General features: G+C 37.2%; 1 long non-coding RNA gene across 1 annotated transcript; it reads left to right on the top strand.

Annotated features, from left to right (window-relative positions):
- The first annotated feature begins 21,922 nt into the window (after nt 1-21,922).
- Nucleotides 21,923-42,416, top strand: LOC113598235 (uncharacterized). Its single transcript, XR_003418887.2, has 3 exons — nt 21,923-27,355; nt 28,664-32,509; nt 38,543-42,416. It is a non-coding gene; the product is annotated as an uncharacterized LOC113598235 (long non-coding RNA).
- Nucleotides 42,417-72,089: the final 29,673 nt, after the last annotated feature.

Here is a 72,089-nt window from a genome sequence, read left to right on the forward strand (position 1 = left end):
GACAACAGATATAAATTTTTATTCTCCCATAGCCAAGCCGGAATTACAACAATTATTGATTTCTTTTTACAGCCGTTCTTTTGCTGTTGTAAAGGGCCTCATAAATATGTTATTATTTAAAATTCCTTTTTTCATCTTGACATAGTCATATGTTTCTCTGCTGCTTACCACCCGTTTGAGTGACATCAAGCAATGCAGCGTTTGCTCTAGAGGGGCTGTCCCAAATCAGAGCCTTCAGAAGGAATGGTGTTCATGGCACAAAAGTGACACTTCCCCCACCCCCAGCAGCACATGAAATATTTCAGAGAGGACATCTGCCACCACCACTGAGATTTTATGGAGTACCCACACATGTAGACTCACTAAAGTGGGCATGACAGCTGAAAAATATTAAAAGTGTGTGTTTTTTTAAAAACAACTTATGGTTAGGAATTAAGAAATGACTTTTAAATAAGAACAGAATTTTTTTTGCAAGTGTGTACTTTTTTTTCTTTTTCCTTGTTTTGTTTTGTTTTTTTTTTTTTTTTTTGAAGACCCCACACTTGCAAAATCTTTTAGGTCATGTGTTTGCTTTATGAAACATTTGGCAAGTAATAGGTGCCATGGGGATATATCCACTCCATCTGGAATCAGCAGATCCTCCTGGTTTCCCCGTACCTGTGTTACCACCAGTCCCTGTGGCTCACAAATGTTTTTGTTTTCTTTCTTTAATAAATTTTGGATGCAATAATTAAATGAGGAGCCCTAGTGAAGGGAGTTCCTCCTTAAATTTTGTAAAGCAAATCTTGGGGAAGAAAGAAAGGGTATTTTTGCCAGCTTGATGTTTATGAAAATGACACCTGTGTAGAATGTGATTACTTCTTTCTTTGGTAGAGCATTTTCCTTTCATAAAAGAAGGCCCAGTGAACACATTATTTCTGACCTAGCTTGTTTTCTGCCCCCCTCACCCCTCCAATGGAAAACTTTTTAAAGGCATTTAATTTTATTTAGGTAATAACAAGTTATGGGTCATGTTGTCCTAACTTTTGTGTTCCTTTTAAAAATTGAACAAATATTGAAACTGATTTGGTTATCTGATCCACTCACTGTCAGGGTAAGATTGTTTCTTGCTATATCCTTTTTTATTTTCAACTTCTGTCATCAACTGAGGATGGTTATATCATTTCACAAAAAGCTTTCTGGATTTCCACTCCTCTGATTATTTTATTTTGTTTTATTTTATTTTAAAGAGGAGGTCATGTAGAAAATCAGCCTCATAATCTCACAAATACGGCATCCCTTGTTTGATATTTGGATCTTTCTTCTTTCATTTTGGCAAGAAATACTGTGGGAATAAGTGTTTCTGCCAAGTATCAGTTATTTAAATATTTCATTACCTCACAAAATAAAAAGAAGACGGGAAAAAACATAGCTTCTCTAAGACAATTGGACAAAGACAAATTCCTGATTTATCTGAAGATTGAGGTTCTGTCCTTTCTATAGAACAACACACTATTTTCTAAATCTCTTTAAAATTTTCTGGAGGTATTCATACTATTAAATTAATTCAAAGGTTGACAATCAAAGACATAGCTTTCTAGTAGGAAAGATTTTGTGTCAAAAAGAAAAGAAATTTTTCTCACAAAAGCAAAAACAAAACAAAACAGAATGACAATCAAAAATATAATAATAAAGTATCACTCTAAATACACTATTAGGAGAAAGAAAATTCATACACACATACACCCACACACGCAACCTTTCATTGATCTCAATGCCTCCAGCCATTTTCTTGTTACACATATACTTCTAATTAAAACGATTTGAGGGGATAATAGTCATAAGAAGAGATTGGTGTGGTGTGTGTGTGTGTGTGTGTGTGTGTGTGTGTGTGTGTGTATTTGTCTATGAAAGCAAAGACTGAGCAAAACTAGAGATACTATATAGAAATGAATTATTTTGCATGCGCTAAAATATTTTATTTGCTTCATTGCTACAAAATATAACTTTGTTTTTGGTGGAGAGCCATAAATCTGAAGATTTGAGTGTTTAAATTTAGTAGAAATCCAAGTAGACCTAAGTAGGTGCAATCTTGCTATCGAAAATATATTGCTTGATTTATATGGCAAGAATAAGTCAAACCAATTTTAGTAAAACACATTTCTAGTTTCATGTTTATTTCATCCATCACTATATAAATGTGCCCTCAATGTTGTTATTGACTAATTTGCCAAAACATGAATGTACAAGAAACAGAAAAAGAAAAGAAGAGAACAGTGAAGGGCTAATATATATTTTTTCAAAAGGAATCTTATTAGGACATTGCCGATAATGGTGAAGCGTTTGATTCAAGACTGTTTCTTTTGGACCTAGTTCAAGGGTCTTTATACTCTAGTTTCAGAATGTCCCTTCTTTTCATCCATGTTAGCTATCTGACAAACCTATAGCATGGATGTAAGGGAAGCATATTGTCAAGTTTCAGTGGATTATTATTTAATTATATTCGATTTCCTAATGAGAGATGGAATCCCCTTTATACCAACCTGTTGCTCCATGACTGGTTTGAAATTTCCATGTCAAAATAAAGCCAACTTCTCCATTTTAATCTAGAAAAATTGATTTTGGAATGAAAAGTACCAAACGTCTGAGAAGCTAGAGATAGTCAAAACTCTAGGACCCACTTCTTTGTGTGCAATTAGATATAATTTGAATACCAGTAGCTTACAGATTCATTATATGTCAGATATAAGACTCTGATCTTAATGAGTGGAAAGATAATATTTTCCGACATTGTTTTCTAAAAGTAAAACTTTACAATATTTTATCACCTACATTTTTGTATAAGATGATACTATAAAGATGAAAAGAATAAGTGATTATATTACAGATTCTAGAACAGATCCAATACTTATTAGACCTGTGACTTTAGCTGATACCTCTAGGATTTCTTTCTTAATAATTATTTTTGTGGACAATCCTCTAAAACCTAGTTATAGTAAATCTCTAAACATTTCCATATACTAGGGATCAGGGAAACAAGTCAGATTATGCCTCTCGAGTCTTAAATGATATAGAATATTAAACTACAGAGAGAATATATATATCAGTGCTTCTGATTTTATCCATAAAAAGCATGTTTTAATGGAATTTTAATTTATTTTTAAATCTTTGAAAATAGCTTATCTTATGGAATAATGACTCAGAAGGTGTTGCATGAAATAAGCAATTTCTGAGACTCCCCCATTCTATGAAATATGGTTTTAGTAACCACTGGGTCATCTCCCTTTCTTGAATGGCTTGGCCAGTCTCTCTCTCTCTCTCTCTCTCTCTCTCTCTCTCTCTCTCTCCCCCTCTCTCTCTCCCTCTCTCTCTCTCTCTCTCACACACACACACACACACACACACACACGCACACATACTTGGCACCTAATGCATTTTTCATTTGGTTCCCTTGACTGATAAATTTGGCCAAGACATTTATATATGGGGATATGGGCGGAGGTGGATTTTGGTTTTTGAGGCCTGAAATATATAAAATTTGGGAGACCATCCTTGAGAAAAAGAATTCAAAATTACAAATATAAAAAGATCTTGGAAAGAACCCTTCCTAATGAGTTACCAGAATTTTATGCTTCATTAGCATCTGAGAAATATTCTAGTGAATATAGGATTATAGATTATGGCCTCTGTGTGAAGCTTCAGACCCCTCTCTAATCTCTGTCCTTTTCTGCATGTGATTCCCAAGGAGAAGTATTAATGTTGACAAAGACATTTTTGACACCTGCTAATGTGCTAGTCTCTCTGTCTCTGTCTCTCTCATTCTCTCACTCTGTGGTTGGTCCTTTTGGACACTTTTATCATCACTTCTCCTTCCCAGCTTTTAGATTGGGACATGTCTTAAGAAACCCTGGGTGGAAAGATGACATTGTTCTTATTGAGTAAGAAACTCTTACTTTTCCGTCTCCCTCTTGAAGTGTTTTTCTCTGAACTCATTATTCCTTGCCATTGATGTCTTCAGATATAGAGGGCTAAGATCCAGCTGGAGAATTTAGAACAAGTGTCTCAGATTCAAAGCCAGGCAGGTAATGAAAATGAACAAAGCATATCTGGTGTAAGAGCCACCACAGTGAGTGGCAGAGACTGGAAGTTTTGTTTCATGGACAGAAGAGCCAAGCTCTAGCTCTGGAAAAAATGGTCTCAGAGAGGCATATATTTCCAGTGGTGCAGATCTTTTTTGTTTTCCCCAGAAAAATACCAATCTTTCTTTTTAAAATATGACATTTTCTGATTTTTTTATAGTGTAATTTTTTTTAAGTTTATGTATTTATTTTGAGGGGAGGGGCAGAGAGAGAGAAGGAGACAGAGAATCCCAAGCAGGCTCCGTGCTGCCAGCACAGAGCCCGACGTGGGGCTTGAACCCTGAAACCATGAGATCATGACCTGGGCTGAAACCAAGATTCGGACACTTAACCAACTGAGCCACCCAGGTGTCCCGACATTTTCTGATTTCTGAATGTTTGTAAATAATTCCATGTTTTCAAGAATCAAAACATGGCAAGACATGCCTCACTAGTGGCAGGACAAACCAGCAGCTCATGATCGTGGATCTCTAATAAAATACATTCAGTTCCACCTTAAGGGCTATTAACGTGGCATGCACTTTCCTTTCAAAGAGTTTCTGAAACTTTTTCTCAGGCTTTCGTCTACAGAAGTTGTTCCTTAACTCTGTAGTTGTGGCATTTTGTGGTTTCAGAGCCATCCAGGAATGCTGTGCTGTTGAGGATATTCCTATTCCCACATTAAACATGAGAGCAGCATGATTCTACCAAATGCATTTCCTGTCACTTGGCCTCTTGACATTTCCAGTATGCTCTATAGCTTGTGCCTGGAAGGAGTTTTGTATGTAGTTTAAATCACTTGCAAAAAAAAAAAAAATGTAGGTTGGAATCTCATTTCTTTTTTCTCTAGGGAACATCCATGCGCTAAATTGACATCAACACATGATAGAAATTGGTCACTCCCTGATACAGTCATTCAGGAATTTTTGCTATTTTAAGGCCTATTATTATTTCCAGCAGTTGCTACTTCATCATTCAGCAAAATACAGTCATCCAGAACTTCCTGACATATCAGGAGTCCCGTTCCAGGCCTTAACTCCCCAGTAGCTGGCCCTGCCATTTACAGACATGGCAGGGTGTGAGCTCGTGGGCGTGGTTCTAAGACATGGAATACACTGTGCCTCCTCCCTCATCACTTTCCTGGGCGGTCTTATCTGAATGAAATCAAGCTGATTTGGAGACTGCACCCTGCTTCTGCTCGTCCAGTCACATCTGCAACTTTTTTTTTTTTTTGCAAAACAAGGGATGTGAACAAGGAAGGAAATGAAAAGAGAACAGGAAAATAAAACACGTAGAGTTTGTGGCATAAACACAGGTGCAAAGAACAGAAAAGATGAGGTCGAAAAAAATGTGAGACCGTAGGAATGAATAAAGACGATGGAATTAGGGGAAAATGTATGCTCAATTACAAGCTGCTCTCGTCCTCTGTATTTCAGCGTTTTACGGAATTTCTTCGATTTTACATGAGGAAACTCAATAGGATACTTGTTTTCTTTTTTCTCTTCCTCTCCTTTCCTCTCTTCCCTCCCCTTCCCTCCTCTTCCTTTCTGTCCACTATGCTGTTCACTATAGATTTTCTTTTATGTCCATTATGCCATTCACGGTGGATTTTACATCCATCTAGTTGCTAAATTAATGCCTCGTAGGAATAATGCACAGCCATAGCCTGATCTTACATTCTTTCTACAAATGCCTTTGTTTTATTTTTGAGGTTTTGAATCTTTAAGCTTTCGAAGCATGGATAACTGAAGATAGACTGACTTAAGCACAAATGAGTTTCTAAAAGAAGTTATATATGGCTGTAGCCTTCCATACATAAGAATTTAACCAACTTCAGAGAATAAATCAACAGAGCAGGGCAGGAAAAATGATGTGAGGCCTCTGCAGCTGTGAGAACTTTAAAAAACTACATTGGAAAGAAGTCATTTTATTTTTTTATTACTTTTGAGAGAGAGCGAGAGAGAGAGCGCGTGCATGTGGGGGAAAGGGGCAGAGGGAGAGAGAAAGAGAATCTCAAGCAGGCTCCACACTCAGCATGGAGCCTGACACAGGGTTTGATCTCATGACCCTGGGATCATGAGAGCCAAAATCAAGAGTTGGACTCTCAACCGACTGAGCCACTCAGGGGCCCCCAAAACAAGTCATTTTAAGCTATAGTTTGCTGCTTTTTGGTTTATAGTAGGTAGTATAGACTGATTCTGAGCTGTTGTTTGCCTAGATGACTAGATTGTCACTTTTAATTAGCTTTTGTTTTTCTTAAAGGCTAATTGCTTTTTTAAAAAAATCAAATATTCTTGATTGCCAGTGTCAGGAGTAGTAAGTAATATGGTTACATATTTTTAAGAGAAAATTCACAAACCTACCTAACTCCAGAACTCTATTTCCTTTGAATTTTTTATATTAAAGGACTTATTTTTAAAACCAGAGAAACACATATTTACTAATAATATTAGTAAAATAAAATGTCTTGTTTTTGGCAAGTGGATAGCTGCTAACATATTTCATAAAACATAAACAAACATTTCTAGTTCTATTTGGCTTTAAAATATACTTTATGTCTTCATTTCCTTATAACTATCATATCTTTCTGGACTAAGGAACTATACTATCTAAATAAATATACTCTATATTGGGGCGCCCGGGTGGCTCAGTTTGTTAAGCGACGAACTTCAGCTCAGGTCATGATCTCACGGTTTGTGGGTTCGGGCCCCACATCGGGCTCTGTGCTGACAGCTCGGAACCTGGAGTGTGCTTCGGATTCTGTGTCTCCCTCTCTCTCTGCCCCTCCCCAACTTGTGCTCTGTCTCTCTCTCTTGCTCAAAAATAAACATTAAAAAAATAAATAAATATGCTATATATAAAGGTGTTTTTACTGATACACCCTATTGGTAGATATATGCTCTGGGATTTTTTCTTGTTTAGCTCATCTTGAATTGCATGGTGTCATCAATATTTTCTTATTGTGATTTACTTACAATGTTTAGGTGGAGGGATAACACTAGGGTGACGTCTTTGCTGTAGAATGAAGATTTTCTTTCTGTAGGGCTAATTGGTCCACAGATAGAACAGATGATTAGCCTCATTCATATTCTAAGAAGCAGTTGGCTAAATTAAACCCCTTGGATCCCCCATCAAACTTCATGGACTAGTGACCGGCCGGATGCTAATGTTTTGAGCACCTATTCCATTCCAGGCACTGTTCATAACAGTGAACGAGATAGACAAAAAGCCCTGTCCATTGGACTTCCATTCTCATGGGAGAAGACAGATCATAAATAAGATGAATAAATTAGGTAGAATATTAAAAGACAGTAAGGACTACGGGGAGAAAGTGAAACAGAGAGGGCAGATGCAGGCTAGTATAGGAGAGTTGTAATTTTAAATAGGGAGGCCAGAGGTGACCTTCCTAAGAAGATGGGATTTGAACACAGATTTGAAGGAAGCGAGGAAGTGAGCCCTGGGGTACGTGGGGAAAACCAGTGCAGGTAAAGACAAGGACCAGTGGAAAGGCCTGGGAGTGGGACCATGCCTGGCATCTTCCTGGAAGAGCAGGGCCGACAAGAAGGGTGAGCCAAGGAAAGAACACAAGAAACGAAGTTAGAGGGATAAGGTTAGAATGGATCTCAGAGGGCCTCCTAGACCCTCAGAAAGATTTTGCATTTTACTTGCAGGACATGGGTAGGAGGGGATGTGAGCAGGGAAGATCAGGATCTCACTTAGGGTCTAATGAGAGCATCTGAAGGGGAACTGATGGAGGAGGGCAAAGCTGGAGGCCAAGGGATCATTTACAAGGCGAATGTAACTGTCTGCATGAAAAGAATGTTCAACTATCTTTAATGTTTCTCTAGTTACCACAGTTAAGAGCTTTAGTTCACCTCCCTCATGGAGAAAGCTGCGGTCAAGCATTGAGAAGTCATACAAAGCTCTCCCTGTGACTCCCTTCTTTCCACTTGCCCCTGTCACAGCAATGGCCACAGGGACAGCTTCGATCAAACGCTGTGACATTTTGGTAAATATGTAATTATACATGCCGCATCTTCATATGTTCTTTTCAGTGACCAATTAATATCAACCAGATGTGTGGCGAGCCAGAGTACGCTCTGGAGGTTGTCCTGAGAAAGTAAAGACATAGTGATTTAGCGAGTGCACCTGCAGCTCTTGCTGCCGTATGCTGCTTTTGCTGCAGCTTTGACGTCAGCTGCTTAAAGGGAAGCCTCTGCTTCCAAAATCCTCTCTTGTTGATTAAGTAGAGGAACTCTGGGTCAACAAGATCATCTAATCACCTCATTGCAAAGCACAGAGCATCAGGAAATGGCATCTTCCTATAAGAGGTCACTAAACCCCACCTGGTGTTTAACATGATCTGCTTGCTTTCTCGAGAGCTTGAGGCAATCACGTCTGGTTATTTGTGACAGTAAAGACTCAGAAAATGTAAGAACAGGTAAGAGTATTTGGAAGGTTGTGAGTAAAAATGTAACCTTGCTCTAGTCTCTCAATAAGCCAAGAAACAGGAGTTTTCACTTTAAGCAAGATCATGTGCATGAGACATTTAAAACAAAGATGAACACACATGGCATTATTAAGTCAACAAATAGTTAAAAAAAAAGGAATGGAAATCTTGGGATTTAAATTATTTATGAAAATAATCCAAAACCATAGCCAAACAAAGCACTACACGTGGCTGAGATCAAAAGTGTGTTGTTTTCTTTTTAATTTCCTTGTTTTGTTGCTTAAGTGCTGAGTGGAAATTTACTTGATAATTGGTAGAATATGCATAGTTAGAACATTCTTCTTAAAGATGAAAAGTTCAACTACTCTTGAGGATACTGGCAATAATTCCATCCCACCTTGAGGCTTGATATTTTTCAGATTTTAGTTATGTCCACCCAAATTATTGCAACCAGATTATACTATGAAATGTTTACTTTTTATTATTGTTATTATCATTATTATTATTATTTTATTCACAAATATTTTGTTAACCCATCAGTCATATTTCATATCACTGGTTGTTCTCTTGAATAAAGGCATCCAATCCCAATTTTGTCGAATCATACAATATGTATGGTGGAATAATTTATGCACCTAGCAAGGCAGATAATTCAGGTTGTTCTTCTCTTGGTCAGAGAAACCTGGGCTTCCTCCTTTAATTAATAGGCCAAGAATATTTTGACAGTGGAATTTTGATAGGTCCAAAAGAGACCTTGGTAGTTTAAGCCACAGGAGAAAACATACCCACATATAGAAAAATTGTAAGTGGAGATTATAGAATATGCATTCTCTTAGGGTAGGAAAGTTAGAGTTCTCTTCAGTGCTGGTTATTCCTCTTCTTGACGTAATCATGGATCCTGAGACTACTTGCCTCTGCTGAATTTCTGTACTTCCCTCAGCAGAAATCACTTAGATCCTGTGTTCTTCCATTTCCTCTTCGAATAAAACAAAATGATAGAATTTTCTTCCACAAATATGAAGGGTGATATAAATGATAATGTCTTATTTTTTAATCTTTAGACAAGATAAATGCCTTGAAGGTAAGAAAACACCTATTTCTTTCTTTCTTTCATTTTTAAGAAAAAAAGGATAAGTTGATTTCATTTGAAGAAAGCCAGATGTCCTCAAGATAGGTCCTGTCTGCCAACAGAGTTCTTAAAAATCCTCTGATGAGTCAAAATTCCAAGGTTCTTTCCCATGCTGGCTGTCAGAGTGATAAGGCCTCTCCCGCTAAAATGTTTCTATAATACTCTCAGTGGTCAGTTGATTCCCTGTATCCAAATCTTATCCCAATAAGTCACTTTAGTTCCCCCTGATTCCTGAGCAAAGCCATTAACTAAACAACGAAGAAAACAGAATTTGTATGAATGCCAATTGATTCAAATACTAATTGGTAATATCTGTGTGCAGTAGTTTCCTTCAATATATGTTATATTATACTTAACTGCTCTCCTGTCCAGGATATCAGTATTATGCATTTGTACAACATTTGTTACACTTTGTTTAATTATCTTTTATAGATTACCGATAGAGCATTTAAAAGAAATGAATGAAAAGTGTGTGCAGAGTGCTGCTCTATAACTGAATGGGTATGTATTATATTCTCCTTGGTCAAATTTCCCAGAGACCCTTCTCTGAAGTAGTCATATAAATGATAGTGATCTCTGGATGATGCTGTTGGGATTAGATAATAAGAGTATGACTCATAAACATGTCATTTAAACATGGGAACAAGTAACTAGAACCACTCTTTTTAGCCAAAAGCCTCTCATTTTTATGGGTTTTCCACCCCCACATGAATGGCATACACCTCCAGTCTTTAAACTGGCAGGTTTTCTTAGTAAAATGACCCATTCTAGGATGAAGAATACCTAAATCCCACAAGTAAAAGAAGCAGTCTGTTATTACTCTTCCTGTTCAGCACATGAAAAGCAGAAGTATGTGAGAACCAGACCCAACCTGTAATTTGGTAGCCAAACAACAGATCTGTGCTGTAACAGGAAAAATAAAAATACAGCTCTACTTTGGTATTCTTGGCTGGTCTGCCCCGGAGGAGTGAAACTTTGCTTGATTTTCTTTCTTCTACAACAATGTTCTTGTCTGCCACTAGATTCCCACCAAAGGAGCTTGTGCACATGGGGGTTTTGATGTTTGCTTCCATTCCAAGGGCTGAGATTGAGGAGTATATGGTCTGTGTTTTCTCTGATATAATTTTCCCCTATGTACATTTTAGAGTTGAACTGTTTTAGGCTATATATTTTTTTCTCTTTATGCAAGTGATAAAAGGTAAGCTGAGGCACATTAAAATTTTCAAAAATTTATTTGAGCATACATCAATTCAAATTTGATGGCACCCAGTCAAAGGTGGTTAGGAGTGCCCCACTGACAGGAGCTGGGAGAGAGATTTTTATAGACAAGGTGGAAAGCAAGGTAAGGAAATCATTTGACTGGTTATAGCTTAAACAGTCACCTGATTTGGTAAAATCTATTTGGCTGTTTGTGATTGGTTGTTCTTAACTGTCATCTTTTGGATTCAAGTGTGTGGCTCTGGCTTGGATTTTGGTTTGCTCACAGAGGCTACCCGGGCAATAGAGCCACCTCAGTCTAGTGGCCTCCTTGTTTAATTACTTTAATACAAGAAACATAGTTATCTCACTACTGAAGTGGTCAGAGTTCCTCACATCCATGATTGACTATAACTTGCTTAGTGACAAAAAGGTCAGCTCTTCCTACTGCGGTCTATTAGTCCTTGTTTTATCAATGCCACAGACACATGTTGATCGTTTTGAGTAAGACAGTATCATATTTAGATCTATAATTTTCACAATGGGAAACTGTGTATGAGTGTGTGTGTGTCTGTGTGTGTATGTATGTATACCCTCACACATATACATACATACCTATATGTACATATACACACACAGAAATAAACACATATGTATATAATTTAATGGAAAATATTCATATTTGTCTTGGTCCTTATAACAACAGGAACAAAAATAATGAGGACAGTGTTATTATTCTGTAACTGTCACTGAAGATAAGATTTTTGTCATAGATAAGTGAGGAAAGAGGAATTTGATGCAGTTATAAGAGAAATAGCTTTTAATCCACACAGATTCCCCAAATCATTCTACCAAAATGCTGGGAATCTGAAGCCCAAAGAGAGGCTTGGTACCTTGACAAAAGGCATCTTGCCTTCTTTATCTAGTAAGTGATCTGGGGACTAATCAGTGATTTGATTTTTAGGCCAGTGAGTTTCTCTTATTTCAGGTTGTCTTGTAACCTGAAGTGTTTAGATCCCAGTAATACTAGTTTCCAATTCCTTAGTGTTCAATTCCACTGCCTTTTTATTGAGTAATGTGTATACAGTAATAGAGCTTGACACTGTAAAAAAATGCACAAAATTTCTTCCATCATTGAACAGAATCCTATGAACATCATGATAAAATTTTGTATGCAGCATGCATTTATAGGACAGTATCACAAGATAGATATTAAGGTATTTTCCTGGGAGATGAAAAATCTAAAGAAATTTGTGGTGGGTCCATTTGTTATGGGAATAAATAAAATGTTACTAGTTGTTGCAGGCATCTTGTATATAGCAAGATGAGCCAAAAGCTAGCTTTTTCTATTTATTCCTGTGGCTTCACCCTAAAATGACGGAGTTAACCTCTGTTTCTGCAGGGCTAAACTGCTATTATTTCCCTGTTTACCTCTGTGACAAGAAAAGGGGAGGATAAGGACAAGTAAAAATACTTTCGTATTTTAGGACCATCGAAAGGGATTATTGAAAGTGCCAGAGCTGACCTAGTGCTTTGAGTTGGGGAAAATGTGTTACAAGGGGCTTTGGAAAAGAGGCATATTTTTAAAGGTATTGAAAGTCTTTGTGAGGCTATGGGGTAGACTTCATATTTCCTTAGCCCCTGCAGTGATATTCTTAACCCTAAGAGATGTCAGTATCACTTTTGGGGGTGGTTTAGGCCTTTTGAAGGTGGGGACAAGACATTAGTAAGCATGGCCATGAAGGTCACAGTGAAAAGTACCTGTGCCCAGCAGAGTAGGCTTCTCATGGTCTCTTCTGGTGAATGTAAGAGCAAAGTTTAGCATACACTGATGGCCAGAGTGCTCCGTTCCAAATGTTCTGGAATGACCCAAGAGGAAATCATGACTAAATCACAACTTCCTTTCTAAAAGACAGGAGGGAATTCTGAGCAGATTGTTTGATGAGTAAGAGAAATAAAAAAAAATGCAATAAATAAGGACCAAATTTCCTTCACATGATAGAAAACCTAGCCCACTCAGAGGGGTTCTTGCCCTTTTTTGTCTATGTGCATATCCTTCGTTCAGGCTTTGAGGTGAGAAAGATGAGTTGGAAAAAAAGAAAAGAAAAATCATGAAAGTTATTTCCTGGCATCTCACCCAGGAATGAGTGATGAATAGAGCTTGGAAACAACTTTAAAAGCCATTTTCTTTGCTCATGTGAGGTCATGAGGTTGCTCTGTGCAACTCTCTGGGCACTAGAATGAATGAAAATGGCACAAAACACACCCAAGGTCTATCATTGATTTAAAGTGATTGATGGCTGGTCTTGTCTGATTGTGCTATATTGTCAAACCATCCATCATTCCAAACAAACCCTACACTCCATAGCCTAGTATACAGTTACATGTGGCCAAAGAGTTGAGGATTTTTTTTTTCCCAGAGAACAGTTGGTGGTGGGGTGGGGGCAGGGGGAGGGAGAGAAAACATGTTGCTTCCTATTACAAAACTATAAAGTTGTTGTCTGTTAAGAAGAAAGTGCTCTGATGACACATGCTAAATTCTTGTTAAGTTTATGTAGGAGTGTGTTCATTTCCATTGAGCAAACCATATTTTCCACATTTCCCACTCTTTCCTCAAGCTGTGTCTTCCCAAGCTTTTTCACAAGACCTAATATTTGTCCTACTTAGGAAATCAGCTGTTCCTAATTCCTAGACCAATCTTGGTTTGAGACAGGAAGTTCGTTTTTTGAGAACACCTAAAAAATGATTATAAAACTATTTCATACTCATTACCCACAACATAGAAGATAAAGAAAAGTATGAAGAAATAAAAGTAATATACAATCCCCTCTCATCCTACATCTTAAAGCATATCTCCACTCTTTCCTTCCATGAGGTTTCCTATGTGTTAATATTTGTATCTAGTTAGCTATGATATATCTTTTACCCTTTTAATATAAAAGATCAGGGGCACCTGGGTGGCTCAGTTTGTTAAGCGTCTGACTTCGGCCCAGGTCATTATCTCACGGTTCATGAGTTCAAGCCCCGCTTGGGGCTCTGTGCTGACTGCTCAGAGCCTGGAACATGCTTCAGATTCCATGTCTCCCTCTCTCTCTGCCCCTCCCTCACTTGTGCTCTGTCTCTCAAAAAGAAAATAGACATTTAAAAAATTGCTTAAAAAATTTAAAAAAGTAAGACCACACTATATATGCAATTTTGTATCCTTTTATTCTCACACAATGTTATATTTTAGGTTATTGCAGGTCATTGCAAAACCTTCCAATACATGATTCTTGGGGCAGACAGGGAGTATTAGCCTCTCCTGACTCACTCTATCGGGTTAATAGGACTGCGTAGGGGTATACTGCTGGAGCACCAGTGGTGATGCTTCTCAGTCTGAATCACCATTGATTCTTATCTCACCCATGACATCATGTCTCCTGCTTACCTTTGGGCTTCATAGTTGAGGCCAGAATCTAACTTGCCCCATAAACCCTGTAGTGCCTTCAGTCATATAAAATCTCAGATCAAATTCTGCTCTAGGTGCCATAGTTCTTAGAACTTGGCTTTTCCTTAGTCATCATTCAGGACCCTATCTTTACACAGTAATGAGGACCAGACTTGCTTTTGTGTGCACATGTACTTCTTGAACCTAGACAGGAATGCCGTCCTGGCTCAAAATCTGAGTACCGCTAGCTCAGATCCCACCCCATCCATCCCTGCTTCCCTGATGCTACATCGTGACTATCGCTTAGCAAGTTCCACTGTGTTTTGAACACTGGAACTAGGCCTGTATCATGAATATGTGTAGCTATATTCTATGGACAAACGTTTTTCCTACTGTTAACCTCTGCCAGGACTTCTATGATCATCAGCTCCTAAGTCTTGCAGAAACAGACTTGTGGCTTCAGTAGCTGTAAGCTAGTTGGGTGAAGAAATTGCTCTAGGCTTCACTTCCTATCTTTCTCTTCAAAACGTTGCCCCTGGTTTGTTGTTGTTGCTGTTGTTTATACCTGGATTTTCTTTCTTTGGAAAGCTCCTTCAAAGTGGCATTTCAGCTGGGTGGTTTCCATGAATTTGAGGGTTCAAATCTCCCAAGATGTTTTGTTTTGGCTCATTGCCAGTGGTTCTCAACTGGGTGTGATTTTTGGCCCATAAGGGATGGGATATATTGGCAAGGTCTGGAGATAATTTGTATTGTCATAACTAGAGGAATGCTACAGGGATCTAGCAGGTGGAGGCCAGGGATGCTGTTAAACATCCTACAAGGCACAGGACTGGTCCACGAGACAAAGAATTAACAGGCCCCAAATGTAAATAATGCCAAGTTTGAGAAATCCTGCCTTAAACTGTCCACATCATGGCCTTTAAGGTTATAAGGTAATACCTGACTCTGGCTCAAGGAAGTCTGTGTCTCCCCTTTCTTACACAGATACTCAATGCCCCTCTTCTACCTGCCTAACTCACCACTAGTAGGTAAAATACTAGGCTCTGAATCCTCTATGTTGAAAATACACTGTCAATGAAATCTGAACCCTGCATCAATATATGAAAGGCACTAAGCTAGGCACATTGAATAAGACATATTCTCCATGATCTATTTTTTTAGGCTAACATGGAATGTAAGATGTGTTCAGAGATGACTACATAAATCTGTATCAGTATATTATGACATGAATCTGTACAAATAATTAATTACATGGAATATGGATACTGCTGGCCACTTCCCTCCCTCTTAATCCCCAGGGATATTTTAAATTCTGGATAGGCACTCTCACAAAAATGATCTGAATGAAACCAAATTAACATCCAGAAATAATGTATAAAACACACCAAGCCAGTAATTCCATATGGAAGTCAATTTTTTTTATGTAGCCAAAATTCTTATCTGACAATATCCTTCACCTCCACCTAATAATCCCTGTGTCTTAATGAATGGTAGAATGAAAAAAAAATTGATTCCTCTTTCAGGAAAGTGCACTTCTACTCTGCATTATCATCTTCCTCCTCATTGCTCTTGGTTTTTTCTTCACTTGTCTGTAGTAGCTGAACCCAGAGGGGCTTATCTGATCAGCCAGTTCTAATCTTTTCTGTCAAACTCTCTCAAACTTTCTTTCTTCTTTCTTTCTTTCTTTCTTTCTTTCTTTCTTTCTTTCTTTCTTTTTCTTTCTTTCATTAAACATATGTGTTCTGAGTGCCTACTATAGGTCAGGTACCTGAACAATCCTACCCTTTGAGCAAGTGTGGAAATCATTCTATCAAACATGAAAAGAATGTTAAGGCTGGAGATAGAATATGACCTGGAAATTTGGGGTGTAACTTTAATCATCAACTTCTCTCCTAGCCCCTTCTCCCTCTCCCTTCCACAAATGCTACTAGTCAGGTGTATAATGTAGGCAATGCATCTAAGAAATGAACTCTTCTCCTGAGTCATCCACCACTCAGCCACGAGTTGGAAGATAGAATTGGGAGAGAGGAATTCTACTGTCAGGTTATAGAAGCATAATCTCGGAGCATTTTGGCCACATCCACAGTCAATATTTACAGGCTTTGTTAAGTTCCTTGTGTCCATAACAAATTCATGGGCCATATAACCTCTTGGGCCCCTGAGAAAGACACTATAGTATTTTTCTAATCACTTGGCCATGCAGTTGACATTAATATAGCAATTTTCATGATCTGTTTAAGGCCCTTGACTCCCATCATCTTATATAAGCCTGTGAAATAGGCAAGATTGACCCAGATGCCCATGTGGCTGCACTGGTGGTACCCATAGGCCAGGTGTCCTCACCTAGACTTACTGAAATGATGGGATGATTGGGCAGAAAAGTAGCAAGACACTTCTTTACCCTGATGGGCCCCCTGTCAGGGCTGCTTCTTATGTGGGTAATGCAAAAGGCCATGTGAATCCTTCCAGCTCCTTTATGTATTCACCAACCCAGCAGCACTGGCATTCATTTTGCATGAAGCAGATCAATGCAAACTCCTGTGGGAGAAGAGAGCAGGGGACTTTACATCCCATCTGAGATTTAAGGCCCTTGTGGCAGGGGTGGCACTGGGTAGAATATCCTAGTACAAGGGACAGTTATGTGCAAAGGCATCCTTGCAGGGAAGCACATAACATACTTGCAAATGAAAAGTGATATGTTTTGGTTGGAGTGTAGTGGGTGTGCGAAGGATCAATGAGAAGAGAGGCTGGAAATGGAGATTTGGGCCAGATTATAGCAGGCTTTGAATTTTAAAGCTAAGAGTTTAGGCTTTATTTTATGGGCAATAAGGACCCATTGAGCTGAGTGTGTTATAATCAAAGCTGCACTACACCAAAATTGCTTTGGCAGCAGCTTGAAAGATAAGCAGCAGTGTGGACTAGAGACTCAGACCAAATTTGTGTGCTAGACCGGTCATGTATTAGCTGAGTGAACTGGGGTGGAAGGTCACCAAATCTTTCCTCACCCATTTCCTCATTTGTAAAATGGGTATGGCAGTACTTTTCCTGCAGGGCTCTGATATGGATTTGACATCCTGGATTTATTTATTATTTTTAAAATGTTTATTTATTTATTTTTGAGCAAGAGGGAGCACAAGAGAAAGAGAGACAGAGAGGGAGACACAGAATCTGGAGCAGGCTCTGACAATAGGACTTGAACCCACCAACTCTGAGATTATGACCTGAGCTGAAGTCAAATGCTTAACTGACTGAGCCACCCAGCTGCCCCAAATACTGCATTTAAAAGACCAGTGCCAAGCTTGACATATACAGGCACTCAGGACTCATTCACTGGAAAAAGAAAGGCAACATTGGAGGTAGATTTCTCAATAATTTGTGTGAAAACCAGGAGGGCTTGGAGACAAAGGAGAAAATATGAAACATAAGGTAAAAAAAAAAAAAGAGTCTCTAAGTCTTAAAAAATGCAGTAAAAGAAAAATAAAGGATAACTAATAGGTTGAAAATGGGTGACAGCAAGGACGGAGATGCCATATCAGTGGCACGAGTAGTGAAGAAGGAAGATATTTGGTCATTTCAATAAAAATTACACATCATATAGAATTTAGTTCTTCAGCAAGTTATTTTTGGTAACAATATCATTTATCTTGGTAGACAAGGAATAAATGACGACTGTCATTCATGGTAGGTACTACATTAGGTATTATATGTCATCCCTATTTAAAAAATTAAGAAACTGAGATACAGAAAAACTAAGTAAATTGCCTGAGGTCCCATAACTACTAAGTAGCTGAACCAGGCATTAATTCCAGGCACTCTGGCTCCAGAATCAGGGAGCATAATCTCTATATTATACTGAAAGGGACTAACATCCTAGAAGAATTTCTAGATAATTCAGCTCTGCTAAAGGACTGGTCAGGTGGGGCTAGTCTATTGTGGAGAATCATGAACACGTAGAATGTTAACAACGTCTTACAAATTTTAGTCAACAAATTAAGATGTTTATCTTAATTTTCTTTAAATTGATTTAAATCCATGAAGCCCCTATTCTACCATGGGTTCTAGCTAAAGTTAAAATGTCAGGGAGTTCCTCCAGGAATCAGTCATAAATCCATATTCCATTTTAGTGAGGTTCCGTTTGTATCAGCTTATACAGGTACCTGTGGGTCTCATGACTCTGCAGATCCCAGGGTTTCTAGAGGTGGGAGAAAGCTGGAGATTGTGGGAGTCCAAACTTCATATCCAGTATCTTTAGTTGGTCACATCCCTGCTATAATGTGTTGACCCCTCCATAGGACTATGCCACAAATTGTGCCTGGTACACCTACTCCCCCTAGTTCAGGGAAGTCTCTCCTTCTTCCTTATTTACTACTGCATTTGGAGAAATTATCCTCATTCTCCTTTGTTATCATGAGACCAAAGATATTTTTTCAATGAGGTTTGGTTTTTACAAATAAGAGAAAAATGCCTCCATGTTTCAAACTGCAAAAATACAGCTGAGGGCAACATATAAATGAGTGAAGACTTTGATTCAGTAACTCAAAGCCCTCCTACAAAGCAAAACCCAAACCCAGATGGCTTCATTAATGAAGTGTACCATTTGTAAGATTTGGTGTTGGGTGCCTGGGTAGCTCAGTCGGCTAAGCGTCTGACTGTGGCTCAGGTCATGATCTCATGGTTTGTGAGTTCAAGCCCCACATCGGGTTCTGTGCTGACAGCTCAGAATTTGGGAACTGCTTCAGATTCTGTGTCTCTCTCTCTTTCTGACACCTGCCCCGCTTGAGCTCTCTCTCTCTCTCTCTCTCTCTCTCTCTCAAACATTAAAAAAAAAATTAAAAAAAGAAAGGGTATACCATGAAAAAGTGAGACTTATCCCAGGAATACAAGGATGGTTGTATTTCTGCAATTAAAGTAATAGAATACACAATGTCAACAGAATAAAGGACAAAACTACATGATCATCTCAACAGATGCAGAAAAAGGATTTGACAAAATCCAACATTTTGTCATGATAATAACACTAAATAAACTGGGAATTGAAGGGATCTTCCTCAACTTGATAAAGGACATCTATGAAAAAACCTAATAGCTAACATCATTTTTAATGATGAAAGACTGAATGCTTTCCTCCTAATATGAAGACAAAGATGTTACTCTTGCGACTTATATTAAACATTTTACTGGAGGTTCTAGCCAGGGAAATTGGGCAAGAAAAAGAAATAAAAGACAACCTGATTGGAAAAGAAAAATTAAAACTATATTTACAGCAGCCATGGTCATATATATAGAAAATCCTGAATAATCCATTAAAACTTTAGAGCAAATGAAGAGTTCAGCAAGGTACAGCATACAAGATCAAAATACAAAATTCAATTATATTTCTATACGCTAACAATGAACAATCTGAAAACAAAATTAAGAAAACAATTTAATGAAAAATAATACTTAGGGATAAATTTATCAAATAAAGTACAAAATTTATACTCTTAAAACTAAAAAAAAAATGTTGAAAGAAATTAAAGATGATGTTTTTCAACTTTGCTTATCTTGAGAGAGAGAGAGAGTGTGTGTGTGAGCGAGGGGAGGGGGGGAGCAGAGACAGGAAGAGAAAATCCCAAACAGGCTCCTTTGACACTGTGGAGCCGAATGTAGGGCTCAATCCCACAGACTGTGAGATCATGGCCTGAGCCAAATCTAAGAGTTGAACACTCAAGTGACTGAGCCACCTAGGCTCCCCAAAGATGATTTAAATTAATGGAAATATGTTTTTCCATTTCTTTATGATTTCTTCAATTTCCTTCATAAGCTTTCTATAGTTTTCAGCATACAGATGTTTTACATCTTTGTTTAGGTTTATTCCTAGGTATTTTATGCTTCTTGGTGCAGTTGTGAATGGGATCAGTTTCTTTGTCTTTCTGTTGCTTCATTATTAGTGTATAAGAATGCAACTGATTTCTGTACATTGATTTTGTATCCTGTGACTTTGCTGAATTCATGTATCAGTTCTAGCAGACTTTTGGTGGAGTCTATTGGGTTTTCCATGTATAATATCATGTCATCTGCAAAAAGTGAAAACTTGAAGAATAAATACTGTTAAAATGTCAATACTACCCAAAGCTATCTACACATTCAGTGCAATTCCAAAAAAATTGCACCAGCATTCTTCTCGAAGCTAGAACAAGCAATCCTAAAATTTGTATGGAACCACAAAAGGCCCCGAATAGCCAAAGTAATTTTGAAGAAGACCAAAGCAGGAGGCATCACAATCCCAGACTTTAGCCTCTACTACAAAGCTGTCATCATCAAGACAGCATGGTATTGGCACAAAAACAGACACATAGACCAATGGAATAGAATAGAAACCCCAGAACTAGACCCACAAAAGTATGTCCAACTAATCTTTGACAAAGCAGGAAAGAATTTCCAATGGAAAAAAGACAGTCTCTTTAACAAATGGTGCTGGGAGAACTGGACAGCAACATGTAGAAGATTGAAACTAGACCACTTTCTTACACCATCCACAAAATGGATAAAGGACCTGAATGTGAGACAGAAAACCATCAAAACCTTAGAGGAGAAAGCAGGAAAAAACCTCTCTGACCTCAGCCGCAGCAATTTCTTACTTGACACATCCCCAAAGGCAAGGGAATTAAAAGCAAAAATGAACTATTGGGACCTCATGAAGATAAAAATCTTCTGCACTGCAAAGGAAACAATCAACAAAGCTAAAAGGCAACCAACGGAATGGGAAAATATATTTGCAAATGCCATATTGGACAAAGGGCTAGTATCCAAAATCTATAAAGAGCTCACCAAACTCCACACCCAAAAAACAAATAATACAGTGAAGAAATGGGCAGAAAACATGAATAGACACTTCTCTAAAGAAGACATCCAGATGGCCAACAGGCACATGAAAAGATGCTCAACGTCGCTCCTCATCAGGGAAATACAAATCTAAACCACACCTGAGATACCACCTCATGCCAGTCAGAGTGGCTAAAATGAACAAATCAGGAGACTATAGATGCTGGAGAGGATGTGGAGAAATGGGAACCCTCTTGCACTGTTGGTGGGAACGCAAACTGGGGCAGCCACTGTGGAAAACAGTGTGGAAGTTCCTCAAAAAATTAAAAAAAGATCTACCCTATGACTCAGCAATAGCACTGCTAGGAATTCGCCCAAGGGAGACAGGAGTGCTGATGCATAGGGGCACTTGTACCCCAATGTTTAAAGCAGCACTTTCAACAATAGCCAATTATGGAAAGAGCCCAAATGTCCATCAATTGATGAATAGATAAAGAAATTTTGGTTTATATACACAATGGAATACTATGTGGCAATGAGAAAGAATGAAATATGGCCTTTTGTAGCAACGTGGATGGAACCGGAGAGTGTTATGCTAAGTGAAATAAGCCATACAGAGAAAGACAGATACCGTATGTTTTCACTCTTAGGTGGATCCTGAGAAACTTAACAGAAGACCATGGGGGAGGGGAAGGAAAAAAAACAACAAAAAGGTTAGAGAGGGAGGGAGCCAAAACATAAGAGATTCTTAAAAACTGAGAATAAGCTGAGGGTTGATGGGGGGTGGGAGGGAGGGGAGGGCGGGTGATGGGTATTGAGGAGGGCACCTTTTGGGATGAGCACTGGGTGTTGTATGGAAACCAATTTGACAGTAAATTTCATATTTAAAAAAATAAATTAATGGAAAGATGTTTGATGTTATAGATAAGAATGTTTAATATTTTTATGATGGCAATATTTCCCAAATTGACCTATAGATTCAACACAATCTTTATCAAAATCTGAGTTGATTTTGCTGCAGAACATGACAAACTGTCCTAAAATTACTTTAAAGGACCCAGAATAGTTCAAAATAATCTTGGAAAAGAAGAAAAAAGTTGAAGGACTCACAATCCTATTTTAAAAACTTACTATAAAGCTGTAGAAGTCAAGACAGCTTGGTGCTGGTGTAAGGACAAACACAGATAAATGGAATCAAATTGAAAATCCATAAATAAACCTCCAAGAAAAGGGAGAGAGAAAAATACATAGAGCAAAATCCAAATTTCTATCTTGAGATAAATGCTTCAATATATCATCTGTCTATCCTGCTATCATATTTGTTTTCATGATTCCCTATGAAATCATTTTGGAATAAATATAATCAATTGGAATAAATATTTTCTGATTGAAGTTTGGCAATTGAATCTTTTGTCACCGCAGAGAAAAGAGTCAGTATTTCTCTTTTTCACTCCACTACATTATTCCCTATCCACCTCCCTCGCCCCCAGCCCCATGGCCAACCACCTGGTGAACTCTCTGGAAAGGGTAAACATTAGCTGATTTAAATACACACTGAGGTATAAACTATTCATATCCCAAATTTTCCTGAGGCTCAAAGGTCCTTGGAGGGTTAGTGAGCCAGAGTATTCCAAAAGCATTTCTGTGACCTCTGAATCCAGACCCAGCCAAGTTACCATGTCACCTAGGATTAGGATTCAGAGCAAGGCAGCTGACTTGGTAAGAGAAACTGCCTAAGCTCCAGTAATAAAACTATGGTTTGGTTGTTAGAGTTGCTATAAAGTAGCAGTTGTTTTAAAAATTGTGTTAAACTAGGAGAGTTGAGAGGATTCAGTTAAGATTTAGGAAGATGTGAGGAACATCCAGAGGCACCAAATTTGAGAGAGTATGATAAGGAAAAATATTCTTTTTTCAGAAATTTTAAGTAGGAATGAGGCAGATTGCTGCTGTTTCAGAAGGGACGGCGAGGGGACTGAACGAAACCAATAATTAATCTTATAATATATGAGGCTGAAGGCAATTAAAATAAAATGAATACTAGTGACTTGAGTTTGTTTTGGAATAGAGAACCTATTTAATAATGAGGCAACTGCCCAGACTGAAAAGAAATGTTTGGGGAGGGATGAAGAAAAGTTTATAAAGGCCAAATTTATTGAGCTCTTAAAATATGATCATGTTGGAGTGAATTTCAGAAGTTGTGATTATTAAAACTACTTACTACTTCATTTCTATCCTGCCAAACCCTGCCAGTGAAAGAACACACAACTCACACTATGGCAATGGAATTTAGAGAATCCACAAAACTTCATCAATTGTCACAAAAACACACTGAAACTAACAAAAATCTGTTTCGCCTACCTTTCAAATGTTAGTTTCATTTTGAAGAGTCTATAAACCATATATAGAGTTGTAATGAAAAGAAAAACTAGCCCAGGAACTTTTTCAAATGTTCTGAAGGTATTATGATGTTCGTCTCCAATACAGATGTATTTTCAGCTGTGCCCCTCCCTCCCCATCCCAGTAGGCAGGCAAATTCAGATGATATGTGCTATGGAACTAGAAAATCTCAACAAAATCATAATTTAAACATCTAATTATGATTCTTAAAGAAAACTCAAATATATAAGCTTTTTCCTCTCAATTAAAAACTACAAGCAGATGAATTTTAGGTTTTGGATATCAATGTTAAATAGAATATACGAGATTGCTCATAAGAGATGGGGTGAGAGGGACAGGCGGCACAGGGAGGCAGCACCACTGGAAATACACTGATAAACAATTAAAAAGATTAAATAGAAGGAAATTGTCTACACATTTTTACAGGAGAAGGTTAATCTAAAACGACACCAGTCCCAAAAAGGTTAGCTGTCACATTCAACAGCAGGGGCATATAGTGGTCACTGGCTACCGAAAGGAAGAAGTGGGTAAATTTCTCCAGGTCACATACTTTCCAGAAAGATGAGCTCTTCAGTGTCTTTGGCTGGCCTGTGTTATGAAGGCGTCCCATTCTATGGAAGGTTTTGTTAACCTAGCTAGAAGCAGGTCCTGATTGGTCATGGGAGAATCCGGACTAAATGGTATACATTTCTGATGATGTAAAAGTAAATTAGAGAACAGGGCAAGTTATTACACCAGAGAACGGAGGGCAATGGGGAATAATAAAAATCAGGCTACTCTAATTTCCTTTGAACAACTAAATATATACAGGTCATTATTTCCTGTAATCCGCAGGCCTCCCAGTGCAAGTCCTGGCCCTGTGTTAAAGCCTCTGAGACAAAAACAACAAAATGCAGTGTGGAGAGAAATGAAAAACACTGTAATGCTATTTAAAGAATGGATTAAGTACAGTTTTCAGTTGCCAGCTTTCTTCTCATCTTGGAATGTTAAATTAGAGAAGCAGGAGGGAAATTCACCTTGTTTGAAAAATTCAGATGTCTCCCTACCAGCAATTTCCATTCATATTTTCTGTAGTCTGTTCCTGTACATGGCTGGGGCAGCTGGGCTGCATTCTAACTTCTGTTTGCCAAAGCAGAATCATAAAGGGAATAGCAGTTTCTCCTTGAATGGGGTTTAGGCTATACTCAACATTATTTCTCTGGAGATTGATCTGAGTCCTTCATTTCAAGTCTGGGCCAAAAGTGGTCCCTTTTCCCAGATGGACACTATACCAGTTGCATAGGAGTGCGGAAGTCTCTTTTCCAGCCTTAGGTAGGTCTGTGCATCCTCCCTAATACAGGAGGGCTTGTAGGCAAACAAAAGCAGCTACTTATAGGCCCAGGGCATTCTGTGTGTTGGCAAGAGAATAATTGAGAAACAATGAAGACTTTTTCCAGTGCTTTTGGCTCCATGGACCCCTGACGTCCAAATCACCTGATGTGCTTATTGTACATACTGATTCTTGGGCATCTAATCAATTTTGCTAAAGGATGGAACCCAGGAACTCTTTCAAATGGTCCCGTTGATTCTTACAAACACTAAAGTTTGGAAATCACCGCTAGCCATTCTTTACCTTTTCACCAAACTTATCGAAAGGAACTGCTAGGGATGTTTTTGTTATCATATTTGTATCTGGAGACAGCTAGAACTAAATTCACTATGACTGTGCCCAGTTTCTTCTCTAGGCACTGTCATACTATGTTGAATAAGACTTTTTCCAATGGTATTAAATTCTTGTACTACTCAGCTTGTGACAGTCCTACTGCATTTCACGTGTCCTTATTGTTTCACCCACAGGACCATGCATAATCTATGAAGATTTGATCACATGGGGACTCTTAGCTCCCAGGCAGCTAGATGGGGACAGAGAATCTGAGTGATGGCAGAGAGTTCTTACTCTGGGAGGCTGGCCTGGAAACACCAAAGTCTCACCTGTTCCCAGCAAATCTATCCAGAAAGACTGGAGAATGTCCAGAGATGGCAAAGGTTGAGTTGAGACCCTGAAAGCTGGCAGTGTTGATCTGGGAGTTCAGCTTAAGGGATGGGGGCAGTAATAAAACAGAAAGGGGGCAGTTAGTTTGGTTAGAAAAATAACAGGATACAGCCATCTAATGTATTTCTAAACATGACTTTCTTCACTATCCAATATTTAGATAAATACAGAAGACGTCCCTTTTACCTGGGATAGTTCTCCTCAAGCTTCTTGTCCCAGTGCAATCATTAATTGCTTATGTGTTCCGTTTGGCTAAAAATGGTATGCAGATCCAGTAATATCTTGTCCTCCCGTTACCTTTGCTGGTCCTAAAAAGAGACCACATATCCAAGTTCTATAATTAAAAGATTAGTAAGCCCCTTTAAGGCTTTATCATTGCTTAGCCTTAGAACGAGTTTTAATAAGGTGAGAGAAATAACAGGTTCCATTGGCACTAGACATGGAGTGAGGGAGGAATGACATCCAAGAGAATGGTGTAGGATACAAAGATTGAGGACAGGTTTATGTCAGGCCATGTCTGGTGCTACAGAAAACCCTGTTACTTCTGATACTTTTTTTTTCTTTAAAAGAGAAGTTCTAGGGGCGCCTGGGTGGCTTGGTCAGTTAAGCGTCCGACTTCGGCTCAGGTCATGATCTCACGGTCCGTGAGTTCGAGCCCCGCGTCGGGCTCTGTGCTGACAGCTCAGAGCCTGGAGCCAGCTTCACATTCTGTGTCTCCCTCTCTTTCTGCCCCTCCCCTGTTCATGCTCTGTCTCTCTCTGTCTCAAAAATAAATAAACGTTAAAAAAATTTTTTTAAATAAAAAATAAAAGAGAAGTTCTATTTGTAATTCAGAGCACACAAAATATTTAAACATTATCTTTTTATCAAACCATTGAATACACTTATTTTTATAACTTTTCTCGACTGTTAAGTAATAGTCTTGAATATTAAATACTAACATATTTGAAAATTACACCTTTACTCTGATTTGCCTAGATCTAATATTGCCAGCAAGCTTTTCCAGCTATTTTCCCCCAATCATCTTTGGTAATACTTTAAATATTACTATGACATATTAGAAATAATAAAAATCCCTACCTTTCCAGGAAATGCTGCTATTCTAGAATCATAGAAAATTGGACACCTCGGAGTGCCTGGGGGGCTCGGTTGGGCGTCCGACTTCGGCTCAGGTCATGACCTCGCGGTCCTGGGTTCGAGCCCCACATCGGGCTCTGTGCTGACAGCTCAGAGCCTGGAGCTTGCTTTGCATTACTGTGGCTCCCTCTCACTCTGTCCTTCCCCCACTCACTCTCTGTCTTTCTCTGTCTCTCAAAAATTAATAAATGTTTAAAAAATTAAAAAAAAAAAAGAAAATTGGGCATCTCTGTTTAAAGAAAGTAATTGTCATAGGTTCAGTTAGGCCTGGGAGGCAGAAAAGGAAGTGAAACAAAATAGGGGGCTGATATTTAGTATGTTCAAGTTGGGGGAAAATAAGATACTTTCAATAGAACTGAGTTCTCTTGTCATTGCCAGAAAGTGTCTCTGAGAAAATAAACATATACACTCCCTTCCAAAAAAAAAAAAAAAAGTGAGAACAGGATTTTTCCCCCCCTCTTAATTTGCTGTTTGTTTCTAAAAAAAATCCACCCCCACATAGGTCACTTGGAATTCATTTTGTCTACATCCTGGACTGCACGTAGGGAGACAAAAAAAAACCGCCTGGGATTGGAGAGGAGGAATGTGGCAGGGCATGGGAATCGCGGTGTCCTGGTGGTCACCGAGCATATTTTGGCTTGTCTTAAAACAAGCAAGCACCGTTGGACCTTTGGAATCCTAACAAGTGAGTCCCGCTATCACCCTACCTATCAGAGGCTGGCTGCCTGAGAAAAAGCGTGTGGGTTTGAGGCTGCAGCCGGAGGCGATGGCTGGCTCTGTGTCAGCCCCTGCCTGATTTCTGACTTCCAGTACTGTTCTGCGACTTCTGACCCTATCCGGTGTCCTGTTACAGTTCATTTCAATAATTAAACAGTTCGGGGATGGCAAGACTTGTGTGTTGTCAAGAGAAAATCAGGGCGATGGCTTTTTCTCAATACTGGAATCAGGAGTGCTTGGGTTTAATTATATTAGCCAGTGCCTGTTCATTAATTTTCCCAATCATAGGGAGGCATGCTTGCCGGGCGAGATTGGCAATGGGTTAAAGCGGTTATTAAGGCAGGGCATTTCAAAGGAAAGGGATCCGAACTCTGACAAAATCAGATGTCTGAAATTTCAATCAAGTGCCCTGGGTTCCAGTGGCAGCTTTACTCCTTGAAAGAAGACAGCTTCTCTCCCATCTGGAATCCCAAATCGCTCGGGGAGCGGGACTAAGCCATTGGATGCCAGCTCCAAATATGCCGATTTCTCAGTGCCAGAAAAATAAACTGCTCCCTTCAAACTCCAAGTAATTGGTTGATGCACCACTTCTGAAAAGTCTCTTACATCTTCACTGTTGCTCAGTGAAGCTTTTCCACCTCCCCACTTCAAGGAAAAAGAAAGGGGGGGGGGCAATATAATGTACTTAGTGAAACCAGCAAATTTGCCATTTTTGCTACTTTAGCACAAACGTTAATACTTCAACTTTTCGTTAGGGATGTCTTGGAAATTTTGCTTATTTTTTCCCCCTTTGGAGAGTGTAATGTGTACCTTAATGCCCCCTTTCATTATTGGCCTGGCCCTCTTCCCAGCTCTTCCCTGCTGACTCCGGACCTATCCTGGTTATTTTGTGGTGATGGCTGGCTCTTGGTCATTCAGACATGTTTGTGGCTTATAAGTGTATCCAATTAGATGCCTCAGTCTCCTAGGTCTCCTCCCCATACCCTGACAAAAGTGGTCTTGCTCACAAATTTCACTGGCCTCCCTAAACTATTTTTTTTATCATCTATCTCTTTTGTGAGCCTAAGAAATGTCCAAGCGCTTATCTCTACTCATAATGAAAATGACCAAATCGTAAGAGCTCAAAGGTGTCCTACCCACCCTTTTCATCCATGAGGATACAGCTTGACAATGAATAACCTTGATGTTTAAGCTAGCAAGCAGTCATGTTCATGATACTGTGGCAGCAGGGAATGAAGCAATGACTATAATAACCATACATTCTTCCCAATTTTAGGTGAAGAAATATTATTTCCTTCCTGACTCGCTGAAAATTCAAGTAGAGAAGACCGTGAAGAATCTGGGCAATATTTCTCATATTTAGTTCTGTAAGATTTTATTTAGTTGTGCTCTGACCCTGGGTACTCTTGAGAGCTAAGAGATATAGAAAATGTCTTTTGGAGTTTGAGAACCGGGGTTCAAAATCCTAATCCTGTCTCCTTTTATCCATAGGATTTGGGCAAGTTACTTAAGGTCTATCACCATTTTCTTATCTGTAAAATGGACTTAATAATAGTATCTACCTGAAAGCATTATTGGAAGGAGTAAATGAATACTTCATCTGTAGAACAAATGTCTGTCACAAGATAAGAAATTTCATTCTTATTATAGCCCCATCAGTTGATATGTATTACAGCATCTAGGACTCTGATATGTAAATTTTACTTAGACATTTTTATTCCTTTGTATGTTTTTAAGAGTAATGCCTTGAGACACTTTTCATCTCTGTGTTCTTAATGTAACATCACAGTGTTTCACTCAAAGTTACTCCATAAACATTTGTTAAATGGATGGCTGGCTGGCTGGCTGGATGGATGGATGGACAGATGGAAGTAGAAATATACAGCATCAGGGTTGGTCCTAAGCAATCATTTTCAAATCAGGACGTGTATATCTGGGGGTATCTCCTTTCTGTCATCCCCTTCAACTGTTTAGATATTGTTGCCTTTCTAAGTTTGGACATGCTCCAAGCCTTGTTTTTCCTCCTCTTTCTTATCACATTTTTCTTCTCTTCAGTTCTTCTAAGTGACTATCTAGTTTGATCAGTAAGTAAAAGGGGCTTTATGTGTCATGTCTTCAAGATAGCTTGTATATTTTATCAGATATTTTTTTTCTCACTGCTTCATTCCACAGAAGTGACTAATATGGGGATTTCAAGAGAGCTATTACAAAAAAAATTTTTTTTGTAGGAGGCTTTTGGACTTAAAAAAAAAAAAAACAAAACCTATAAAACATCTGCCTCCTTTACCTGGGGCTAAAGCTGACCCTGAGCAATACTTTGTTCCAATAATATGAACAGCTACATAAACTCATTTTGCATGAAAAGGTAGGGGGTAAATATCGAAAGAAGGAGGCCATCAGGAAGCCCCTGTGGCATATGCTGAGTTACAGTCCAGCAATAAGATTAACACATGCACTTCAGCCCCTCTCCCCATCCCCAAGGGAAGAGAAGCCTGAGTGTCAACATGAAATATTCAAGTCTCATATTTTCCAGGTGTACAAGCCAAATCTCGCAATGATGTTGGCGACTTCTTAGAGTTGCAAAATAATGGAGAAATTTTCAAGTGAATGATTCTCTGGATCTCTTAAGAATATTCTTTCTTTCTACATGTTCTTTCAAACTTGGTATTTCAACAGTGGTGGAAGGTCAAAGTGGAATTCAGACAAGTGTCACATATTTTGCTGAGGCAACAGGTACGTAATGAAGGCTTTTTAAAACTGCACATACAATGGATGAAACAAGAATTGCATAAAAACTCTGAAGTTTAATATTCACTCTGTTGAGGCATTTTCAGGCAGGTTGGGTATATGTCATTAGCCATTTTCCAAATGCCTGGATAATGGCTCTTGGTTACTAAAAGAATATTAGAAGCCCTGTTGAAAGGGTCCTCAAACTACAGAGGAAGGTGATATGGGGTGGGGGAGAGGGTACTGCTGGCATCGCCTTTTCCCTGTAAGCAATCCCCACTCATTGTGGGCGCCCCAAAAGAAGTTTGTGAAAGCATAGAGGAGAAGGGGAAGGGTGAACGGGAAGGACTGAAAGGGAAGGGAAAACTATCATAGGGGGTGCAAAAGGAAAAGTCACAGAGGCAAGAAGAAACCTCCAAGAATTGAATTCTATAGATGCAAAGGAGAGAAATATTGATTGGTGGCAGATAGTACTTGAAGAAAGATGGAACAGTGTGAGAAATAAGGAACAGAATGAGGATATATTATTTCCCTACTATATTGTGGGCAGAGTGGACCATAGTCTGTTACACCATCAACCTTCTAATATGGGTATTTTGGGTCCCCACTTCATAACAATTGAGTTAGGGCTAACTGAGGTAAAGCCACACGTTTCAGGTCAGTGTTAAGTAAATCAGTTCAGGGTTCCACAGCACACTGTCTGGTTCCATCGAATTTTTTTTTTTTTTCTGTACCTTCTGCACTTTTTTCTGGAACTTCTGCCTCACAGTGAGGCCTTTGATTTGGCTCTAACCTGTTTCTTAGTTTCCCAGGTAAAAGGTGCAGACTCCAGAGGGAGTAGCATGGTATGGCCAAGAGAAAGCTGTCATGGGAGTGGTAGATCCCTTACTTCTATTACAAGCCTCGTTACTAAGTAGCTGTGTGATCTTAACCTCTAGTCTATGTTCCTTTCTTCCTCATCTGTGAAATGAGGGAGTGGGGATGCAGTGTTGTCTTAAGGTAGCTTTTGGCTTCAATATTCTGTGGTTCAATTGAGTTAAATGAAAGTGAATGTAACCAGATGAACGCTGGGCTTCTAGAAGTAATGCATTCATGTACTCCCTAGCAAGTACGGGTTATTGGAGTCACTGGGAGAAATGCTTTAAATTTATATTCCATTTAGAATATCTGTTAGTAGATGTGAAAGAAATTACATGAGAATGCCGAACAAATATGAAGTTCAGAAGACAGATATTTCAAAACTTTTTGGAAAGAAATCGAAGAGAAGAAAGAAGGGAAGTCGGTAGGAGAAAGGTTGAATCAAAATATCCCCCCGCCCCCCCCTTTGGGGAAACAGCTGCATTACTGATGTTCCTTTCCTCATACCAGAATTGTGTACTTATTTCAGAATATGGAAGCACTTGTAGCATTTTCCCTCATTCTTACTAGTTCCAAAGTGGATTATATCCCTAGCTGGGTCATTCCATATTCTTTATTTTAAAACTTACTCTAAGTGTCTTAAATATTAACAATTAATCTAATCTCTGTATTTAATTCATAGACTTTTAAACTAAAATAATACAAGTTATAATCACTCTGCCTAAATTAGACTTTAAATCTCTAATGCACTTTTAGATTTCTAAATTATTTTTTATTTACTAAACTATTACATTCTTTCTGCAATGAGGTAGGTATGAACAAATAGATTTAATTGCAAATACATTATGAAATTTGATCTTCACACAATCTTATGAGGAAGATAAAGCAGAGTTTATCATTTTCATGAATGAATCGCAGGCAGGGAAAGATTACCTCTCTTCCATTTTTTTTTTTTTAATTTAGGAACCATATACCTTTAGAAAGGAATGGTAAACTTGGAAGAAAGAAAATTTTAAGTGAATGTTTTTCAAGGGCAATGTTGCGGTATGCATGCCCAGCATGGTGATGGGGGGGTGGGGGGAGTCACCCTGTGGCTACGTGGAAGGTAGTTCTTCCTGCTGTGCACCATGCTGGGCTTGCCATCCTGCGCAGGGCCCCCATCCAACTCAGCTTGGTGAGAGCTACATACTCTTTGAAGGACTTGCTCTGCTTGTGGAGGGAGGGACGCTTCGGGGGCTGCCACAGGTGGGAGTCGTTCCCATCAGTGGCCAGCTGTTGCTGATAAAGGAAGCTGGTCACTAGCTTCTCCAGCTGGAAGGCGCAAGCCAAAGCTTTCGCGGTGCTTCGCAGCGGGCAGTCCTGGAGCTTGGTTTCTGCGGAGGCTATGCGGCCACGCAGATACCGCGGCCACCTGGTCTTCTTCCTCCGGGAGTTCCCTCTCCTCCCTCTCCAACCGGGGCTGGTGCGGGAAGGACCCACAGAGCGCTTCAAAGGCCAAGTCGTCCTGGAAGTACAGGCAGGAGGCATAAAGCACCAGGTTGGTCTGGCTGTTGAAGGCGGCCTTGCTTGCGTCTTGGTGGGAGTGGGGTGAGGGTGCGGTAGGTAATTAGTAGAAAAAGTTGTCTAGAACCTGGGTGTTCTAATTCCAGCTCAAGCCCCACTCCCTTGATGATGGGCTGCTTGCTTTGTCCTCTAAGTAGTCTGCGGACATCACAAAACTGAAACCTCAACAATAGATAGAGATGTGGGGTGGAAGACGGGGAGTAGAATTAAAACAACTAATCTGGGTGCTAATATGAACTTCACGATTTAGGAGCTATTTGGCTTTAGGGCAAACGTACTCAACCTCCCTGAACACTTAGAACAGTCTTTCTGAACTTTTTTCTTCACTTGTAAAATGATTACCCCAGTCCATTTCTAGGTCTTGCCTTGTCTATGCTTACAGAGAATATGTGTATATATGTATATATATATATATATATATTACATATGTATATGTATATATATTACACTTCTTTGATCCATGGTTCTCAAAGTGTGATCCTTAATTAGCAGCCATCATCATCATTTAGGAATTTGGTAGAAATAGAGGTTCTAGGGTCCCTCCCCAGACCTCCTGAATCAGTAACTCTGGGGCTGAGGTTCAGTAATCTTCGATTTGACAGGTTCTCCAGGTGATTCTGACTCACACTAATCCTGAAGAACCAAAGCCTTAGTTTAAAGCACTATCTTAAAGCAAGTCCTGTCAAATCTATGAATATTCATTGAATGGCTATTAAATGTAAGATACTGTGCAGCTGAATGGAGAATTAAAGAATAAAGCAGATCTCATGATGTTTCTTTCTGATTTCCGACAGTCTTTAAACAGAAGTAGGGAAGGGCAAAACAAACAAACAAACAAACAAAACAAAACAAAACAAAAAAACCTGTGTCAAGTAATGCAAACATTACGTTTGAAATCCAGCACCTTTGGGTTAGAAATGGTTAGTAGTTCAATTCAGGATATAAGGATTTCCCTGTATGTAACATTTGAGCCTTACCTCCCATGCCCAAGAATAGGGTCTCGACAGGAGATGTCAAGATGTTTAATAAGTAGAGGATTTGGCTTTCCTATTCATATCACAGATCAGGAACATACCTCAAAACATCCAGTTTCTCTTAAAGAGAGCAGAAGGAGAGGAGACACTTTATTCCATCATAGGATTTCTCTTTGTTCTGCTCAGCTCCTCGAACAAGGAAAAACAGAAGGAAGGCTGGTGGAAAAGTTGGTGCTGTATACAAAGTAGGTCAGGAGGAAAGAAAGAAAAAAAAACAAGCCAGACCAAAACAAAACCTATTAGAATCTTCTCCCTTCCCTACCAGTCGCATTATTGCTGGGGAGGTTTTAGTAAGGTGAGGAAGAAGCTTTCACTCTGCTGAGCACATTCCCCAAATGCATATTATCAGAAAGTGATTCAGGAATTGAGACTTCCAACTATTTTGAAGCCATAAAAATACTGGGGTCATTCCTTTGCAATTTATATTTATTTGGGTGTTTATTTTCTATTACATTTATAAGTATGCTACTCAGACAATAGAATTTAAAGGGAAAGTGAAACAAGCAAAAATAATTGGTAGTATTTTATTCACACAACCATTGGTCTGCCTTGCTCACCTTAACACGAAGTTACTAATTTAGTTACTATGGTGAAAAGGCATTAGAGGTTTCGGTGGGAAAGGATAGATACATCTGTTTACTGGGTCCTCAAGCATCAGTGAGCCAGGTAGACATGTAAAGACTGCAGTTTTGATGGTTATCATGTATTTAAATATACTCTATCCTCTATGGACCAATGTAAGATCTGTTCTTCCCCCATCCTGGTACTTTCTAGATGTACTAGAAGCCACTTCTAGTGGTAAGGTGGTCACTATGGCATGTAAGGAGAGGAACATCCAAACTTCTTTGGCTGACACAATACTCCTGCTTTATGATTCACAAGCTCACAGTTCCATAGACAAAACCAAATTAGCAATGTGTTGTGGGTATTTTGGGAAGGTGGGGAGTTAAGGGGAAAGGACTTTGAGGAACCCAAGCTAGATTTAAAGGTATAGCTTTCAGGGGGCGCCTGGGTAGATCAGTCAGTTGAACGTCTGACTTCAGCTCAGGTTATGATCTCATGGTTCATGAGTTCAAGCCCCACATCCAGCTCTGTGCTGACAGCTCAGAGCCTGGAGCCTGCTTTGGATTCTGTGTCTCCCTCTCTCTCTGCCTCTCCCCTGCTCAGTCTCGCTGTGTTTCTCAAAAATGAATAAATGCTAAAAATTAAAAAGAAAAATAAAGGTATAGCTTTCAGTAGCAATATAATGAGTAAGAATTCAGGAAACATGAAAAATTAGAGGCAGAAATGACTCACCATTTGAAAGAAAAACTTGGATAGGTTTTGGGGTTAATTTCTGTTTCTCCTAAATGAGATTTTCATCTTGTGTGCGTGTCTGTGTGTGTTCAATATTGGCCACAGATATCGAGGAGGTGGGTTTGTTGTAATGAAAACAATAGAAATATAAAGGCAGTTTGATCTAGAAGAAAAAATGCCAGGAAGCTTCTGTAGGCTGGGAACTTAACCTATCACAGAATGAGTATAGTATACTCTGTTTATAATCATGAAACCCAAGTCAGCAAGTCAAGGAACTTCCCCAGGTATCTACTTTTAGACTAAATGTCCTCCTTGAATAATGGAATCACCTCAGTTTACTGCCTAGTACTTAGTTTGTAGCCACAGTCAAGACATTCAAATCCTTCTCTTCCGTGTCCTCCCATAGATAACTTGTATGTGTGCACCATAATTAAACAAACATTGCCATATTTGTTGTGATTACAGGCATACCTTGTTTTATTGTGCTTTGCCTTATTGCACTTCACAGATATCTGTTGTTTTACAAACTGAAGGTTGATGGCCATCCTTTGTCCAGCAACTCTTTCTGCACCATCTTTCTAACCGCATTTGCTCACTTCATGTCTCTGTGTCAGGTTTCAGTAATTCTCATAATATTTCAAACCCTTTCACTGTTATTTGTTATGGTGATCTGTGATCAGCAGTTTTTGATGTTACTATTGTAATTGTTTTGGGGCACCATGAACCAAACCCATACACGAGGGCAAACTCGATAAATGTGTGTGTTTTGACTGCCCCACAGACCGCTGCTCCCATCTTTCTCTCTCTTCAGTCCTCCCTATTCCTGGAGTCACAACAATATTGAAATGAGGCCAGTGAGTAATCCTACAATGGCTTCTGAATGAAAGGTGAAAGATTTGCACATCTCTCACTTTAAATCAGAAGCGAGAAATGATGAGCTTAGTGGAAAGCCAAGATAGACCAAAAGCTAGGCCTCCTGTACCAGTGAGCCAAGTTGTGAATGCAAAGACAAAGTTCTTGAAGGAAATGGAAAGTGCTACTCTAGGAACATATGAATAATAAGAAAGTGAAACAGCTTAACTGCTGATGCAGAGAAAGTTGTAGTGCCTGAATACAAGATCAAACCAGCCACAGTATTCCTTTAAACCAAAGCCTAATCCAAAGCAAGGCCCTAGCTTCTCTTCAATTCTGCAAAGACTGAGAGAGGTGAGGAAGTGCAGAAGGAAAGTGTGAAGGGGCACCTGGGTGGCTCAGTCAGTTAAGCATCTGACTCTTCATTTCAGCTCTGGTCATGATCTCAGGTTTCATGAGATTGAGCCCCATGCTGGGCTCCATGCTGATGGCACAGAGCCTGCTTGGATTCTGTCTCCACATGCATGCTGTCTCTCTCTCAAAATAAATAAATAAGCTTAAACAAGCTAACAAACAAACAAAAAAGAATTAAAAAAATGTGAAGCTAGCAGAGATTGGTTCATGAGGTTTAAGGAGAGAAACCACCTCCATAACAAAAAAATGCAAGGTGAAGCAGGAAGTGTTAATGTGAAAGCTTTAGCCAATTATCCAGAAAATCTAATTAAGAGTATGAATGAAGGTAGCTACATTAAACAGTATATTCTCAATATAGATGAAACAGCCTTTCTTTGAAAGAAGCAGCCATCTAGGACTTACATAGCTAAAGAGGAGAAGTCAATACCTGGCTTCAGAGGACAAGCTGACTCTCTTTAGGGGCTAATGCAGCTGGTGACTTTAATTTGAAGCATTTCATTTAACTTGAAGTGCTCATTTACCATTCTCCAAACTCTAGGGCTCTTAATAATTTTGTTGAATCTACTATTTCTATGCTCTATAAATGGAACCACAAAGCGTGGATGACAGCACATTTGTTTAAAACATGTTTCATTGAATAATGTAAGCCTGCTGCTTACATTTGGTTTCACCTGTACTACTGCTTAGAAATAAAGATTTCTTTCAGAACACTACTGCTTTCAGACCTGGCCACCCAAGAGCTCTGATGGAGATATACAGTGACTGTTTTACATGATTGCTAATGACATGTTTACATGATTGCTAACACAATATCCATTCTGTAGCCCATATATTAAAGAGTAATTTAGACTTTTCTTATTGTTTAAGAAATATATTTCATAAGGCTATCACTGTTATAGATAGTGATTCCTCTGATGGATCTGGGAAAAGTCCTTTGAGACCTTGGAAGGATTCACAATTCTAGATTCCATTAAAAACATTTGTGATTCATGGGAAGAGGTCAAAATATCAACATGAATAGGAGTTTGGAAGAAGTTGATTCCATCCCTCATGGGTGACTTTAGGTTCAAGACTTCAGTGGAGAAGGTAATTGCAGATGTGGTGGAAATAGCAAAAGTAAAAAAAAAATAGCAAAAGGAAACAGCAAAAAAAAAATAGCAAAAGAATTAGAAGTGAAGCCTGAAGATCTGACTGAGTTGCTACAATCTCATGAAAAAACTTGAAATGGTTGAGGAATTGCTTCTCATGGATGAATAAAGAAAGTTTCTATCTTGAGATGAAAACTATTCCTGATGAAGATGCTATGGAAACTGTTGAAATGACAACAAAGTATTTAGAATAGTACATAAACTTAGGTGATAAAGCAGCAGCAGGGTTAGAAAGGATTGACTCCAGTTTTGAAAGGAGTTCTATTGTGGGTAACACACTACAGAGAAATTGTTCAAAAAAGGAAGAATCCATTGGGGCACCTGGGTGGCTGAGTCAGTTAAGCATCTGACTCTTGGTTTTGACCCAGGTCATGATCTCACAGTTCACAAGTTCAAGCCCTGTCAGGCTCTGTGCTGACAGCGTGGAGCCTGCTTAGGATTCTCTGTCTCTCTCTCTCTCTGTCTCTCTCTCTCTCTCTCTGCCCCTCCCTTCTTTGCACATGTGTTCTCTCTCTCAAAAATAAATAGACATGTAAAAAAAGAAAGGAAGAGTCCAATGATGTGGCAAACTTCATTGTTGCCTTATTTTAAGAAATGGCTACAGCCACCCCAACCTTCAGCAGTCCCTCACCCAGATTACCAACAACCATCAACATCCAGGCAAGACCCTCCACCAGCAAAAGGAAAGCTCATTGAAAGTTCAGATGATAGCATTTTTCAGCAATAAAGTATTTTTAAATTAAGGTAAATACATTTTTTAGACATAATGCTATTGTACACTTAATAGACTATAGTATAGTATGAACATAACTTTCATATACACTAGGAACCTAAAAAATTCATTTGACTTGCTGTATTATGATATTCACTTTATGGCAGTAGACTGGAACTGAACTCACAATCTCTTTGAGGTATATGTGTATGTGGCCATGATTAGGATCATTAAATCCTGAATATAGCCACCTGTCTCCACTGCATAATTTCTAGTACATGTAGGAAAGAGAACATGCTAGATAAATATATCTTGATTAGTAATTTCAGATAGGACCAATGCCCTATGTAGTCTACCCATCATGAAAAAAATTGACCATGTATGAGCTTCAAGGATTCTTTTTGTTTATTAAATTAGAAGGAAGAAGACCTCAGACTTATTAGTATTGTGGGAGGGAAAAGTGAGCTGGCATGTGATCTGATAGACCAGCCACCCAAAAGAGAACTTTCCAAATAAAAGTAACAGCTTATAACAGTGTCTCCCTTTCACAGGTGAAACCAAATCCTCCTGCTAACACTAGTACCGGTCTTAAGTATGAAATGTGGGTAAGGGGAAGAAGAAGAAGGAAGAGCAGAGACTATATCCATTTCTATAGCTTACAATAAAATATAATAAAAATTGTCTGAAAATTACCACTTGCAAAAATCAATGAGAATCTTTAAGAACTAAATCCATATATACTTGGGGGTTAAAGGGGAGCCAAACTGAAGATAAAATATTTCCCTAATATTTCCCTCTACAATGATCTTGAGTTGAGAATCAATTTTGCTGTCACTATTGACCAAGTATAAAGATATGTTCTTTACAAAATTCACATCGCAGAAATATTTTGACAGCCTTCTTGTTTCATGAGTTTTCACAGTCCTGATCAGGATATGAAAATGTTTTATCTCATTTTTCAATACTGCACCGTTGGTGGTGACTTCATGTTATATATATTGAAAATTATTCATTCACTATAAACTTTCCGTGATTAACTTGCAATGGCTGACATTGGTATGGAGACTGGGGTGAAAATATGTAGTTTTCTATTCAACATTAAGGAAAATAGGAATAGGAATTGAAAAGAAAGCATAATAACAAAGGCTGGTAGATATTTGTGATATGTACAGAAAGTAAAATGAAACAGGAATATTATATGAAGAAATGAAAGATTCCCAAGGACAGAACAAGGCTGATGCTTCAAGATCACATGGAAAGAAATTACAAGATACTTGGCTTAAAACAAATTTTAACATTTTGGTATTAAAAAATTTTTTAAAATATGTACACTTAAAAGGTACTAAAAACAACTCAAACAAGAGCAAGTTTGTGGCTCTTTGATGTAGGACAAATTCAGGAAAGAGCCGTTGGAGCCCTATGAGTGAGTTTTCCCAAAGGATTATAAAAGGATGCAGTGCTGAGCCAGTGCACATTCCTTCTCACGGTCTCCTTTACCTTTTCCCTGCTTCCTTTCTGATGTCTCTTGTTGTTTATGGCTGAACATTTAGGGCTTCTTCCTTTTAACGAATTCTTTAGCCTTTGACTTGCCTGTCACCACTGAATTTTATGCTTTTGTTGTAAGGCAGTGAGCTTGCTCCACACACAGTCCAAATTGAGCAAAAACCCCTTCAAAGCCCCCTCCCCCACCCAATGATGGCATTGTCCTTTTTAATGTACGCTTAGAGAATGAAACAATCTGTTTCAATCCTTGTGTTAGAACAGCTGGAATGATATGAATAGAGGGGGCTGAGCAGTTCTGCAAAATCTTTGATAATAGAGAAGTACAAGTGTTCCCCATCAGCAGTAGGATGATAATTTCTCTGGTATGAATGATGTAACCAAGTGGTTGTATATTACTGCCCCATTCTTTCTTGTCCCAAGACACCCTTGGAAACGCGATGCTACATCTCAATGGGATTTTCCAGTACAAAGATTCTTTTCAAATAGCATAATTGTGGATACACACCACTCCTACAGAGGTAAGTATACTGAAGATGTGCCAAAACATTAGGGCAGAAATTCAGTTCCCATGGCACACAAGCAGGAATCCAACCATTTGCAGCAATAAATAAATTTTTTTGTAGACTCCAAGATTATAAAGTATACACTCTCTGTAAGACTCAAATTGCTTGTTTATTTGTTTTGAAGTAAAACAATCTGATAAATGAAACAAAAAAATTACACAAGAATGCAGAATATTTTTGTTTCACAGCTGAAATTGGTATATTTCTGTTGCTCTTCAACATAGGAAGCCTATAGGCAATGAGAAGTGTTAGGAAGAGATAACAATTCTTTGCTTACTATTGGTTGAACTTTCACTTCTTTGACTTTCAGAGACTATGTAAACAAAACAAGCAAGCGAAATAAAGATGACAGAAATACTAAAATATCTTCCAATCTGAGATTCAACCAAAATTAAGCCCAAGAGAAAAAGAAGAGCAGACATTCTATTGGAGACAAAATGGACATAAGTAAAAATTAGTTGGATGTCCAATTTCTGGAAATCATATCCTATGCACAGCAGTTGTATAAACCTGTCTTTAGAGAGGTGAAGATCTATGTAGAACACATAATAGGCATAATTCGGACAACTCCAAGGGGAAAAATTGATGGATAAACCATAGAGGGGCAGATAACCAGCTCAAAATAAGAAAGAAAATTTTAACTACATGTACTTAACAGCAATAATGACCACCATTACTAGGAGTTTAAGCATAGATAATAGTAAGTAAGACCAAAATATTCCCTCCCTGAATTTCCCAGGCCATCATGGTGAAGCTATGATGCTACAGTTTGTATGTGAGGAGTTTTATTCACTTAGGAGCACCAAGGGAAGTGAAATATAAGACTCTTCTGTTAAGGACTCTCTTCTGGTAAGGAAGGGTCTAAATCCTAGACGACAGTCCAGAACTATAGATTTTAGTGGATACTTGTTTTGACCTAGTATTCATTTGCCCTCTATTCGTATTGGCTAAGGTCACCCTGATTTTCCTGGGAAAACCAACTCTCCCCCACTCTTCATTCAGTTGGGGTTCACATCCCCAAGTCCTAGGGGAAATCTTAATATAGATTTGTTCAATAAAGCCATTAGATCCCTGGCCACAGTGATTTGTTGAGCAATGAGTGTGTAATTCGCAAGAAGCTAGTTAGGGCTAATGAGGAGTCTGTCTCTAGGCTAGTGTTGTTGAGCAGTCACAATAAAAGCCAGAGCTTCTGGAGGTTATTTTGTCCTCATGACAGAAAAGCCTATGCGACAATAAAGTCAATTCAGAGTAAAGCAGAACTGAGATAGGGTCAGAGTAAAAGAGTAAAAATTCATGTAAGCTCTTGAAACCAGCCATGCCTAAAACTAACTCTACCCCAAGACTATTTATTCTTTGAACCTCCCTGCCTCTAGTTAACTGTGGTACTTCAGCTTACATGAGTTGGGATTCTGTCACATACAACCAAAGTTTTCTGATTGCTACATGGATGTCCAGTAAGGACATTAGTGTGATGACCCTGGACAGTCAATAGTCACCAAGGGCCAGGAGAAGAGCAGTGGCAAATTTGGCCATCTTATGATTTTGTCTAGGAGCTGGCATTGAATATCATACACTATTGACTTTAACCAGATCCTCTCTTTAAATTATTGATTGAATCTTCATTTTTTTGTCTCTCAACCTCTGCTAAATTATTTAGTATCCTCATAGCCTTTTGAAACCAATCACATCTGATTTCAGTTATTCTAGACTTTAGGCAGTTTTTTTTAATTTTTATTTATTTATCTTGAGAGAGAGAATCCCAAGCAGGCTCTACGCTGTCAGCACAGAGCCCCTACACAGGGCTCCATGTCAGGAACTGGGAGATCATGACCTGAGCTGAAATCGAGAGTCAAATGCTTAACCAACTGAGCCACCCAGGCACCCCAGCTGTCTTAGTTTTTAAAGACTTAAATACATGGGTATAATTTGGTATAACAGAACATTTTAATAAATTGATTGCAAGTGCTTGCCTGTTATTGTCTTACTGTATTTCACCCTTCTTCATTTATTTATTCTTGTATTGAGTTATTTATTATTGAGTTATGTATCCTCTTTGTATTTAATTTGAATACTCTAAAAAGAGAGAAAATCAGGTTATGAATACTTAGAGTGGTATAGTGTTTATATAGCCATTTTATTTCCATTTTGATACTTTATTTGTAACTCTTAAATTCTCCTTAAAATACTTTGGTCGGGTCCTTGATACATACCGTTTTTATTTGCAAAGAAATTTAATTCAAATTTGACTAGATACAATTTCTAGCATGCAATGAATCCTTAAGCAGTTATTTTTCTATTTTGTTTCTGATAGAGTGTGTTTCACAATGACAGAAGACAACATGATAAGAAAGGGAACTAAGGAAGTTAGGAACTAAGGAACTAAGGAAGTAACTTAGGATGCCAACATCTTAAGATAGGGAAATACCATAGTTTTTTCTATTTCTTGCTTTTAGTTCTTGATTAAAAAAAACCCAAAACCTAGGGTCTCTATTCTTGTGAAATAGTGAAGAAAGAAAACCAGTATCTTTTTGTTTCTGATTGCAGTGCTTCTTGTTTTTTTCATAGTAAAATATGTATAAGAAAATAATAGTACTTATTCTGAATATTGAGGTTAAAAGCCAACATAACTGTATGGTGTAAGAAAGTGGTCCACTTCCATTATTTTGAATTAGCTGTCCAGTTTCCCCAGCACCAATTGTTGAAAAGACTGTATTTTTCCATTGCATATTCTTGCTTCCTTTGTCATAGATTAATTGACCATAAAAGCATAGGTTTATTTCTGGACTTTCTATTCTGTTCCATTGATCTATGTATCTATTTTTGTGCCAGTACTATACTGTTTTGATTACTATAGCTTTGTAGCATATCTAAAAATCTGGGATTGTGATACCTCTGGCTTTGCTCTTCTTTCTGAAGATTGCTTTGGCTATTTGAGGTCTTTTGTAGCTCCAAAAATAAACTCAAAATGGATTAAATACCTACATATGAGAACTAAAACCAGAAAATTCCTAGAAGAAAACACAGGCAATAATTTTTTTGACATCAAGCTTAGAAACAATTTTCTAGATATGTATCCTCTGGCAAGGGAAGCAAAAGTAAAATTAAAATATTGGGACTACACCAAAATAAAAGCTATTGTACAGTGAAGGAAACAAAAAGGTAACCTCTGGAATCAGAGAAGATATTTGCAAATGATATATCCAGTAGAGGGTTAATATCCAAACTATATAAAGAACTTATCCAACTCAACACCAAGAAAACCCAACAAATAATACAATTAAAAATGAGCAGAGGATCTGAGTAGACATTTTCCCAAAGAAGACATACAGATGGCCAACACACATATGAAAAGATGCTTAGCATTACTAATCATCAGGGAAATGCAAATCAAAACACAGAGTTCGCTTCACACCTGTTAGAATCACTGAAATAAAAAGACAAATAAGTGTTGGTGAGGTTGTGGAGAAAAAGGAATCCTCATGCACTGTTGGTGTAAATGCAAACTGGTACAGCCACAATGGGAGCAATATGAAGATTCCTCAAAAATTAAAAATAGTATTATCATATAATCCAGTAATCCTGCTACTGGGCATTTACTCAAAGAAAATGAAAATGAAAAGGTAGATTCACCCCTATGTTTACTGCAGCATCATTTACAATAGCTGAGATATGGAAGCAACCTGAGTATCCATTGATAGATGAATGGATAAAGAAGATGTGTTATATACATACAATGTAATATTCCTTTGTATTTTTTAAAATAGTGAAACGTGTATAGAAAACAATAGTATTTATTCTAAAGACTAAGGTTAAAAGTAGAGATTGATGGAATGATCTGGGTTAGACTTTAGAGGCTATGGGCTTTAGTTCTGGATCTGCCTCCATACTCTGTTCTCTGTCAATAGGCAGTCTAGACCCATGCTTTCTAGACTTGAGTGACTGTTGGAAACGTTGGTAGAGCTTCCTAGGTGGACACTACCCCCAAGAGATTCTGATTCAGGGGGTCTGGGGCCAGGGCATGTATATGCATTCCCGGTGAGGCTGATGTGCCGATCCTTGAAAAATTACTGGTCTAGATGTTAGTTTTTCCTCATCTTTATAATGTAGGGATCCAATTAGACCTATCTATTATAGCCGTAAAAAGTAAAAGACAACAATTTCCACTTTTTAAGAGGAAAAAGATTTTAGTTCAGAAGTTTCAGACCTTAAAATATTAATAAAAATTTAATACTCACAAGTGCCTTGTAAGAAATATAGAATGAACATTGACAACATTGTCCAGATATGGAAATAGAAGCATTGGATATTTACATGCCTAAAGTTATCCAGCTGGAGAGTAATAAAGTTAGGACTAATCTTGTCTCTCAACTCAGAGCCCTATTTCTTATGTTTCTATGGCACTGCTTTTTATAAGTGAACAATAATTCTTGTATAGTCTGTAATCATTCATGGTGTTGAGAAGTGGTACTCTCTATTACTTGGGTCACACGTTACTCTTGAATATGGCTTTGTGGCAGAGGCAAGTAATAGTTTAAAAGAAGAATAAGAATAAGAAATAATAATAGCAATTAATAATAACAATAATAGTGAAGGAGAAGAAGGAAAGAAGCAGCTATAAAACACAAGAGAACTAGCATTTTTCTGGAACAAGCCACTTGCAATCTTTGAAGATATCAACAGTGCCAACACGAGGGCCCCAGTCTAGACTATTTTGCAAGAACCCTCAACCTTATACATTCTTATGATGTAATGTATACATATTTCATTAATTGAGATGAGGCACAGCTATGAACAGATGTAGCTAACACTGCAGTTCTGTACCTTCTGTCTGAACGTAATTGCTGTCCCCCACCAACAAATATTTGCTCTGACCTCACCTTTAATATCTCAGCTGCTGCAAAGCAAATCCCCAATCATTCCTTGATTAAGTTCTCGTTTCATGGTTTTAAGTTAATATTGAGATGCTAAGCCAGAAGGTGGAGGCATTGTTGGTGACAACTAAAATAAAAAAAAAAAGTGAGAATTAAATTGTTCCTATAGCTGTCAATGGGGCCTCCCCTGAGACAATGCCAGTATAACGCCAGTTGCCATATTGTGCAAACAGGGATTGCATTGGGTTGTGTGTATCTAGTGAACACCAGCCATTTGGTATAGGATAAAATTTCAGGCCATCTCACAGGTTTGGCTCATGATGCCTTCATGTTACTTTTTGTTTCAGACTTGGTTTTATAGATACTTTCACATAGCAGCTTTTTGCTGCTCTTAAATATTAAAACAACCCCCAAAATGATATTATTTGACTTCCATTATTTTAGTTGTTGCATTTTTTAGCTCATTCTTTTTAATCTTGAGTTAGGAAAATTAATTTTGTCCTATGTTTCTGAAGGTTATAAAAGACTAAAATACTCATTTTGTGGAGTGGCTCTCTGACTTGTACTTTATAGACCAGTAAAACTAAATAAAAATAAGAACAGACATAGAGTTAGCATATTTCTATTTAATAAAAAGAACATGGAAAATATAATGCCTTCTATTATAATTCTCTCATTCACCAACAGTATGAACTTTAAAAAAATAAGAAAGTAGAAAAAAATGCCAATTTTTTTAAATAGCCTGTGAAACATATAATACAATGTGTCTTTAGTGTTTTTTTTGTTGTTGTTGTTTAAAATGAACCCCTGAAAACTTTGTTGACAGCCCAGCAATACCAAGGACCACTATTTGAGAAAAGGGTCAATTGTCTGCTTACTTGAGGAGGGGGCCAACTCATGGGCATGCTGCAGGGGTGGTTTTGTAACTAGGCAAAGGGTGGTTCAGAGCACTTGGAAATAGGTGATCTGCTCTGTGACTCAGGCTAGTAGAAATCTCCACACTCCCCCTTGATACTGGCTGGCTAGTGTGTGTGGATCTGGCCAGTAGCCCTGTCTTTTTCTCGTCAAATCTTGAAAGGCTTGTAAGTATTTCATCACCGTGAGCATCCTGCAGAACATACCCCATGTCTTACCATAAATTATCAGTGGGCAAACAAGAGTGGTTCTTAAAATTTTTACTTTGGTGTAAATCGTTTCTCCTGTCACATGAGATGAGTGTTCTACAGTGTCAGAAGAAGAGATGGCATTTTTCAGATTGTGTGTGGGTTGGGGCACATGATGTTACATGATCTGGTGGAAGCCCATGTGCGCAGTGCAGCACGGTTTCGGGGGATCTGTCTGGTCAGGACCAGAACAGCTAGATTTCCTGGCCTGTTACCCCAAGGCTATATATCTTTGGCCCTTGAGCAGCCGTGTCAAGTTGGGTCTGATAGTGAAAGCCTACAGACAGTGAGCAGGGTAAGTTAACATCCAGCATTTGCTGCTTGGCTCACGTGCTCTAGGCTCAGCAGGGAAGGTGCTGGACAAGTACTTCAGTGGCCAGCTGCAGAGCTCATTGTGTCCATCTTGAATAAAGGTCTTTGGACCTTTTAGAGGAGTCCTTTTTCAGGTTTTCAAAAAGGAAGGTGCATAGTCTGAACCGGGCCTAGGGTGGAAACTTAGTGGGTTGAGAATAGCAAGGTGGAGACTCTTAGTAGCCAGAGCTTGAGGATGGAGGCTCTACATCATTACTTTATATATATTGAATTCATCTATCTTATTGTGGATCATTTGTATTCTTTTAATGATAGCCACACTAGCCGCATGGTAGCTGCTCTAATAATATGTATGCTTCTAAATTGGATCTTAATGAGAAAACATTCTGTTGGAATCAAAATTATTGAAGGGAATTTCAGCACTATATTTATCAATGAGTGGAAAGGCTTTAGCTTTGCTAACTAATTTTAACTGTTTTAACTTTTTGAATGGTTGTCAGAGTTGATTTTAAAATTGTTTCACCTTTTCATGATATTTTTCATTAATGGTAACTATTAATGATTTGGAATGTGCTTGTATCATCTTAATTCTAGATGTGCTATAAAAGGTTATAGAAGTGCTCTCTAATACTCTTGGGCATAGGTGGGAGTTCTGGCTGTCCACTGGTACTCTACTGATACCTACTGGGCACTATGTCATTTCACCCCCTCCCTCTGTGTGAACAGAGACTGAGTGGGGAATCTGAACTACTGTCCCAAATGGTCTATGATGCAGTGGTGACCCACATTTCCTTGCTGGAGCGGCATAAGAGGAGGTCAGCAAAGATTAAAGATTTAAATTAGTTCCGGATATCATGACATGATGTCCAAAAACCCCAGGTTCAGTAAAAAATAACTAGACCTATCAATGAACAGAGACAAAGACAACTAATAGATGCCAATACTGAGAGGACAGAAATGTTATTTGACAAAGGTTTCAAAGCGCCTGTCATAAAAATGCTTCAGTGACCGATTAAAAACACAACTGAATCAAATAAAAAAAAGTCTCAACAAATAAAAAGAAAATTAACGTAAATATAAATTTACATTTATACATTATACATATATGTATACAATATGTATAAAATGTATACGATATGTATATGTAAAATGTAAAAATACATATACAATATGTATATGTAAAATGTATACAATATGTATACAAATGTATACAATATACATTTACATATAATGTAAATATAAATGTAATACTACATTAAAAACTCAGTGAATGGGCTCCACAGCAAAATGGAGGGGGTAGAGGAAAGCATGAAGTTGAATATAGACAATAAAAATTTTTCAATCTGAACAATGTAGAGAAAATAGACTGGGTGACAAAATGTAAGAGGCCTCTGGTATTATACCTGAAGATCTAACATTCATGTCATCAGAGTCCTGGATGGACAGAGAAGATAGCTCAGGGCTGAAAGGTATACCATGTCCTGGGCCATAACCTTCAGCAAAGTTAAAAGAATTGAAGTTATCAGATTGAGTTCTCTGACCAAAATGAAATCAAACTGGACGTCAACGACAGTAAAATAACAGAAAAATCATCAAATATTCAACTAAGTAGACTTCTAATAATTTCTGGGTCAGAGAAAAAGTCTGAAGGAAAGTTAAAAAAATATATGTTGAATTGAATGAAAATGAAAATAGAACACGCCAAAATTTGTGTAACACAGCTAAATCAGTACTGAGAAGGAAATTTATAGCAGTAAACACATGAGAAAAGAGAGCAAGTCCCAAAACAGTAACTTCAACTCCTACCTTAAGAATCTAGAAAAATAGGGGTGCACGGATGGCTCAGTCAGTAAAGCATCTGACTCTTATTCTCAGCTTAGGCCTTGATCTAAGGGTTGTGAGTTCAAGCATGGTGCTGGGCGTGAAACCTACTTAAAAAACAAAACAAAACAAACAAAAACGAGAATCTAGAAAAAGAACAAAAATAAGCTTAAACCAGCAGACAGAAAGATATAAAGACAGAAATAAATAGAAAGGAAAAAACATAAAACAAAACTTTTTTTTTTGCAAAGATCAATCAAATTTATCAACTGATTAAAAAAAGAGAAGGCACAAATTATCAATATTAATAATAAACAGGGGATATCACTATAGATCCTGCAAACATCAAAGGGAGAGCAGTAGAACACTGTGTATAACTCAAATTAAACTGACAACTTAGATGAAATAGATCAATTTCTTGAAAAGCACAAACTACCACAAATGACTAAATATGAAATAGATAACTTAAATAGTTCTGTAAGTATTTTTTTTCCAAGGTGGTTGACATCTTTATTGCTTTGGGTGTGGGAGGCAGGTGCTCAGGTGCTCTTGGTGGGGAGCCTCTTCCCCATCACAGGCTTCTGGCTGCGCAGGGTGGTCCCGGCTGTGCAAATGGCAGCCACGCACAGATCTGGGCGGTACTTGTTCTTGCGGATCACATGTCAGATGCTGCTGGGGGTGGCCGGGGCATTCTTGTTGACAGGTGGTAGCTACGTAGGAGGTGGCAGGTTTTCGCTGGCCCCATGTACATTTCATGACCCCCACTGCACCTGTGCCTTGGGCCCCTGGCTCCATGCCCAGTCATGTTGTGGGGAATCAGCCCTCGGTAGCAGAAGGAGTTACAAGTTCAGCCTATGGCACTTGGCGGTGTATGGCTGCTTGTTTCTGTGGCAGGGGCAGGACGTTGGAGCAGTTTTGCGCCACCTTCCGTTGCGGGTGGGCAGTCACGGCAGCAGCTCCTCTCACTCCGTAGCCAGAGACGGAAAGAGGCCCGTGGTCCTGCAACTGTTAGGAAAACTGCCTTCATCATTGAAAAACTCATGAAAGAAATAGCCAGGTCCAAATCATTTTACTCGGAAATTCCACCGCACTTTTAAGAGAGATTTAAGACTAATTGTACACAATCTCTTCCAGAAAAGAGAAGACCAGGAACTATATCCAAATTCACTTTATGGAGTGGATACTACACTGATACTAAAACTATATAAAGACAGTAAAGAAAAAGAAAACTACAATCCGATATCCCTCATGAAATTAGACCCAAAAATCTGTAACATATTAGCAAATAGAATTAGGTAATATATATAGAATTGTATGCCATGGCCAAGTGGGTTTATTACAGCAATGCAAGATTGGTCCTCAAAAACTATATGACCTACCACATTAACTAGCTAAAGAAGAAAAACCATATGATATCAATTGGTACAGAAAATGCATTTACCAAAGTTCAACATCATTCATAACAAAAACTCTTAGAAAAATGAGAGAAGAGGGAAACTTCCTCAACTTGATAAAGAGCATCTATAAAAAACCTACAGCCAATGCTTAATGGTGACGAATTTGAATGCTTTCCCCTACGACTAAGAAGGAGGCAAAGGTATCTGCTCTTATGTATTCAACTTGGTTCTGAAAGTCCTAGCCAGTGCAATAAGATTAGCAAAGGAAATAAATGTCATAAAGATTACAAAGGAAGCAATACAACACTTGCTATGTGCAGATGATGTGATTGTCCGTGCAAAAATCCCAAGGATTCTACCGAAAACTGGAAAATAACTGAGTTCAGCAAGTTTTCAGGATACAATATCCAAAAAGCAGTTGTCTTTCTATGTGCTGATGATAAACATAGAAAAAAGATGAAAAGTGCAATCCTACTTAAAATTGTTTAAAAAGGGAGAAACAATTAGGTGTGAACCTAAAAAAAAAAATATGTACAGGACTCACATGCCGAAAAATACGACATGCTGGCGAAATAAAGAAGATCTAAATAAAGAGACAAATTCTGGTCAAGGTTTGGAAGACTCAACATAGTAAAGATTTCAATTGTCCTTTTTTTTTTTTTCAAGTCATGAAAACAAATATTTAACGTTGTCAGAGAACTGCTACAAAAAGACTTCAGGTCCAGGTGGTATTACAATAGGGAGTTTTCAGGGCTTAAAAGAATGAATATTTCTCTCTATATAAATTATTCCATAATTATATATAAAAATATATATATACTTTATATATAAATTATTCCATAATTTATATATATAATTCCATAATTTATATATATAAATTTCTCTCTATGTAAATTATTCCATAACAGGAACAGAGAAAACTTTCATTTGTCCTTAAATTGACATATAAGTTAAATGCATTTCTTTTTAAAAAACCAACAAAATTGTTTTGTGGACAAAGCAGATTATTGTAAAAGTTATATGAAAAGGCAAAGGAGCTACCATAGTTAACGTAAATTAAAAAAAAAAAAAAGAAGAATAAAAAAGAGGAATCAGCCTACCCAAAGTTTCAAAACTTACTATATAGCAAAAGTATTGAAGACTGTGTAGCATAGGTAAAGATATACATAAATCAATTTATGTAGCAATAAAGAGCTACATAAATATGTTCAACTGATTTTTTATAAAGCAATTCAATGGAGGAAAGATAGACTTTTTTTAACAAAAGATGCTAGACTAATTGGACATCCACAGACAAAAATATAACCTTGACTTAAACCTCACATCTTATATAAAAATTATCTTGGGGTGCCTGGGTGGGTCAGTCAGTTAAGCATCTGACTTTGGCTCAGGTCATGATCTTATGGTTCGTGAGTTCGAGCCCTGTGTCAGGCTCTGGGCTGATACTCAGAGCCTGGAGCCTGCTTTGGATTCTGTCTCTCCCTCTCTCTCTGCCCCTCCTCCACTCAGGTTCGTTCTCTCTCTCTCTCTCTCTCTCTCTCTCCCCCTCTCTCTTTCTCTTTCCCTCCCTCTCTCAAAAATAAATAAACATAAAAAAAATTTTTTTAAATCTCAAAATGCATCATGGACTTAAATGTAAAACACAAAATTATAAAACTTTTAGAAAAAATATAGGAGAAAATAGTTGCAATCTAAAATCATGATTTATAGAAGGGAAAATGAATTAATTACATATGATCAAAATTAAAACTTTTGCTCTGCAAAAGATACTTTTGAAAGGATAAAAAGGTACAGACTTGGAAAAAATACTAGAAAACCACATTTCTTACAAAAGACTAATATCTAGAACATGTAAAGAATTCTCAAAATTCAGTAGTAAAAAAAATAAACAATCCAATTAGAAAATAGGCAAAAGGGGGGTGTCTGGGTGGTTCAGCCAGTTAAGCGTCTAACTCTTGATTTCAGCTCATGTCATGATCCCAGGGTCATGAAATCAAGCCCTGCATTAGCTCTGTACTAAGTGTGGAGCCTACTTGAGATTCATTTTTTTCTCTCTGTCCCTCTCTCCCTTCCTCTGCCACTCTTCCCCTCTCATGCTGTCTCTCTCTCTCTCAAATATATTTTTAAAAAATGGTAATAGGCAAAAGATCAAACATTTCACTGAAAAGTACATAGAGATAGCAAAAAGTAAATGTGTTCAGTAATATTCAGCATCATTAGCCATTAGGAAAATGCAAATTAAAAGGACAAGATATCACTACACACCTATCAGAATGACTAAAATAAAAAATAGTGATGAAATAAATGCTTATGAAGATGAGGATAAATTGGATCACTCACACGTTGGTGGGAATGTAAAATGTACAGCCACTCTATAAAGAGTTTGGTAGTTTCTTAAGGAAATTCAACATGCGAGCACTGCACAACCATTAATTGCACTTATGGGCATTTATCCCAGAGAAATAAAAACTTGTATTCACACAAAAACCTCTATACAACTGTTCCTATCATCTTTATTCATGATGGCCAAATACTGGAAGCAACCAAGAGGTCCTTCAGTAGAGGAATATTTAAATAATCTGATGTATGTGGACTACTCCTTATCAGTTAAAAATGAATGAACTGTTGACACACGGAATAACTTCAGTGAATCTCAGAGAATTACACTGAGTGGAAAAAAGATGATTCCGCTTACATACTGAATTATTCCGTTTATATGACGTTCTTGAAAAGACAATATTGTATAACTAGAGAACATATTAGTGGTTTTCACAGTGTAAGAATGAGGGGATGGAAACTATAAAGAGAAGCATGAGTAATTCTTGTAGTGATAGAAATGCCTGTATCTTGACTGTATCAGTGTCAATATCCTGGTAGTGATATGGTACTATACTCTTGCAAGATGATACCATAGTTTTGTGAGATGATACCATTGAGTAAAGGGAACATGAAATCTCTATGTATTATTGCTTATAGTTTCTTATGTATCTACATTTTCTTCAACTCCAAAAAAGTTTGATTAAAGTTATAGAAGCAAGTTCAACTTTTCATAAATATTTTACAAGATTTTTTCCAAAAGTTTAAAAACTTTAATTTGTAACGCATCACCAAATACTTTGAATTTGTTCTTATCACAGGTATATAACATAAAGAAAAACACAATCAAATGTTTTTTTCTAAGCCCAATGTGGATGCCCATTGGGTCCTTCCCGTTTACCCCAGTGTGTGTTTCAAAGAAACCAAGATTTTTAGCATAAGAGGAAAAAAATTCACAAGGAAAGAAAGAATTTTTAAAATCACTTTTTGCAACCTCCAACAAAATAATTACGTATGTGATACTTATACCAAGACTTGCATGAATATTGTGATGGGGAATTTTGTAATGGACGTATAATGGATATACTAGGCTGACAGCACCGGAGCCTACTGATAAGTCTTCACTGAATATCATTTGTCACTAAACAAAAAAATAAAAATGGCACAAATGGACCACTGGATATTAAGTGGATCCTGCCATGGTACGATAGGGAACACACAGCACCAGCCATGAGATGCTGTTGCCTCACAAATGCCACCAAAAATACTAAAATGATTCTATTTAAATTCCTAACTCTACCCACCTGTTTATAGGAAACTCAGAGATGAAAAAGAGCTTAAATGACAATATATGGAAATAATCACACACATTACAAATAAGAGAAATTCAACAGGAAAAACAAACCAGTTTCCTTGACTGTATTCTGATTTGAACACACCATCTAAGAAAGTGCAGAGAAAATTAAGTGTGACTAGATGATAACATTAAGAAGTCATTGTTTCATGTTTAAACATTTGAGGGTATTGTGGTTGTGTTTAAAATGGTCCCTACCTTTTAGAAATTTATACTGAACTTGTGGATAAAATTATATGTCTGCAATTTGCTTTAAAACATTCCAGTTATGTAACACTATCAATGACAACAACAAAAGTGGGAGAATTGGGATGTATTGAGTCTGTTGACCAATAGTTGGTAGTTGTTGAGTTTGGAGGATGGATATATAAAAGATTATTATATCATCCTTTTATACTTTTGCAAATATTTGAAAATCTTCCATTAAAATAATACATACATATGTACACAATTTATGCCATGCCAAAGCAAATAGAGATATCAGAAATGATTGTCAACTTTTCATAGAATATTTTAAAACAGCTGAAGTGATCCATCTTTGGATTAATATATAATTCAGACTCTGGCTCAAATTGTGTCAGTCACACAAATTGAATGCCCTCTACTTTTCCTGATAGCCTTTTACAATATCATTGGTCATCTAGAGGCTAAGACTTTAATATACCCTGAGTTTTCTCACTGTATCAGCCCTTGGACAAATCTATTGTATATCTATCCTCCCAGGGATCCTGATTTTAATTAATTTCTTCAGCTTAGCGGTAACATTGTTAAAGGTATTGCTGTGAAGGATTTTTATGGTCAAAAAATGGTAAGTAAACACAAATGGGAAGAGACATGATTTGTTTTGGCCTTCCCTTATCTTTCCCTTTCCTCTCCGCCTCCCTTCCTTCCTTCTTTTCCTCTGCTACCTTCTTCCCTAGGGATTCCCTTGCTATTAGTTGAGTAATATATAATTTAAAAAAAAGACAGTTACCAGGGGCAAATATCTTTTGCACTTGATCGGGAAGAAACAAAATAAAACAGAACATATTTTGTACAGTATGTTATCCTGCTGAGTTGTCATATGAGACGAGAAAACTATACTCTTGTTCAAACTTATGAAGTTAGAAAAAAACATGCAAATTAAGTGTGAAACATAAATTATTCTGAAAACAAGAACAGCAACATTAAAGGAACAGGGTCATCAAGGGAAATTCAAATCCAGGACAGAGTTGTGTAAAACCTTAGACGGTAAAGAGTAGCAACACTCATGTAGAGAAGGAAAGGATTACTTTAGAACAGATCCTCAATGAAAAGGAAATGAACTAAGTCTATTTTTATTTAGAGGAGACCATTGTAAGATATTTTAATTACGGTTTAAAATATCTTTAAGGAACAGTTTCCATTTATGTTAAAGGAAACAGAATGGGATTTTGCTTCCTTTGTTGAGTGTCTTTATAGCTATGGGATGTGTAAAGTGAATATACTTACCTAATGTGGTCAAAGAAGAGATGACTCATTCATTCATTTAGTAATTCAACAATCTTTTATCGTTTTCCAGCTATGTGATGAGCATTAGTGGTTCAAAATTAGGAAGGTATAGTCCTTCACTTTCATGTACTTAAAATCCTGCATGGGATACTGGATATCAAATATAAAAAAATGCTCTAGTGAAATGTATTGGTGGGGGTATACCTAGAGTTCAAGAGGAACACAAAAAGGCTCATACCAGGAACATAAAGATTAAATGAAGTTTTGAAGAACTGTAAAACTTATTCTAATAGGGACGAAAAAAAATGGTAATGGCTGTGTTGGCCGTGGGTTGGGAGAGGTTATGGACATTTCAAGTATTCTAAAATCATGTATGCAAAAGGTGGAAACAATCCAATATTACAAGTGGTTAGTTTAGGTTGGGCCAGGGGGTATATTTTGGTGGCCAGAAGGGGGTGCTAGAGGTGAAAGGGCCACAAAGCACAGAGGTCCGTATGATCAACTGTATAAACTAGGATTTATATTATAAAGCATAAGAAGGAATTGAAGGTTGTCAGAATGAGAGGGATGATATAATCTGATCTGCGTTTAAGGAAGGCATCCCTATGCTCAAGCTGAGTGGAGGTATTCTTTAGAGTACTAAACAGATGGTAAGAAAATCCATGAGGATTCTATTTCAGTAATATTCTCTTATATCTAATATCTGTGGTAATTAAGAAACTGTCAGTCATTCTTATATCCATTTTGTGCTTTCTCCTACTCTGTCCTATAATCAGAGTGGCTGACCCCTGCAAACTATACCTCCCAAGATCTCTTGTCCATTGAACTTTTAGTTAAGGTTTGACCAATTGTAGTTACTTGTGTGAGAGTGGAGGGTAGAAAGAAGGGAGAAGTCAGGTTATTTCTCAAAACGCCATTAAATTGTGCTATAGTTTAGGACCCAAGATGCTTTTTGAATTAAAATAATAATAATAATAATAATAATAATAATAATAATAATAATTATAGGGCTTCAAGGATAGTTGAGTAATGTGATAAGACCCATCCCAAAATAGCCATATATACAAGATAAAATTTGTAAGTTTTAACATAAAGGTACAAAATATTCTTAGGGCTCAAGTAGGGAGTAAGATTAGAAAATAAAAGAAAAAGAAACAGGTTTCATGTGCTGATTTGTCGGAATTCACTCAAACCATAATTTATCCTGGGGCAAGAGTTGAAAGCATCACAGAATTATGTTCCCATTGCATCACTGACCTTCATAATATTCCTACTCTCCTCTATTTCTCTCTGTATGTCTCCTGTGAGCCCTATTTCTATGCTTTCTGTTTTGGCCCTTATCTGATAGGAAAGAAGCTTATAGTACAACTGTGTGGGCAGGGGCAGGCAGGTAGGTGATCAGGTGATAAAAGAGGCAACCAGGGGACCTCATATTTCCCAGGGAACGAAGAACTGATGATATGGATTGGGAACAGCAGAAAAATTTGGGATCAGAAGCTATTCTCTCATTTCTGGATCCAGAGAAGAAAATACTTAGAATATTCCCACCATCTATGAGCTGGAAAAGACCCAGATTTTCTATATGGATACAGAAGAGGAAGAGAGTTTTGGAGGAGGGATGGAGGGAGTACAATAGGGAGACATTCCTTGTTAGATTTTAATATTTAAAAAATCATTCTTGTGTTGATTTTTTTAAATGTTGTGTTTGGATTATGCCTGTGTCAGTCAGAAAGTTAGTGTCCAAGTCATGTGTAACAGAGAAAAGGACCTGAACAGAGCACCCATTTCTGCTATGTGGACAAAGAGAAAATAAGTCAACTGAAAAAGGAACACCAGCAGCAGTGAAAACAACACCTACAACAACATTATCCCTCTTCTTTTGAATGTTCAGAGACTCCCGGTGCATGACACAGTCAATAAATATTAGTGTCCACTAAATACTGGTTTAAGAAACGAATGGCAAAATAAATGACAAAATGCATTTTTCTTTTTTAGAGAGAGAGCAAGAGCATGAGTGAGAGAGTCAGAGGGAGAGAGACAGAATCTTAAGCAGGTTCCATGCTCAGCACAGAGCCCTATGCTGGGCTCGATCCCACAACCCTGGGATCATGACCTGAGCCGAAACCAAGAGTCAGTTGCTCAACTGACTGAGCCACCCAGGTGCCCCTGACAAAATACATTTTTAACAGCACTTGGATAAAGCACAATTTTACAGACTTGTTACAGGAAATAAAGCATTCTTTTACTTATCCTCACATCCAAGCGTTTTCCAACATCCACTTAGACCGAAATTATTAGTATTATTTTTAATGAGTAAGTTTTTTCTTCCTGGATTGAAACAGTGGGTCAAATCTTATAGACACCCTCAAGCTGTCCAAAAACAATTTGCCCTTGAAATGCGGAAACCTGAATTGTGAGCTGCCAAACATGATGTAATCACGTATTGGACATCTTCATTCCCCTCCCAAGGTATGCGATTAAGCCTTCTTTTATTTTCATGATGAAACTATTGGATCTACAGTATAGAGGAGTAAACTTGAATTTTCTTAATAAAAAAAGATACAAAGTATCGTGGGCAAAACTGCAATATCCGTCCAAAAAAAATGAAGCACAATAGACAGAATATTCCATGGGCAGATGTTAACTGAAACTGCGCATTGTTTGGGAAAGGAGTTAATTAACAACTTATTAATTGGATAGAAAATCTGAAACTGTTGTACTTCTAGCAAATACATAATTTTCTTCAAGTATTATTAAAGCGTTTTTGTTGTACCTATTAAAGATTCTTGTCTCTAAGTTAATTTCATTATGCTAATAAGCTATCATCGTTACAGAACCTAAGCTTTGATCCATGTTAATTGTCGTGATCTTCAAAGACAAAGTCACCACTTACTTTAAATGAATTTTACATCTTTTTAAAGAATCACACGGAAATTAGGGGAAGTAATTAATTTTTTATTATGTGTCTCAATATTTTTAAGGGAGGAAGTCAATGGTATTGGCTAGAATTCATTTTAACATTTAACTAGGGAAAACAGCATGAGGCAAAAAAACTGTTCAGATGCAAAAGATTAAAGAAAATTTGAAACTGGGACCTAATTTGTCTTGATAAACTTTGGTGTTTAATATGCTTCTTTTGTTCTCAGTGTGAAACTGTGGGGTTTTGATTTGTAAAAACTTTTTGAAGAATTAATTCTTTCTAATTTTTATTCATTTCTTTGCCTTTCTTTTACAGTAAGACAGACAAGTTGACCTTCAAACCATCACACTTTTAAATATCTATGAACTTACAAGGTTAAATCTATTAGTGATCTGATATTAGCTATTGTACACTAACAGAGTATGTTTCTTCTGAAGCAGATTAGACCTAGCTGTTCCTATATAATAACTAGTTATTTGAACCTTAAGGGGTATAAGCAAATAATGTTATTAAATTATTTGCATTTCTCTTTGTAATGAGAAAAGGTCAAGTATGGAAATATTAACTCCTCCATTTTATGAAAATTCGTATATGAAGATGGAAATGCACTGGTTTTATCTTTGTTATAATTAGACTTGAGATGAGGGTTAGGGACATTCTTGAAGCCCCCATCAAACTAGATCAAACACTGGATCAAAAACCAGAGAAGCGAAAGCACAATATGTTTTTTCTTGAAAGTATAGAGTGAAGGCATGAACTGCCAAAATCGTAATGATTAATTTTTTAATCATTTATATCATATCAAACCTCTTGACATTCTTTTTTTGGAAATATAGGGAGTATGAAAGAGATTCTAAACTTAAACATACATTTAAAAACACACACACACACACAATTCACTAAATGATGTAAATAGGTGCTTCACAAAAAATAGAAATGTATCAAATCTAGTGGTTATAATATAATTTTTAGCAAAGAGGAACATCTCAATACAACAAATAAGCTAATGATGAGATTCTACCTTGCTATGAAGGATTCCTGAGTCCATTGGAGAGGTGATGAACTTATCATAATAATATCTTGATATAGCAACCAATAGTTCTCAATTCTTTCTGTGTAAGAAAATTATGTGGTGATGGCAAGAATGTGAATTCCAGCATGGTGCCCAAGCGTTTATGTTTTTAACAAGAATTGGTAAGTGATTCTAATGCAGATAGTTCATAGAGCACAAACCTTAAATATTGATAAGATTAATAACAAACTCAAATTTTATCTGATGATAAACTTTTTATGACTTTAAAATATATTTCAAAAAAATACATTTCAGTCCATAAAATTCTTTATTAGCCAAGGTGCCACTATATATGTAGAAAATAGCCATATAAATTAACATGTTGGCTTAATGGCTTTAGTATTAGCAATATCTCATGAATTATATTAGAATGACTAAAAACAATACAACTAATGAATCCCCTTCAAAACAGGGAACCTATATACCTCTTATGATAAGCCATTTTATATGGTCCTCTTTTCATATTATAGGCATTTATGGATGTTTATTAAATAGAGAAACTGGATTTTAATCTTGTATGTCATAATCCAGTGAATGGCCCAATTTAAGTTTATCCACTTTATTTGCCAAACATGACTGTTGTCATAAAAATCATAACTGTACACACAGAATAAGCATTTTCTATCTGAGATTGTTCTAAAAAAAACCGTGCTGGAATTTCTGAAGTTATTTGAATGAGTTTTGTGATACTGTAAGTTCCATAATAATACATGAACATGTGTTCCCTGGGCCATCTTAAAAATAGACAAAACCACACATTTGCATGTGCACAAAGGTCAAATTTTTCTTAGACCTGCTGTGTCGTGCGAGAAGTTCTGCATTATATTCGAGATTGAGTTCCTGGTGAATGTAATTTAGGGTAAAAAGACTTAAAAATTATTTACATTAAAAATTCACTCTTAAATCTTCACTAAACAACTCCTTTTATCCTTTTAACATCGCCTTCAAACACATTAAATCACACTTCAAATACATTCTAGAAATAATAACAATCTGGGTATGAAATCGTTCTTACGTTAAAGATGCTGACTTTGCTACATGGAAGAATTTGGAGACATGATAAGATGGCAAAGAGCTCAAAGCTCATCCCTCATAGGATTGTTTTAAGCTGGCTGGGGTTGAGGAGGGAAGAGGCGTATGATTCACATCCAGTTCTAGGAATTTCTTTCTAACTTGTCAGAGGGGCCTGATTAAGATGGAAGGGGAAGTAAAATTCGTAGAAAACTGTCCCACATTGTGACTATAAGGAATAAATAAGGTGTACACCGCTTTTTTTTTATCTTAGCATAAAAATTTACAGTTTCATGTAATACCTCTCTTTATCTCAACCAAAGCCCCCTGGAAGATAATTCAAGAGGGGACTGCTACATATGATGGTTTAGAGCAACATGTGCCTTGTACAAATGTCAAAGGAGAAATATATGAATGATCAAGCCCTCTATGTATAGTTTTAGTAAATTAAATACTTTAGATGGGGCTCCATATGATAAAACTATGAATAGACAAATTTAAGTTTAGGAGATGAGACAGGTAGGAAACTGGAACTGATAAATAATGTAACCAAAGGTGGAATTTATTGCATAAAAAACTTTGTTAAGATTTTTTTTTAAACTATCAAAACAAAACTGCGGTGGCTTCAAAGAAATTTGTGATCAAAGGTACAGCAAATCTAGGATTAAGGGCCATAACCTAGACTTTGTCAAATGCTGTAAGCATTGAAGAGCAATACTTGTGAATAATATCTGATTAATTTCTAAATATCCCCTGGCTTTCCACCCAAAGGATTAAAATATATGCTAAAAGGAAATAGTCATTTCCCTAGCTGTTGCTTGAATTTGGAGATCATTAACATTTATTTATTGTACTTTGTAACACAGGTTGCAAAGTGGCATCAGCCATATTTTGTTTGGCTTACCCAATATTTTAAAATACTTGAAAGCTAGTTTCCAGCATTTAAATATCATGTGATTTAAACAAGTATCTGGACATCTAGTTTTAATTTTTTTTAAATATCTGCTATCTGAAAATGCTGAGTATTTTCCTTTTACATGACAAAGATGGCATGGGAACAAGTGGGGATCCCTTCTTTGAAGTCACGTTCTGTGTTCTCCTGTTCACGTTAGCACTTGTGAAGCTGCCTTTACACAAGTAAATAGATCGTCTAAGGTCTAAAGACACTTGAGTTGGCCTCAACTGATAACACGGTCTACTAGAAATGGACATTAATCCAGTATCCCCTACTGGGGAATCTTCCATGTGAAAACTACTGAGATAGGTTGGAATTTAAAAAGATATTAAGAACAATAATGTAGGGAATGAAAGGGCAGTGGAAAAATGAGAAGAGACCAAAACTGTTGTCTGGAGAGACACGGCCAGATAGGGTCTTGTTCCAATTACCTTTTGAAGCACTTGAGAAAACCTTGGGTGAGTCTGTATTTAGCAAATCTTAGATTAAGAGAAATGAAATGTTAAGGTTTGACGCAAACAATTTTCATTTCTGGATGTAGTAAGTAACATTCTGACTTAAAAATGTAAAAATACCTCTGACAGAAGATTGTTATAAGATGGGGTTAACTGCGTTAGATGCTTTCCTCTTCTAAAGACCTTTGCTTTTAACTAAATGCTTGCTTATCTTTCTAATTTAACATAGTCCCACATTCTTCTTTGTAGTAATTTTGGGCTATCTGATAACATATAATGGAAAACATGTTTATGTCTTCCACCAGTTCTTGTTGCATATTTCAAATGCTTAGAACAACAATTTTCAGAAGCTTTCATTAAGGTTAATTTAAAAACTACATTAAATACAAACAGATTTTCTCACAAACAAAATGCAATGTGTACTTAACAGACTTCTGTATGTTATATTTGATAAACTACCTCATATAAATGCAAATTTTGACTTTCTGCCAGAACCAGGTGGTATGGAAAATATTTCTATTAAACAAATAATGCGGGAAGAGTAAACTTCAAGCACTGGTATGTTGCATAGGAAAAGAGGATGTTTTCGTTCAGGTTTGATGTATATTTTCAGGTTGACCTTTTCATATACAAAATGAAATAAACATGCTGAAGAATGATACGTGGTGAGCAGTTGTCTTTGGTGTCAAAGAAGATTCAGGAAAATATACTTGGGGAGGGATTTTACATATTCAGAGAAATAGGCTAAAATATTTTCTCCTGTTTTCCATGGTTATTTGCTAGCATCATCTCATCTCCTTTGGTAGTTATCTGAATAGCTTTCATCTCAATCACTAAGTAAAATTGAACAAGGAGAGCTAAATAAAGCAGGATGATTCTAAACATTGCCTCAGATGGAAAAGCTTTTTTTTTTTTTTTGAACTCTCGGCCAGACAAAATACAATCAGAACATAAAAGCAAACAGAAGACCTCCCCAAACCGATAACCCTAGAGTAACCATGAGAAAAATATTAGGAAAAACAAAATTAAGAGATATTCTACTAATTATCTGATCGGTACTCCTCAATATTTGTCAAGGTCATCAGAAACAAGCGAAGTCTGTGATGCAGACCAAAGGAGACTATGGAGAGATAAACACTCAATGTAATGTATTGTTCTGCATGGTATCTTGAAATAGAATAATGACATGGAAAAAACTAGTGAAATACAAATAAAGCATGCAGTTTAGTTGATAGTAACATAGCAATGGTTGGCTTAATAATTCTGACAAATGTACTCCATAGTAAGATGTTAACAATAGGGGTACGAGACACTTGGGAATTCTCTGTACAATGTTTATAACTTTTCTGTCCGTCTAAAACTATCCCTCAAAAAAGTTTTCATATTAAAGAAAAGACAGACAGAAGATAAATGGAAGAGATATTATTTGTCCTTAAGGTGCGTGTGGATCCTTATGAGGATGCTTCTTAATCACTGATTTCTGTTTGTTTTTTGTTGGACAACCGTGGTGCACAATATTACATTAGTTTCGGGTGTATTGAAAATAGTGATTTGGCAGCCATATATGTTATGCTGTCCTCAGCAGAAGTGTAGCTACCATCTGTCACCATGCACCGCTATTGCAATACCATTGACTATATTCCCTATGCTGTACCTTTGATCCCGTGACTAATTCGTTCCATAGCTGGAAGCCTGTATCTCCCACTCCCTTTCACTTCTTTCTGCATATTCTTTCACCCACTGACCTCTGGCAACCACCATTTCTCTGTATTTATGTTTCTGCTTTTCTTGGTTTCTTTCTTCATGCGTTTTATAGATCCCCTGTAAAAGTGAAACCATACTGTATTTGTCATTCTCCGACTTAGTTCACTTAGCATACTATCCTTTAGGTCCATCCCTGTTGTCACAAATGGTAAGATCTCATTCTTTTTTATGGCTCAGAATATTCCATTGTGTGTGCATGTGAATATATATGCTACATCTTATCCATTCACCCATTTTTTTAAGTTCATTTATTTTGAGAAAGAGAAATCACACACATGGAGGAGGAGCGGAGAGAGAAGGAGAGGGAGAGAATCCCAAGCAGGGTCCTCCCTGTCAGCACGGAGCCCAATGCAGGGCTTGAACTCATGAACCGTAAGATCATGACCTGAGCCTAAGGCTGAGGCTTAACCAGCTGAGCCACCTAAGCACCTCTCCATTCATCTGTTGATGGACAGTTATGTGGCTTTTATCTTGGCTACTGTAATAATACTTTGGTGAACACATTGGTGCATGTATCTTTTCCAATTAGAGCTTTCTTTTTTTGGTGGTGGTGGTGGTGGGGGGGGATAAATACACAGCAGTGGAACTACTGGATTGCATGGCATTTTTATGTTTAATTTTTAGAGGAAACTCCATACTATTTTCCACAGTTGTTATCCAATTTACATTCCCACCAACAGCACACAGGGTTTCCTTTTTCTCCACATCCTCACCAACACTTGTTATTTGATACCAACACTTATTTTTGATACAGGCTATTCTGATAGGTGTGAGGTGCTTATCTCACTGTGGTATTGATTCTTGGTTCTCTGATGATTAGTGATGTTGAGCATCTTTTCATGTTGTCTGTTGCCCATCTGTATGTGTTCTTTGGCAAAATGCCCGTTTAGATCCTCTGCCCATTATTTAAGTGGATTATTTTTAGTATTGATCACTCTTCATAGGGATGGTGATGAATGTATACAAACTATATATACCCTCTTGCTTGGTTTCAAATGTGGGGTTCGCCAGAGTGTTAGGTGTGTCATCTTAAAGAAAGTTGTGACCTACATAAAGTGCAATAGAAAAATCCGTGACTTTGACTCTACTGGTACTAGGTTCTAAACATTAGGCCTAACAAACTTCTCTTTCTTATCGTGAGGTCCGAAGACCCTATAGAAATGTTTGATTCACGACAAGGCAGTAATATTTAACACTGTTGTAAATCATTTTAAAACACTATTGTTGATTATATGCAATATGGGAATAATATGCTATTTAAAAATATGCTATTTAAAATTCAGAATTGGAACAATGTAATAATTTTTAGGTTTGATATTAGAGATTAAATATCTAAAAGTAAATGCTAATTCTAAATGCATGTAATGAAGAAGAAAGAGGAGGAGGAGAGAAGAAGAGCAAAAAACTTCTTTAAGGGTGGGGGGGGGTGGTTCTCTGTTCTTAGCACTGAACTTAGAGCTTTATATACTCCATACATTTGGTATTACTATTCTTATTTTATAGATAGGCAACAAGATTCAGAGACAATAAGTAACTTTCCTAAATACTTACATCCTGTAAGTAGCATAGTAACTTTCCTCTCATCAGGTACTCTTGCCAACACCTATCACTACCATCATCAAAATTTCTTATTTAAGTCTCCCAGGTCTTTATCTTCTTGGCATTCATTCCTGTCTCTCCCATTAGAATGACCACTTATTTTTATGGTCTCAGAGATCATACATGATACAGCTGAGATTCTAACCCAAGTTCACATAATTCCAAACTCTGTACGCTTAAATTAAACCAGCGAATTAACATGCCTATAGTAGAGTGTATTTGCCTTTGAAGTACTAATAAACACATTTTATTCCTGAAAATGTTAAGGAACTTCCTGACCCAAATACCCATTACCAAAACATTTTATTTATTTTCTTAAAGGAGAATAAGGATCAAATTTCTCTTTGGCGAAATCTCTATTAGCGGGCAAAATGTAAATGTTGCCATATATTAACGACATGATATGAAATTTTGTTGGAATTTTATAAGTGAATAGAGGACAGAGGAGAAAGAGTGAGTATGACACATTGAGGTACTTTGAAAGGTCTTAATAAAAAGTTAGCCCGAACAGAACTGTAGATTTTGTTGTTGGTGGTGCTCTTGTTTGTTTGTGTAATATAAGATCTTAGGTTTCATCCTTCTAAAAATAGTGCGCATTGTCATAAGAAATGTGTTCTTCCTGCTGCAGAACATAGCCTAGTCTATGTTGAGGCTTCTGAAAGTCACTTCACATCTCTGACCTACTACGTTATTTCTGCTAATATGAGATTAACATTACTGATGCACAAAAAAGCCTTCATAATTGTCTCTAGTAACAACATCTAACTAAGCATACAACTCTGAAAAGGCAACCGGTTTGAATATAATAACTGTCATTATTATCATATTTAAATTTATTTCTTTTAGAATCAAAATGGAGCCAAGCTTTTTAGAGTCCATTAACTTTCAGAAAAAGATCTTTTGTCTCTCATTGAAATGGGAACAATTTCCTAAGAAGTTTTTGTCTTTAGAGAGCTAGTTAAGTTAGGTACACATAGAGCTAATCAGTACAACCAGTATTCTGTTCCAAGAGGGAGTTAAATTTCAAAATCAGAGATGTTTTTCTTAATTCTTTATATCAAACATAATTCTGAATCCTTGAGAGAATTCACAAGTCAGGGAGGGTTTGATCATATAAAGTATGATTTTAGTGGTGGGTTAATAAAATCATACATACTGTAGCATATTTAATGAGGAAGCCTGACAAATGGCATAGATTTTATAACAAACTCAATATTTGCCTTGCTAAGTTGGGTAAATTCGTTTCTCTAAAATTTTATTTAATATCAAAAGAACAAAATTCAAAAAATATGCAAAACCAGAGACTTCCAAAATTGAATATGAAGCGAAACATTATCAAAAACTGTATTAAGCTGGTCCAGATTAGTTATTATTTAAAGCAGATAGTCAAAAATATTCAGCTTTTAAGGTAAAGCTCTCATATATTTAAATGTGAGTGACTTCAAATTTAATACTATTATTATTTCTTTACATTTTGTCCAAGGAATATTTTAGATTTTGAGCCAAGTCTGGAATTATATGGTTGGAGGTTACATAATGCAGACCTACAGAGTGTTTTATATTATGTCTATGAGACAGAGCATTAGATTTCACAGAGAAAGTCATAGAGATGCCACACTGTCGAAATTTCTGATCTGGTTGCAATGCTTAGGTTTGAATGAAAAACCCAAGGGCTAATTTACTGAACAATTACATTTGCTTTTCTGCACCCTTGATGCCCCAAAACACTAGAATTTGCACTTTTGAACAAGCAAAATAAATTCTCTCTTTCCTCCTTACTAAACTTTAAACTTACAAATGTTTCTTCCCTAACTTTAAGTACTTTCCTAGGGGCTTTGCCGGCCTGAAAAAATGGCAGGGCAGCTGAGAAAGGTGTTCCCAGCTCAGCCATCCTGTTTATCTATCTGCTCAGCTCCAGTTCATTCTAAAGCACAAGCACATAAAGAATCCTACCAGGGGCATCTTTAAAATATGTAACATCACTTTAAAAAAGTAGTTTATGTCATGACTTTTTAGCACATTATACTTACTTCCAAAAGAAAGGATTCAATAATACTGCCAATCAGACCTTATTTTTCTTTGCTACTGAATACCAAATTATATTCAATATGTCTCTGTGATGTCAGAAATCTGTCCATAATCCACAATATAGGTTATTATTTGCCTATGTGAAGAACAGAGCTTTTCTTGTTAATCAAGAAAAATGAGTGAAAAATAAATTTAGGATTGATACAAAGATGGCATCTGTTTGTGTAGATGGATATCCTTAAAGTCTCTCTGATTCCTCCCGAAGACACCCATACCTTCTAAGTACTGCAGTAGCTTTCCTCTTGTCAGTTGCTCTTGAGCACAGCTATCACCATTCTGGTCAGTGTTTCTTGTCCTATCACGTCTCCGTGGTCTTCACCCTCTTGGCATGGTTTCTTAGAATGAGATCTCCTCTCCATGGTCTCATATTTAGGCTTTTGGCTATAAGTGTCCCAAGATAGTTCTTTAGATTGTATCCAGAGCTGCAGTATACTTTTGCCTGGATAAAGGACTTTTCCATCATTGAAATAACTGTGCATCAGGAATGGCCCATAAGTATTCCAATGATGAAATTACGGACACCTACAGTGATCACATCCAAGATTGCCAAGACAGGTCTGCTTTATGTTTGTTATCTTCAGGGGATCATTAGCACATCCACTCGTTCTCTCAAAAGTCGTTATTTGATCACCATGTCAATAACCAATTTGTTACGGCAAGTTGAGTGGGAATAAACTCATGAGACCTCAAGGACAAATTTACTATTTTAGGCAGAAACACTACTGAATTATGTGCAGTGAATATCCCTGTAGTCCTAATGAGAATAAATGCATTAAAGCCAAGCTGTAAAGGGTCTTCTATTCAAATTCCAGAACAAGACCCCAAAAGCAAATAAATGGAGATGTTTCAATCCAATAGCTTTAGTGATCATGTGCTAGTAATTAGAATTTATAAGTTTAAATATACCAATTTGGTCTCAGTAACAATATTGTGATAAACAACTAAGAAAAAGATATCTAAGTTATGTTTACAGTGATAGTATTATTCTGAGATATCTCCAATGCCTAGATTGAGAAAGGAAAACCATACGTATAGAGGGACAGTGATATGTCAGACATTAAGATAGGTATTATAATTATGCAACAGAACTATAAATACAGATAATTTAACACAGGGTGATCAGAGCACCTCATGAAGGATCATGCTAATGAGTAGTTAATCCCTTGGGATAAATTAAAAGCCAGAGAGAAGACAAACAAGACAGATATTCATAGGATACAATACCTTCCCACTCTACATGAACCATGGCAAAGTTCAGCAATGTCTGGATGGTTGCTATTATTGAAAGCTCATATCACCTTTGCAGGTGGGAAGGAAAATGTGTGTAGGCAGGGCTCAGCACTGGTAGACAGAGAGTCAGCTATCTCAGACACATCTGAGAAACAACTCTGACTATTCCTGAGAAGTGACACATCCTGGGGAATGTGAAGGCTGAACCTTGCCACAAATATACCCCAGATTAGCCCATATACAATAAAGGAAGGAATAGAAGACACTAAGGTTGAAAGAGGTCTTGCATATTGAGGATACTCAGAAATTCCCACGGTAAACGTACAGTGTATTCATTTAATGCTAGTAAGAATTTTCTATATCATGTTTTCTTTTCGGTAACCTTTGTGATAAGAGCTATTGTCCTATAGGCAGAGGAAATGAGAAACATGTTATTTGATAGAGTCCTATAAAATGTATTACTTGAAGGGGGTGCCTGGGTGGCTCAGCCGGTTAAGAAACCCACTCTTGACGTTGGCTCAGGTCATGACATCATGGTTTATGAGTTCAAGACCCACATTGGGCTCTGTGCTGACAATGGGGAGCCTGCTTGGGATTCTCTCTAGCACTGTCTCTGTTCCTCTCCACTCTCTCAAATAACTTAAAAAATTTAAAACAAAAAGAAAAACACAATGCTTGAGGTAGTTCACAAACAATCGCATGAATGGAAATATGGATACACTTAACAATGATATTTATTCTACCCTCAAAACAACTTAGGGAAGTAGATATTATCCCTGCATGACTCATGAGGAGATTGAGTATAGGCATATTGAGTAATTTATCCAGGGTCACATAGGCAATTAATGGCAGAGCAGCTCTAACTACAAAATACACTTATTTTTAAGTATATTATTAAGATTGTAGAGCACTGCTTTTCAAAATTATATGTTTGTAGCTATCCCTTGATTTTTATTTTTGCTCTTTTTTATTTTTTGAATGAAAACTCTGAATCAGGTGATCTGGGATGGGCCTGACATGTTATGATGATAATGATGTCAGTCCATGGGCCACACTTTAAGTAGCAAGGGTGAAATGCAGGGGTGAAGAGAGAGAGTGCCTTTATACTTAAATTTTCAGGATTTTGTTATAAGTTACTTATGGACTTGCTTGCAGCATTTTTTTTAGTTACATTGCTTATTATTTAAGGAATTCTAAACTACCATGTATGAAATTGACTCCTGTCACCATTTGTACTTTCTAATCAAGTATAATATTTTGTTGGAATGGATAATTGCAGATGCAGCCATTTGTGAGTTAATGATATATTTTCAAAATTAAACAGGATCATAATGCTAGGTTGATGTAATATTTCTCTGTAGTCTATAGTTTGCTTCCATAGTTACTATCAAATTGCCCACTAACAATAGTTTTGTTGCTCTGCAGGTAGCATTCAAAGACATCTCCTGCCTGTGGAAATTTAAATGTTAGTGGAACTGTTTAATGTTTTTTATAAAGCAAAATTTTAAATTCAAAATAAACACAAGGCAATAAAACAAAAACACACACCCCAGAATTAAAATTCTATGATTCAACGAGCTATCAACAGTATAATTTTAGTTAGACTGTTTTCATGACATAGATACTGAATTTTGAAAGGATTTTCTTCTCGAGGTATGTCACAGTTTTTAATATAATTTCAGTTACATTGTTTTTTTCTCATTTGAGACCCTCAGAACACCTTTGTTTCAAGAGGCAGGTCTTTTTCCTATTATTATTCAGGAATAATTAACATGCAGTGTTATCTTGGCCCCAGGTATACTGTATTTTTTTAATACTTTGATGTTTGTTGCCAAAATCCCTTCTTTTGACTATAAACTTTTGTAGAACAGAGCCCAAGAACTTTACTCCCCCAAAGTTTGAACTATACAAATTATAATCACTAATATAAATAGTATTCAAAAACAACAAAAGCTTTCTTACTGAAAAACCCCAAGAATTTATCTAGCCCAAAAAACAAGTCATAGTCATTCTGTCTCTCTAAGTAGTTATTATCCAATTTACAAGTTTTTCTATGAAGGATAGTTCTAGAATTCATATACCTAAATTTATTTCTTACTCAACATAAAAAGAGAATAGGATAAAAAGAGAGTCTTTTGAAAAGAAAGTGATCTGACAAAGTGACTCTACAGTTTATATGAAGAGGCAAAGGACCCAAAATAGGCAACACAATATTGAAGGGTAAGGACAAAGTTGGAGGATTCACACTATTTGCTTCAAGACTTACTCTAAAGCTACGGTAATCAGAAAAATGTGGTTGTGTCAAAAGAATAGATACACAGATCAGTGGAACAGGATAAAGAAAACAAATAAATCCACACTGTCACCTGATATTTGACTAAAGAGCAAAGGCAAGTTCAATGCAGAAAGGATACTCTCTCAACAAGTCATGCTGAACAACTAGATATCCATGTGCAAAGATAAATAAAATATCATCATCATCATCATCATCATCATCATCATCATCATCTAGACATTCACCTTACATTCTTTACCAAAATTAAAACAGATCACACACCAAAATGTAAAATGCCAAACTGTGAAACTCTTACAAGATTATGTGGGAAAAGGTGGAGATAATACCATATATTTGACATTGACATTTTATTTTATTTTTTTTATTTTAGAGAGAGTGTGAGCAGTGGAGAGGGGCAGAGGGAGAGAGAGAGCATCCCAAGTAGGCTCCATGCTCAGTGCAGAGCTCCATGCAGGGCTTGATCCTACAACAAATGTACCACATGGATGAGGGGTGTGTGTATATGTAGGTGTATACGAGGAGAAGTATGTAGGGATTCTCTGTACTTTTCATTCAATTCTGCTGTGAATCTAAAGCTGCTCTAAAAAATAAAGCCTATTAATTAGAAAACAAAGCAAACCAAACAGAATGTGATCAATTTAATTTTATATTATATATCCATTCAAGGAATGTATAATATTCTGGGTTTTGTTTTGTCTGATTTTTCTTGTACAGGTGAGTTCTTCTACCCTCATCTCCAAAACACTCAAACACACACTTTTCCTACGCAGGGTTAGTGCTTATCTCACACAAGTATTATTTTTCGTTATCAAGAAAATGCTATGTTAAGGAATAATGTCTTATAATGAATTGTTACAAATTTCAGGTCTAAAACATTGCTTTTCTTTGTCTCAGGCTAGTGGGTTTGATGATTTAAAGTAGAATTGGTCTGTCTAAATGACTAAATTTATTAGGGGATCAACATATTTTAGATTCTATCATGGACTCAATCTAGCAGGGCTTTGGTAGTAAAAGTGTTAAAAACTAACCTGTGGTGACAGTTGCTCCAGATCAAGTAATAAGCATAGACATTCATAATCACTGGCAAAAGATTTTATAACATAAGGTGATAAGTTCTGTGGTGGAGGAAGCACCTTGATCTACTGGTGCTCATGCTGGAAAGGACATAGATGAGTTGCTGGCCCCCAGAGTTTCAGATTTCCTTTAGTGGTTCATTAATAGATCAAAGTATTGTCATTTTAATATATAAAAAGAGAAGTCTTCGGCAGTGTAATGCATTAGTCTCTTTCAAAGAAAACGTAACAGCAAAGATTTTATTTCTCATGTTATTTTCTCCAACTTTAAATTTTGACTTTTGTGGTAAATTGTAGATATAAGATTATATGCATGTATTTCGGGCATACAAAAAAATACACGGGAATATATGCAATATGTTTGGAATCATCTCTGGTGCTTTGCACTTTAACCAATTCATTCACCATTTAAAAACAATTAAAAAATTCATTAAGCTGGATTCTGCCCTTGGATACACACAAGAAAACCCCCATTGAAGTCAATGGAAATTGTGCATGCATATCCAAGGGCAGAATTTGGCCTGCTGTGCTTAATTCACTCTGATCATTCCTATTAATTCAATATTAATATTTCCGTTCATTTATTCAATTAGTTCTGTGGTATTCAAAATTCATTGTATGTAATACATTGCGATCAGTCAATCATTACATTTCCAGTCCACTTTCTAACAATCAATATTTGAAGTTAGTCAAGGCAAAATGCACTTAGAAACCAAACAGAAATAGAAATAGAAGATATCCTTCTGCAGAGATATTACCTACTTTGTTTCGTGGTTTCTTGGGCCCGACCTCTCCCTGTGGATTTAGTCAGGGTGAGAGACATTAGCAAATTGTGGGGCAGAGTTGGCCCTTAGATCAAATGCTG

This window comes from Acinonyx jubatus, chromosome C1 (assembly GCF_027475565.1).
Source record: "Acinonyx jubatus isolate Ajub_Pintada_27869175 chromosome C1, VMU_Ajub_asm_v1.0, whole genome shotgun sequence".
In the NCBI taxonomy this organism is placed as follows: domain Eukaryota; kingdom Metazoa; phylum Chordata; class Mammalia; order Carnivora; family Felidae; genus Acinonyx; species Acinonyx jubatus.